The sequence below is a fragment of the Heterodontus francisci genome, unplaced genomic scaffold, assembly GCF_036365525.1.
Source record: "Heterodontus francisci isolate sHetFra1 unplaced genomic scaffold, sHetFra1.hap1 HAP1_SCAFFOLD_216, whole genome shotgun sequence".
In the NCBI taxonomy this organism is placed as follows: domain Eukaryota; kingdom Metazoa; phylum Chordata; class Chondrichthyes; order Heterodontiformes; family Heterodontidae; genus Heterodontus; species Heterodontus francisci.
In genome coordinates this window covers 2133105-2205193 of record NW_027140566.1, presented here as the reverse complement: position 1 = coordinate 2205193, position 72089 = coordinate 2133105, and the positions used below count along the sequence as shown (strand labels likewise).

General features: G+C 43.0%; 1 protein-coding gene across 1 annotated transcript; it reads right to left on the bottom strand.

Moving 5' to 3' along the window:
• Positions 1-32568: 32568 nt before the first annotated feature.
• Positions 32569-65046, bottom strand: LOC137360167 (deleted in malignant brain tumors 1 protein-like). Its single transcript, XM_068025716.1, has 7 exons — positions 64972-65046; positions 57520-57552; positions 56159-56473; positions 43930-44244; positions 39219-39533; positions 33209-33517; positions 32569-32609 (listed from the first exon to the last, which is right to left on the bottom strand). Exons 1-7 carry the CDS (start codon positions 65015-65017, stop codon positions 32569-32571), a joined length of 1374 nt encoding a protein of 457 aa, XP_067881817.1. The 5' UTR covers positions 65018-65046.
• Between the last annotated feature and the right edge of the window lie 7043 nt (positions 65047-72089).

Below are 72089 nucleotides of genomic sequence, written 5' to 3'. Positions count from 1 at the left end.
AATACTTTTCTTCTGTATTTACCGTGCAGAAGGTCATGGAAGCTAGTGAGTTCAAGGGAGGGAACAGCGATATCTTGGAGCATATCAACATTACAAGGGAGGAGATGTTGGAGGTTTTGAAGCGCATGAAGGTGGATACATCTCCAGGGCCTGACCAGGTGTATCCGAGGATGCTATGGGAAGCAATTGAGCAGATTGCTGGGGCCCTGGCAGAGACTTTTGTATCATAGTTAGTCACAGGGGATGTATCGGAAGACTGGAGGACAGCTAATGTTGTGCCTTCATTTAAGAAGGGAAGCAGGGTGAGCCTTACATCAGTGTAGAAAAGTTATTGCAAGGGATTCTGACAGACATGATTTGCATGCATCTGGAAAGGCAAGATCCAATTCGGGATAGTCAGCATGGCTTTGTGCGTGGGAAATCATGTCTCACGAAGTTGGTTGAGATTTTGAGGAGGTGACCGAGAGGATTGACAAGGGTAGGGCGGTGGACGTTGTGTACATGGACTTTAGCAAGGCCTTTAACCAGGTTCCGCATGGTAGGTTGGTCCAGAAGGTTCGAACACATGGGATCCAGGGAAAGGTAGCCAATTGGATACAAAATTGGCTTGGTGATAGGAGGCAAAGGGTAGTGGTGGACGGTTGTTTTTCAGATTGGGGGCCGGTGACCAGTGGTGTGCCGCAGGGATCGGTGCTGGGCCCTCTGTTGTTTGTCATATATATTAATGACTTGGATGAGAATGTAGGGGACATGATTAGTAAGTTTGCAGATGACAACAAAATTGGTGGTATAGTGGACAGTGAAGAAGGTTGTCTAAGGTTACAACAGGATATAGATCAATTGGAAAAGTGGGCAAGGGATTGGAAAATGGAATTTAACGCAGACAAGTGCTAAGTAGTGCATTTTGGGAAGTTAAACCAGGACAGGGCATATACAATGAATGGCAGGGCCCTGGGGAGTCTGCTGACCTTGGAATGCAAGTACATAGTTCCCTGAAAGTGGCAACACTGGTAGACAGGGTGGTGAAGAAGGCGTATGGCATGCTTGTTTTCATTGGCCGAGGCATTGAGTACAAGAGTTGGGACGTCATGTAACAGTTCTACGCATCATTGTTTCGGCCGCACTAGGAGCACTGTGTGCAGTTCTGGTCGCTGCACGACAGGAAAGATGTGATTAAGCTAGGGAGGGTGCAGAAAAGATTCACAAAGATGTTGCCTGGTTTGGAGGGCTTGAGTTATAAAGAGAGATTTGATAGGCCTAATCTGTTTTCCCTCGGGCGAATGATGCTCAGAGGGGACATGATAGAGGTATATAAAATTGTGAGAGGCATAGATAGGGTAGTTAGCCAGTGTCTGTTTCCCATGATAAGGGTGACTAAAACTAGAGGGTATAGATTTAAGGTGAGAGGGAGGAGGTTTAAAGGGGATCAAAGGGGCAGATTTTTCATACAAAGAATAGTGTTTATCTGGATTGAGCTGCCAAAGGAGGTGGTGGACACAGGAACAGAAGCAACATTTAAGAGGCATCTGGACAGGTACTTGAATGAGCAGGGCATAGAGGGATATGGAATTAATGCAGATAGGTGGGATTAGTAGAGATAGGCATTATGGTCAGCATGGATGCGGTGGGCCGAAGGGCCTGTTTGTATGCTGTACGACTCTATCACTCTAAGAACAAAGCCACCTTGCACTCTTTTCTGCCCCATTATCCGGGATGGGGTTCGGTTTTGGAGACAGCACCGGCCGTTTGAGACTCTGGAGAGGAAAGAGACGGGGACAGGGTGGACGAATTCTGCAATTCTGCGAATTGACTATGTTTTACACTATTGTCTCGGCTCTGATGTTTGAAATCTGACCCACCAGCTGTACTGTGTATTGTTTTAACTGCTCACTGGATGAGCCAGCATTTATGGTCCATCCCTAGTTGCTCTTGAACCACTGCAATCCCTGTGATGAATGTTCCACAATCGTGTCAGATACAAAGTCCCAGGACATTGTCAACAGTTGATGATGGTATTATGTTATTTACTCGAATGTCCCAATCAATCTCTCCAATAACCATCCCTGTTTGTGTTTAACAATTACCGATTCCATTGAGTCCCTCAATCAGATTGAATATTACACCAGTCACAGTTTGAATGAAATGGATCCTGGATCAGAAAATCCTGAAGGGAACTCCTCCAGTATTCAGGGTGAGTACATTTTTACTTGTTACCATCAGGTTTTTAAATCCATCACGCTGTCTGCTATCTAAAATCAGCAACTAAATATTTCAGAACTTCCTCACCCTAAAATGATGCTGCTGAAGACATAGAGATTTTCTGAGTGATTTTAGTTTAAAAAAATGGAGAAACAATTTGGATTTCTGCAAAATCATCCCGATTGCGCCATGTCGTATAATGGAAATAAACTTTCAGTTCATGATGTTTTCTGACACTGTTGTCTGGGCGGTGAAATGTGAAATTTGTGTACATGTTGGATGGGTGATTCAATGGGATACATGTGACTTGAACTCGGAGGGCTGAAGTTTGTCACACAGTGACCACAGTCGGGGAGGGAAAATGCCGCGGATAGCGGTGCAAAGGAAGCTCGACGTCATTACACTATTAGGTGATATTCCCGGAATCGGACGAGCTGGCGGGTGGAGGCTCCACTTTAAGGCGCTGGTCAGGTAACTGAGCCTATAAAACAGGAAATGCATGGCAATTTTCTAAACCATTCACAATTTAGTGAAAGGCGGGCGAGAACAACAGTTTTCAGAGACTCGCCACCTGTAAAGAGGAGGAAGGTCAGTGGAAGGTCAGTTGTGGCTGTGAAAAGCATTACGTCACTGGAGGGAGGGTGAGAATTACGGCATTGGCAATCTGGAGGCTGACCTATCTTGCCGATCACAACAGAGGTATTCAGGGTGAGCATCTTCTCCGACGTGTAACATATGTATACAAAGTAGAAAGATTGGAGACATTGAGAAATAAGTGCAGCTATTTACAATAGGTCTCAGCCACTCCGGCTTTGAGGGCTCACATTGTGGAGGAGCATCAGAGATGGAGAGAGCTACAGTCCCCGGGAGTTGGGCTGCATCACCCAGATAGTGACAAGACTCATGAGGCTGGAACACAGAGTGGATCAACAGGGCACACAGTAGCACGCAAGCAGCATCTTGAGTGCAGGATATGCTACCCACCAGAGAGGGTTTACCATCAGAGGCTCTTCTTCCTGCAAATGTCAGAGCAGCAGTCTCACTGAAGACTGTGCCTCTCCAAGGTGGCAGTCACTGAGCTGTGCACTATGATGGTGGAGTATCTGAACCAATGAGTGGGGGTACCCCTTCTCCAATTTCATTTTCATATTTTGTGACATTTAAGGTCGTGAGCTTAATGTTAGGCTCTTGCCATGCTACATACTAGAGCATCTTCCTGCACCGAAGCTTCTTACCTGGACCACCACACGGCTGCACACCTGCTCCTCAGTCTCCTGCCATGCCCTCGCTGCCTGCCTAGCCGGCCTCCTTCACCCATCCCGATGGGGAAAGCGCTTCCCTACTTGACCTTGCTACCTGGAGGAGCACTTCCAGGGAGGCATGAGAAAACCTGGACGCCACCCTTGCTCTGGCTGCTGCCATCTGCCAAACACACAAGTTGTCAGTTCACCCACCCAATCTCCTACAGTGCTCCTGCCTTTCAATCGATTGCTGGGTGCTTAAAAATATAGCAGGGGCCTAAGAAGACTCAGCTACTGCGACACGATATGGTCCTAAAATTTACCAGCGTCTAATCGCACTACTGCTGAAGATCAGTCTACCCTGGGCGGCTCAGGTAGATTGACGTCTGATGATATCATTCGAAGCATTCAGTGATACAATTTAATTTAATTTCAGTGAAAATCATTATTTCCTGCCAGGTCTGGTTCCGGGTGATAATGATGATGTTCAGACTGGAGCCATTGAAACTCAGGATGGTCACTTGTTGCTGGACAGTGTTCCTGATGATCTCTTCACACTGACAAGTGCCGGCGGTGATCTCTCCACTCTTGGTGAGTTAAACTCCCACAGTCACCAGCTCTCTGTCACTACTTTGAATTTGATTCCAATCGGCGATGTCACAGACCCTGGTTGATTCAAATTCATGCTGTGATTAAAGGAAATTAGTCTAATCAATGCTTGACTTATTTTAGCAAAGACATCCTGATGTTATTCCGTGTGTGATATCTCTCTTATTAACACTCCCACGGGAAATCCTTCAGGTGCTCAATCTGAGCTCTCTGATTCAGGCTCAGCAGATCCACTTCATCTGCTTTCACCCAGCGGGAAACTAACAACACAATGAATGGAGCTGGAAAACATTCAAATTCCAGTACCCATCACCTGATTGACACTTATTTCGATGACCCGCACTGAAATTCGCTTTCAGTCCAATCATTTATCCATAATCTTTCTCTCCACAGTCTACAGCTCTCAGACCCGCAACGAACCCACTTTCAGTCCAATCATTAATCCATAATCTTTCTCTCCACAGTATGCAGCTCTCAGTCCCGCACTGATCCCGGTTTACCGGTTCCCTCCATTCCTGAAGACAATGAGGATGTTCACTGTGACACGTTCACAATAGTAGACATTCCACCAACGATGGGCCGTGACTGTGTGCTTCAACATATTACATCTACATAAACCCGGTAAGACTAATGCTGTATTATTTGTTTCATTTATTTGTGCTGACAGTGTGCAGTCCTGGATGGTTTTTTAATTTATTTTATTTAGAGTTACAGCACTGAAACAGGCCCTTCGGCCCACCGAGTCTGTGCCGACCATCAACCACCCATTTATACTAATCCTGCACTAATTCCGTATTCCTACCGCATCCCCACCTGTTCTTTTATTTCCCTACCACCTACCTATACCAGGGGCAATTTATAATGGCCAATTTACCTATCAACCTGCAAGTCTTTGGCATGTGGGAGGAAACCGGAGCACCCGGAGGAAACCCACGCAGACACAGGTAGAACTTGCAAACTCCACACAAGCAGTACCCAGAATTGAACCCGCTGGAGCTGTGAGGCTGCGGTGCTAACCACTGCGCCACTGTGCTGCCCTGACATTAATATGATAATGAATGGTGTTTTCAACAGTCAGTGATTCTAAAGTATCAGAGAGACATTCTGTGTACTTACTATTGAAACAGGAGGCTTATTGAAACAGGAATATTCTGAGTCGGGAACATATGCTGTATTTGAGGTGTTTGTTTGATGTTTTGCATTGCTCTAACCCTCTCAAGTCGTTTTTGTTGTCCTTTCAGCTAACAGTCAGCCTCAACTGCTGCAAATGATGTCTGGAGGTGGATCACAGACTGGTGGAAAATATTCTGCGTTAAATCTGAGAGAATGGCATGAACTTTTACAACAGTGTAAACATGCTGAATGTGCTTTACTTCACGATATTAGTACCGCTTTATGTTAATCAATCACCAGATTACTTGGTGTTGAAATAACTAGATTTGGCTTTTCTCCACGTTTTGTCTGAAAGTGTGTTTATTCTGTTTAATTAAAATACCAAACAGAATTGATTTCGGATAATTTCTCTGTCTGTACAAATACTGAGATATATCACTCCGCATGTAATTACTGACACTGTCACAGAGATTAAAACCATTGCTTATTAATATTGATTTTGTACGAAGATCGTTCTGTAACCGCTTCACATTTTCATATCCTATTAAAGAATGTTTAAAATACGTCAGGCGGCAAATATATGGTCTGTTTCTTTTACCTGCATTTATTGTAACAGCTTCCTCCACCGCTATATACTCGATGTGGACAAATTACTCCTGTTTATAAAGTAAGTGTTGATGTCCAGTGAAAACAATGCAAAAATAATAAAACATGTATTCAATGGGCGCCTTTGTCAATATTACTTCCAATATTATGGTTCAAGTATTAAATATACACCGATTCCTAGATACAATCCAACGTTGTTTTACTGTGCTGCACTATCCTGAGTGTGGCGGGAGAGCGGGGGAATCTGATCAGAAATTAATGTGTTTTTGCACTTCTGTTCTGAATATCTCAGTTAGTCATCAGTGGAGTGCAATTGTTAATCAGTCGGAAGAACGACGACACCGTGAATTACTCTCCAGCAGATTGTGATTTTTGTGATTGGTTGGCTTACTGAAGCACCCGTATCCACCAGCAGAGGGCGACCATTACTAGATTTGAAAACAGATTCTGCTGGAAACACTACTGGAAAAACAGGTCAGGTGTCATCTGTGGAGAGAGACACAGAACGAACTTTGCATGTTAATACGATTTCTTCAGAAACATATAATATTACAGACGAACTACATTTAGCAAATACAGAACCGGGAAAAGGGGGCATGAAGAGAGTTAAATAATTAAGGTTTGTGTTCAGATGGAAGCAGGTGTGATTAAATGAATCCCGCCCGCTTTACGCTCTCTGATCTATGTCCCTTTGCTCTGCAACACTTCATTCTCTCAACCCTGAAATTATCATTAAACTTGCTCACAATTGTTTTCTGAAAAGAACCCTGGGAGCCTAAGCTCTAACCCTCTGACATACATTCCCACTTTCCCCTGGACTATGACCACACCAGCGAACATCAAGTCATCCTTTCCCATACTATCACTGCATATGGAGAGTAGACCTGCGTGAGAAGGGCAGCGGCGGCATGAGATAAAAATCGTTAACAGAGAGCCCCTTCTACCTCTCTCGACCTGGAAGAGCTGAGGTGTGACAGCTCAGGAAAACAGGTAGGTGATTGGTAGGTATCTCATCCGGGCCTTTTTTGATTAGCCAAGTGGTTTAAATCACGAGACGTTATTACAGATGATGAGTGCAGTTAAGAAATTCACTTTTAAAGTATTTAGCATCCAAATTAATTAATTAAGTCGAATAGAGACGGCTGGGCAGGCGATGTGTTGCAGCTGTAGTATGTGGGAGCTGAGGGACGCCGGTGCGACCCACAGTGACCACATCTGCAGCAAGTGTTGGCTGCTCGAGGACCTTTGGCTCAGTGTTGATGAGCTGGAGTCCGAGTGGCGGACGGTGCAACAGATCAGGGAGCGGGGAGAGTTATCTGGACACTGTATTTCAGGAAATGGTCGCACCCCTTATATTAATTACATCAAAGTTTGAACATGGTTAGGGAAAGCAGGTGTGACTGCGAATGAGGCAGTTATGGGGATCTGGAATTTAGCTTTGGAGGAGCCTCAGCCAATCCCCTTGTCCAATAGGTACGAGGTTCTTGCTCCCAGTGTGGACGAGGGCACAGACTGCTTGGAGGATGAGCGAACTGACCACTGCACCGTGGTTGAGTGTGTCATTCAAGTGCGGGGAGAAATGTAGTCGTAAAAGAGGATAGCATAGTTAAGGGAATAGATACTGTTCTCTGCAGCAAAGACAGGAAGTCCCGAAGGCTGTGTTGCCTACCTGATGCCAAGTTAAGGAGATCTCTTCTGGGCTAGAGAGAAACATGAAGTGGGAGGGGAATGATCCAATTGTTTTCGCCCACGTAGGTACCAATGACATAGATAGGAATCGGAAAGAGGTTCTGCTGAGGGACCATGAGCAGTTCGGGGCTAAATTAAAAAGCAGAACCACAAAGGTAATAATCTCCACATTACGATCTGAGCCACGTGCAAATTGGCGTAGGGTAAATAAGATTAGAGAGGTAAATGCGTGGGTCAAAGATTGGTGTGGGAGAAATGGGTTCCGATTCATGGGGCACTGACACCAGTACTGGGGAAGAAGAGAGCTGTTCCTTTGTAACGGGCTTCATTTGAACCAAGCTGGGACCAGTGTCATGCTGCAACGTATAACTAGGGTTGTAGATAGACTTTAAACTAATTGAAGGGAAGTTAAAAAAATCAAAAGGAAACGAGAGATCAGAGGTGCAGGGTAGTGAAGAGGCGAAAAGTAATCAAAGTGTGACAGGAAGGGGCAGAAAATATAAGCCGAAGATTGCAGCAGAAATTAGAAGCCAAATGAGTAATAATGGTAAAAAGTCTAAGCTTAAGGCTCTTTATCTGAATGGGCACACATTTATAACAAGATAGATGGTTTGATGGCACAAATAGAAATAAATGAATATAATTTTATAACAACTACAGAGACAATTTTGCAGAATGACAAAGACTGGAAACTCAAAATTCAAGGATTTCTGACATTCCGGATAAAAAAGGCAAAGCGGGAAAGGAGTTGAGGTAACTTTGTAAATAATGAAAGGTATCAGTGCAATATGTTGGGCTTGTTGACGCTTATTCAGACTGAACAAGCTCGGCATGGTGATCAGAATCCTGGGCTGATTGAACCACATTCAGATTGTACCAGCACGGCATGGCGATCAGTATCTGGGGCTGGCTGTCCCATATTCACACTGTACCAGCCGGGTAAAGTGATCAGTATCCTGGACTGGTTGACCCATATTCACACTGTACCAGCTCGGCATGGTGATCAGTATCCTGGGCTGGTTGACCCATATTCACACTGTACCAGCTCGGCATGGTGATCAGTATCCTGGGCTTGTTGACCCATATTCACACTGTACCAGCTCAGCATGGTGATCAGTATCCTAGGCATGGTGACCCATATTCACACTGTACCAGCTCGGCATGGTGATTTGTATCTGGGGCTGGTTGAGCCATATTCACACTGTACCAGCTTGGCATGGTGATCAGAATCCTGTGCTGCTTGACCCATATTCACACTGTACCAGCTTCGCATGATGATCAGTATCTTGGGCTGTTTGACCCATATTCACACATTTACAGTTCAGCATAGTGATCAGTCTCTTGGGCTGGTTGACCCATGTTCACACACTGCCAGATCGGCATGGTGATCAGTATCTTGGGCTGGTTGACCTACATTTACATTGTACCAGCTCGGCATGGTGATCAGTATCCTGGGCTGGTTGACCCATATTCACACTGTCCCAGCTCAGCCTGGCGATCTGTAAACTGGGTTGGTTGACCATTATATGGGGGGAAAGCGGGAACAGGTTACTGAGTTGTATGATTAGCCATGATCATAATGAATGTTGAAGCATGCTCGAACGGCCGAATGGCCTTCTCCGCTCCTATTTTCGATGTTTCTATGTTCTATGCAGGGGTCTAACACTGCATTCTTAAAGTCAGGAGGATAGGACGATGCACAGGGATCTTCCTTTGCATTCTGAATGGGATGCGGCCTGGGATTACTGGGGGGAAAGTTGTGCTGGCATGAAGCGAATTAACATGTGCCAGCCCTCCGTTAACAGTGTGCTCTCTGTGTTTGTGAGGGGCCTATGGCACACTAGGCACCCTGTGTGAGTGGAGGGTGCCAGAAAGGGCAGGAGAATTAAGGTTATGTGGATGGTGGGGGCAATCGATTCAGCTGGTAGGATCTTGATGTTGTCATGCTGTGCCACTCTAAGTGTTGGCCAAGTTGGGAAATGCCATGGCACCCCACATAGTTGATCCAGGAAAGCATCTGATGTGCCTACCAACGCCAATCCTTGCCCTATTAGCAGCCTTCGAATCTATGAAGAGTGCAACTTTATTTATCACATGGCAACAGATTTGGCTCGTCCGCCATTGTGTGATCCACTGCACGTGAGGATCCGTATGTGCTGGAAGCAATACCAACAGGCAGGTGCGATCCGTGTAGAGGCCCCTGGTCGTGAGCAGCAGCCATCAAGGGGACCTGGCCATTACGTTTGCCGTGCATCTACCAGGTCCCACATGATATACCAACAGATGTCAGATCACCAGTGTCAGAGGAGATTGTGCATATAGAGATGGTGGTGGCATGTCTCTGTGCCCTGCTCAAGGATGACCTACAGCTCATGGGCTCCTGTGGACATCCCATGCCTTTGTTTCTCATCGTTACAGCGGTTCGCGAGCCTAATCCCTTTGAAGCCTCTTCGGGGCCCACCAGAGACCTTTGTTGGGTCGTGCAGTTAGAAGTGCACCGCTGCATCAGGGAGGTCACCAATGCCCGCACCGGATGGCCAGCGAGGATGTTCACTTCAGGCCGGAGACTCACAGTCAGACCCAGAGGGCTATTGGTTCTGGCATCATTGCCGGAGAACCATACGTTGTAATGTTCATAGACTGCACACAAGTGGTCATCAGGTCTACTGCCACGCTACCACCTGCAGACGCAATATTAAAGGAGCCCACTTAATCCAGGTGAAGCTGGTATGTGAACACCACAGTTGCTTGCAGTGAATGTGTGACCACCTCTCAGGAAACTGTCATGACACCTGGGTCTTGCACCCGTCCCGGCCACCACCACTGTTCACTAAACTGGCCCAGAGGGAGGGGTGGCTTCTTGGAGATAAGGGCTATCCATTGCAGACATGGCTCGCAACACCAGTGAGAGACTCCACCACTGCTGCAGAGGAGAAGTACAACGCCAGCCACTGAGGTACAAGAGCCACCATTGAGCAGCTGATCGGCATGCTGAAAGAACGCCTTCAATGGCTGTATGGATAGGGTAATGCCCTGTACTACAGGCCGAAAAGGCCAACTCTTTTCTTTGCTGGTCTGCACAAGTATGCACCCAATAGGGGCCAGGCCTGGTATGATGAGGAGAGACGTCAACAGATTCCTCCTCGGAATATGAGGACGCTGAGGACCGACAACATGAAAGATACATTGGAGGGCAGATGACACCCAGGCTCTGCACACAGGGCTAGCAGTGAGCGAGGGACGTACAGAGGTGTCATATCAGACAAAGGCTGCCTGCTCCATAGGAACCACCATGAGCTCTGCAAGCCACACTGATGCAATGTCCATGTCACTGAGTCCCTGGAGACGCTCATGAGTAGTCATGGCATGGTAATGATGTTATTGCATACGTTGGCTCTCCTGAAGTGCCAAAGGTGCAAAGGGATGTGACGTTGCCGCTACATGCTGGCACATATCACTCCCACAGAGAAAACGACACACATGTTGGTGAGGAACATTTAGTGAAAGGAGTCTTTACATTGCTGTGACACACGTGCATTCCCATTTGTATCAGTGTGTTCTCTGCAAACCTCTGTAATACATTTAATGGTCTATTTAAGTCTCACGTACTGGAATGTGCAAAATTAAGATTATTCACCCAGGTGCAGCTCGTCTACAAGAGGGAATGTTACACTGAAGTGGGTGAAGAGAATCACGACTTCACAGGACATTGGGACGCAGGGTAAGTATGTGACAGCAACGCGGAATGTGTTAGGGTAACTGAGCAGGTCAGGCAGCATCTGCAGAGAGAGAAGCAGAGTTAACTTTCAGGTCTGTGAACTTGGACAAGTTAACTCTGCTTCTGTCTCCACAGATGCTGCCTGGCCTGCTGGACTTCTGCAGTACTTTCTGCTTTGCTGCCAGATTGACAGCAGCCCCACTCCGCAACAGTCATGTAAGTATTTCTCGGACGGCTGTCAGGAAACAGGTGCTACTGCGCTCTATATTAGTTATCAAGCGTAATTTAACAATTAACCAGAACAATAAACCCTGTGTATTCGGGATAACATCTAAGTTAGCAATTAACTGAAACGTTTACCACTCTACTTTAGTTATCAAGTCTAATTTTACAATTACCAAGAATTTTATACCCTGTGCATTCGGGATGAGATCTTATTTCACAATTAACTGGAACAATTCATGTTATGTATTAGATATCATGCCTAATTTAACAACTAACCGGAATATTATGCCTTGTGTATTATTGGTGACATCTAATTCAACAACCAACTGGAGCGTTTTACACTCCGTATTAGATACCATGTCTAAAAAAGCAATTAACCAGAATATTATAACCTGTGCATTAGAGATGACATTTAACTTGATAATTTATTAGAATTTGAAGCACGCTATACTAGTTATCATGTATAATTTAACAATTAACTAGAATATTATAACTTGTGTGTTAGGGATGACATCTAATTTAACAATTAACTGGAACATTTTACAAACTATATTAGTTAGTTTGTCTAATTTAACAATTAGCAAGAATATTGTACCCTGTGTTTTCGTGATGACATCTGATTTAACAAGTGGAACGATTTACGCTCTTTATTAGTTATACTGTCTAATTTAACCATTAACCAGAAGATCATTCCTTTTGTATTTGGGATGGCATCTAATTTGACAATATATTGAAATTTTATACACTCTTATTAATTACCATGACCCATTTAACAATTAACCAGAATATCATTCCTTTTGTATTAGGGATGGCATCTGACTTGACAATATATTGGAATTTTATACACTCTTATTAATTACCATGACCCATTTAACAATTACCCAGAATATTATACCCTGTGTATTCAGGATGACAGCTAATTTAACAATTCACTGAAACATTTTACACTCTACATTTATCATCATGCCCAATTTAACAATTAACCAGAATATTACACCCTGTGTATTCGCGATGACAACTAATGTAACAAATGCCTGGACGTTCTATACTCCGTATTAATCATCATGCCCCATTTAGCAATTAACCAGAATTTTATACCCTTTGTATTCGGGATGACATCTAATTCAACACCTAATGGGAACATTTTGCACTCTGTATTAGATATGATGTCTAATTTAACAATTAACCAAAATATTATCCACTACTTAATATGAATGACATCTGATTTAACAATGCCCGGAACGTTTTCGTCTCTATATTATTTTGTATGTCCATTCAAACAATTAACATTAATATTATCCCCTGTGTGTTATGGATGGCATCTAATATAACAAATGCCTGGAACGTTTTACGCTCTATATTAGTTATCATGTCCATTTTAACAATGAACCTTAATATTATCCCCTGTGTGTTATGGATGACATCTAATATAATAAATGCCTGGAAAGTTTTACGCTCTATATTAATTATTATGTCCATTTTAATAATTAACCAGAATATTATCCCCTGTGTATTATGGATGACATTTAATTTAGCTATTAATTGGAACATTTGCACTCTCTATCGGTTATTTTGATTTGATTTAGAGATACAGCATTGAAACAGACCATTCGGCCCACCGAGTCTGTGCAGACCATTAACCACCCATTTATACTAATCATACACTAATCCCATATTCCTACCACATCCTCACCTGTCCCTATATTCCCCTACCACCTACCTATACTAGAGGCAATTAATAATGGCCACTTTACCTATCAACCTGCAAGACTTTTGGCTGTGGGAGGAAACCGGAGCACCCGGAGGAAACCCACGCAGACACAGGGAGAACTTACAAACTCCACACAGGCAGTACCCAAAATTGAACCCGGGTCGCTGGAGCTGTGAGGCTGCAGTGCTAACTACTGTGCCACTGTGTGGAGTTTGCAAGTTCCCCCTGTGTCTGTGTGGGTTTTCTCTGGGTGCTCCGGTTTCCTCCCACAAGCCAAAAGACTTGAAGGTTGGTAGTTAAATTTTCCATTATAAATTGCCCCTCGTATAGGTAGGTGGTAAGGAAATATAGGGACAGGTGGAGATGTGGTAGGAATATGGGATTAGTGTAGGATTAGTATAAATGGGTGGTTGATGGTCGGCATCACGAAACTAAACTAAACTAATGTAACAATTAACCAGATTATCCCCTGTGTATTGGAGATGATATCTAATTTAAAAATTAACTGGAAAGTTTTATACTCTGTATTAGTTAGCTTGTCGAAGTTAACAATTAATCAGAATATTTTACACTGTGTATTAGACATGACATCAAATTTAACAATTAACTGGAACATTTTACACACTCTATTAGTTGTAATGTCTAATTTAACAATGAACAAGAATATCATCACCTGTGTCTTAGGGATGACATTAAATTTGACAATATATTAGAATTTTAAGCACTCTACACTAGTTATCCTGTGTAATTTAACAATTAACCAGAATATTACAACTTGTGAATTAGGGATGATATCAAATTTAACAATTAGCTGGAACATTTTACACTTTATATTTGTTATGATGCCTAATTTAACAGTTAACAGGAATATTCTACCCTGTGTATTAGGGATGGTGTCCTATCTAACAATTAACAGGAACAATTCATGTCCTATATTAGTTAACATTCCTCCTTTGACAACTAACGAGGATATTCACCCTCTGTATTAGGGATGACATCTAATTTAACAATTAGCTGCGACGTTGTACTCTCTAAATTAGATATCATGCATAATTTAACACTTAATCAGAATATTATAGCCTGTGTATTAGTGATGGCATTTAATCTAACAATTAACTGGAACAATGTATGCTCTATATTAGTTGTATTTCCCATTTGAGAATTAACCAGACTATAAGCTGTGTAATGGTGAGTTCATGTTGTTTAACAATTTGCTGGCATGTTTTATACTCTATATCAATCATGTCTCTGTTGGAAGCTGCAGACGGAAGATCTCCAGAGGAGATGAGGTCAGTGACAGTCCCGGGGGAATCGGAAGAAGTGTCTGAGTGTTGGCACTGAGCGTCTGCAAGGTAGAGGTCAGTACACCGGACAATAACAGCACCAACCTTATCTGCAGGCTTGATGACAATGTCGGGGTTAGAACTGAGACCGGCATGTTCAGAGCAGGGATAGTTTAGAGTGAGTGTGGGAGGCAGAGAAATTATGATGACGCGCTGACAGTTTTCAATGAAAAGATAAAGAGCTGTTAAGAGGCCAGAGGGAAGGGTCCAGGTAGAAGGTGCATGCTGGAGGCGGGTGAATGGGTCTTCTGGCCGGGGAAGGACTCCTGTGCAAAGACGTGAGCATGGACGTCAAGGCAATGGAAGAAGAAGTTAATGTCGTGCCAAGCACGGAATTCATTGATGTGGGGGTGTAAGGTGATTAAACTGAATCCTTTGCTGAGTACCAAAAGTTCAGCACCAGAGAGGGGAAGGTCAGAGGGTATAGTGAATCCATGGAAAGGGGTCAGATCAGAAGGGGTTGGGTCAGAGGGAAGAGAAACGGAAGGAGGATCTGCACGGGCATTAGTTCCCATCAGCTGTTGGAACTTGCGTTCCATAGCACATGAAAGGAAGAAAAAAGACTAATATTAATGCGTAGGATAAGACGAAGGATGAAATGAAACTGAGGAATAGAACAGCTTTGAGATAACGTGAGGTGGTGCTTCTGGAGAGAGAGGTCCAGTGTGTACATGCGGCGGGCACATGCAGAAATCCAGTGTGGATCTCAGGATGCGGCAAGAACAGCTGTCCGACGAACGTTGTATTTCTTAGAGATGCCTGTAATCCTGCTGGATTAAAAAAAAGGATGAAAATTCAGTTGGAATCCACGTGGAATAAGTCGGAGTTGGAGACAGTCACTGAGGAAGGAAATGTTAATGTGAAAACATGTTTTGGTAGACACTTTAGCAAGCAGCACGACGGAAATAGAAAGCAATGAAAGTGAACAAGGTAAAAGAGGCAAACGAAAATCCCGTCGGAAAGAAGAGCAGAACTTCTTCAATGTAATTCCTGGAAGAGAAGTGGCAGTGAATTAAACACTAAGTTAAAAGCAAAATGCATCAGATGCTGGAAATCTGAAATAAAAACAAGAAATTCTGGAAATACTCAGTGGGCCTGACAGCAGTGAGAAGCAGCGTTATTGTTTCAGGTCAGTGACCGATTTTCAGAACTGACAGATATTAGAAATGTAAAAGGTTTTAAGCAACTAAAACGGGGTGGGCAAGAGATAACAAAGGAGAAGGTGTTGATAGGACAGGGTCAGAGGCTAACTGACCATATTGTCATGGAACAAAGGCAAATAATGTGCTAATGGTGTGCTGACATACAAAGCGTGAGGACAAAGAGGGTGAAAATTGACTGTTGAGCAGAACGCACTCCAATCACTCACATTAAAAAAACAGTAGGTAAGCATAGTAGAAACAAACTGAAAAACCTAAAATAAAGTAAACAAATAAAAAAGGAAAAAGAAAACAAAAGAAAATATAACCAAAAATACAAAGGGGGGCGTCATGCTCTGAAATGATTTAACTCCGTGTTCAAGCCGTCAGGCTGCAGTGTGCCGAATAGGTAAATGAGATGTTGTTCCACGATGTTCTTGTGTTGATGTTCGCTGGAACACTGCAGCAATCCCAGGACAGAGATGTGAGCATGAGGGCAGGGGTGGTGTACTGAAATGACCAGCAACCGGAAGCTCGGGGTCATTCTTATGGACTGACTGGAGATGATCACCATGCCGAGCTGGTACAATGTGAATATGCTTGAACGAGCTCAGGATGCTGATCGCCCAGTCAAGCTGGGGCAGTGTGAATATGGGTCAACCAACCCAGGATACTGTTCACCATGTCGAGCTGGTGCAGTGTGAATATGGGTCAACCAGCTCAGGTTATTGATCACTATGCCGAGCTGGTACAGTGTGAATATTGGTCAACCATCCCAGCATACTGATCACCATGCTGAGCTGGTACAGTGTGCATATGGGTCAACCAGCCCAGGATACTGATCACCATGTCGAGCTGGTGCAGTGTGAATATGGGTCAACCAGCCCAGCATACTGATCACTATGCCGACCTGGTACAGTGTGAATATTGGTGAACCATCCCAGCATACTGATCACCATGCTGAGCTGGTACAGTGTTTATATGGGTCACCCAGCCCAGGATACTGATCACCATGTCGAGCTGGTGCAGTGTGAATATGGCTCAACCAGCGCAGCATACTGATCACCATGCCGAGCTGGTACAGTGTGAATATGGGTCAACCATCCCAGCATACTGATCACCATGCTGAGCTGGTACAGTGTGTATCTGGGTCAACCAGCCCAGGATACTGATCACCATGCTGCGCGAGTACAGTGTGTACATGGGTCAACCAGTATTGGATACTGATCACCATGCCGAGCTGGTACAGTGTGAATATGGGTCAACCAGCCCAGGATACTGATCACCATGCTGAGCTGGTACAGTGTTAACATGGGTCAACCAGCCCAGGATACTGATCACATGCAGAGCTGGTACAATGTGAATATGGGTCAACCATACCCAGGATACTGATCACTTTGACGAGCTGGTACAGTGTGAATATGGGTCAACCAGCCCAGGATACTGATCACTATGCCGAGCTGGTACAGTGTGAATATGGGTCAACCAGCCCAGGATACTGATCACTATGCCGAGCTGGTACAGTGTGAATATGGGTCAACCAGCCCAGGATACTGATCACATGCCGAACTGGTACAATGTGAATATGGGTCAGCAATCCCAGGATATTGAGCACCATGTCGAGCTAGTGCAGTGTGGATATGGGTCAAACAGCCCAGCATTCTGATCACTATGCCGAGCTGGTACAGTGTGAATGTTGGTCAACCATCCCAGAATACTGATCACCATGCCGAGCTGGTTCAGTGTGAAGAAGCATCAACAAGCCCAGGATATGGCACTGATAACTTCCTTTATTAACAAAGTTCCACTTTTGCCTTTTTTCCCCGAATGTCAGATATCCTTGAATTTTGAATTCCAAGTCTTGGTCAGTCTGCAAGCATCTCTCTGTGATTTCTCTCAAATCACATTCATTTATTTCTATTTGTGCTGTCAAATCATCTATCTTGTTGTAGATGCTGCGTCCATTCAGATAAAGAGCCTTAAGCTTAGACTTTTTTCCCATTACTACTCATTTTGGTTCTAATTTCTGCTGCAATATTTTGCTGATATTTTCTGCTCCTTCCTGTCACACTTTGATTACTGTTCACCTCTTCACTACCCTGCATCTCTGATCTCTCATTTCCTTTTGATTGTTTTTAAAACTTCCCTTGAATTGAAACCCACCACCCCCGTCCCCCGCACTAATTAGTTTGAAATCGAATCTACAACCCTAGTTATACGTATGGGCATATGGGCAGGACACTGGTCCCAGCATTGTTCAAATGAACCCCGTCCCAACGGAACAACTCTCTCCTTCCCTAGAACTGGTACCAGAGCACCATGAATCGGAACCCATTTCTTCCACACTAATCTTTGAGCCATGCATTTACCTCTCTAATCTTATTTACCCTGCGCTATTTTCCACGTTGCTCAGGTAGTATTGCGGAGATTATTGCCTTTGTGGTTCTGCTTTTTAATTTAGCACGAGCTGCTCATAGTCCCTCAGCGGAACCTCTTTCCGAATCCTTCCTCTGTCGTTGGTACCTACATGGGCTACAATAACTGGATCCTTCCCCTTCCATTCCAAGTTCGTCTGAAGCCAAGAAGAGGTCTCCTCAACCTTGGCACCAGGTAGGCAACACAGCCTTCGGGACTCTCTATCTTTGCTGCAGAGAACAGTCCCTATTCCCCTAACTATCCTAACCCCTATTAGTACATTTCTCTTTTCTTACCCACTTGAATGGCGCTCTGAACCATGGTGCTGTGGTCAGTTCGCTCATCCTCCCTTCAGCCTGTGCCCTCGTCCACACTGGGAGCAGGAGCCTCATAACTATTGGATATGTCTCCTCCAAAGCTAAATTCTAGATCCCCATACTTGCCTCACTCGCAGTCACACCCTCCTGTCCCTAACTGCAGTCCAAAGTTGATGTAATTAATATAAGGGGCGCGACTGTCTCCGGAAGCACAGTGTCCAGGTAACTCTAACCCTCCCTGCTGTGTCACATTGTCCGCAACTCGGACTCCAGCTCATCAACTCTGAGCCGAATGTCCTCGACCAACACTTGTTACAGATGTGGTCACCGTGGATTGCACTAGTGTCCACCAGCTCCCACATAATACAGCTGCAACACATCGCCTCCCCAGCTATCTCTATTCTAATTAATTAATTTGGATGTTAAATACTTTAAATGTGAATTTCTTAACTGTACTCATCATCTGTAATCACGTCTCATCATTTAAACCACTTGGCTAATCAAAACAGGCACGGATGAGATACCCACCAATCACCTACCTGTTTTTCTGAGATGACACACCTCAGCTCTGACAGGTGGAGAGAGATAGAAGGGATTCTCTGCCACAGCTTTTTATCTCATGCCGCCGCTGCCCTTCTCACGCAGGTCCACTCTCCATGTGCAGTGATAGCATGCGAAAGGATGACTTGATGTTCGCTGGTGTGATCATGGTCCAGGGAAATTGGGAAGATACGCCAGAGAGTTCGAGCTTAGGCGCCCCAAGGTTCTTTTCAGAAAACAACAACAGAGATTCCATTGTCAGCAGGTTTAATGACAATGTCATGGTTGAGAGAATGAAGTGTTGCAGATCACAGGGACAGAGATCAGAGAGAGTAAAGGCGACGGGATTCATTTAATCATACCTGCCTCCATATTAACATAAACCTTAACTATTTTATTCCCTCCATGCCTCCTTAGATTAGATTTAGATTAGAGATGCAGCACTGAAACAGGCCCTTCGGCCCACCGAGTCTGTGCCGAACATCAACGACCCATTTATACTAATCCTACACGAATCGCATATTCCTACCAACCATCCCCACCTGTCCCGACATTTCCCTACCACCTACCTGTCCTAGTGACAATTTATAATGGCCAATTTACCTATCAACCTGCAAGTCTTTTGGCTTGTGGGAGGAAACCGGAGCACCCGGAGGAAACCCACGCAGACACAGGGAGAACTTGCAAACTCCGCTCAGGCAGTACCCGGCATCGAACCCGGGTCCCTGGAGCTGTGAGGCTGCGGTGCTCACCACTGCGCCACTATGCCGCTTTTCCCTGGTTCTGCCTTTGCTAAAAGTAATAATCTCAATCATTACATGGTTCTGAAGAAATCGCATTAACGTGCAAAGCTGGTGCTGTTTCTCTCTCCACAGATGATACCAGACCTGCTCAGTGTTTCCAGCATTATCTGATTTCAAGTCTGATAATGCTCGCCTTCTGCTGGTGGTTACAGGTGTTTCAGTCAGCTGACCAAAAACAAAAATCACCATCAGCTGGAGAGTCAGCACGATGTAGTCGTTCTCCCGACTGAGTAACAATTGCACACCACTGGTGACGAACTAAAATACTTAGAATTAAATTGCAAAAACACATTAATTTCTGATCAGATTCTCCTGCTCTACCGCCATACTCCGGGATAGTGCAGCACAGTAAAACAACATTGTATTGTATCTAGGAATTGGTGTATATTTAGAACTTGAATCATAATATTGGAATTAATATTGACAAAGACACACATTACAGCTAAAACATGGAATCAATGTCTTTATTAATTTTGCATTATTTCCATTGTACATCAACACTTACATTATAAACTGCAGTAATTTGTCCACATCGAGTAGATGGCGGTGGAGGAAGCCGATACAATAAATGCAGATAAAAGAGACAGACCATTTATTCTTCGACAGACGTATTCTAAACATTCTTTAATAGGATATGAACATGTGAAACGGTTACAGAACGAATTTCATACCAACTCTTTATTAATAAGCAATGGATTTAATCTCTGTATCAGTGTTGGTAATTACATGTGGAGGAATGTATCTCAGTATTTGTACAGACAGAGAAATGATCCAAAATCAATTCTGTTTGGTATTTTAATTAAACAGATTACACACACTTTCAGAGAAAATATGGAGAAAAGCCAAATTTGTTATTCCAACACCAAATAATCTGGTGACTGATGAACGCAAAGTGATGCTTATATCGTGAAGTAAAGCACATTCAGCATGTTCACACTGTTGGAAATGTTCATGCCAATGTTTCAGATTTAACACAGAATATTTTCCACCAGTCTGTGAGACACCTTTAGACATCATTTGCTGGATTTGAGGCTGACCTTTTAGCTGAAAGGATAACAGAAACGACTTGAGAGGGTTACAGCAATGCCAACCATCAAATAACCACATCAAATACAGTACATGTTCTCTGCTCAGAATATTTCAGTTTCAATAATCCTCCTATTTCAATAGTAAGTACACAGAATGTTCTCTGCGATACTTTAGAATCACTGACTGCTGAAAACACCAATCATTATCATATTAATATAAGAACCAGCCGGGACTGTACACTGTCAGCACAAATAAATGGAACAAATAATACAGCATTGGTCTTACCGGGTTTATGCATATGTAAGATGTTGAACCGCACAGTCACTGCCCGTCATTGGTGGAATGTCTGCTGCTGTGAACGTGTCACAGTGAATATCCTCATTGTTTTCAGGATTGGAGGGAACCAGCAAAGCTGTTTCAGTGCGGGTCTGGGAGTTGTATACTATGGAGAGAAAGATGATGGATTAATTATTGAACTAAAAGTGAGTTCAGTGCGGGTCATCTGTATAAGTGTCAATGAGGTGATGGGGACTGGAATTTGAATGGTTTCCATCTCCATTCACCGTGTTGTTATTTTCCCGCTGGGTGATAGCAGATGAAGTGGATCTGCTGAGCCCGAATCAGGGTGTTTAGATTGAGCACCTGAAGGATTTCCAGTGAATGTGTTCATAACAGAGATAACGTCAGGATGTATTTTCTAAAATAAGTCCAGCATTTACTTTTGTTCAGAGATACAGCACTGAAACAGGCCCTTTGGCCCACCCATTTTCGACTAATCCTACACTAATCCCATATTTCTACCACATCCCCACTTGTCCCTATATTTCCCTACCACCTACCCATACTAGGAGCAATTTATAATGGCCAATTTACCGACCAGCCTGCAAGTCTTTTGGCTGTGGGAGGAAACCGGAGCACCCGGAGAAAACCCACGCAGACACAAGGAAAACTTGCAAACGCCACACAGACAGTACCCAGAATTGAACCCGGGTTGTTGGGGCTGTGGCTGCGGTGCTAACCACTGCACCACTGTGCCGCCCCATTGAGGAGACTAATTTGCTTTAATCACAACATGAATTTAAATCAATCAGCAGTCTGTGAGATCGCCGATTGGAATGAAATTCAAAGTAGAAACAGAGAGATGGTGACTGTGGGAGTTTAACTCACTGATAGTGGAGAGATCACCGCCGGCACTTGTCAGTGTGAAGAGATCATCAGGAACACTGTCCAGCAACAAGTGACCATCCTGAGTGTCAATGGCTCCAGTCTGAACATCATCATAATCACCGGGGACCAGACCTGAGAGGAAATAATGATTTTCACAAAAATCACATGGTAACACTGGATATTTAGAATGATATTGTTAGACGCCAATCTACTCAAGCTTGCCAGGTTTGACTGTGATATTCAGCTGGAATGAGATTTGAGGCTGACGAATGGTAGGACCATGTCGTGCCGCAGCAGTTGAGTCATCATAGGCCCGTCATATATTTTAAACGGCAGCCAGCAATCGATTGAAAGACAGGAGCACTGTAGGACATTGGGTGGGAGGACTGACAACTGGTGTGTTTGTAAGATGGCAGCAGTCAGAGCAAGGGTGGAGCCCAGGTTTTCTCATGTCTCCCTGTACGTGTTCCTCCAAGCGGCAATGGCAGGAGGGAAGCGCTTTTCCCATCGGAACGGGTGGAGGAGGCCGGCTAGGCTGGCAGGCAGGGCCTGGCAGGAGATTGAGGAGGAGTTGAGCAGACGTGAGGTAGTCCCATGTAAGAGGCTTCAGTGCAGGAACAGGATCAATGCCCTGATGTAGTATGGCAAGGTGAGTGCAGTGCCTTACATTAAGCTGACAGCCTTAAATGTCACACAATATGAAAATGAAATTGGAGGAGGGGTGCCCCCACTCATTGGTTCAGATCCTCCTCCATCAGATCCTCCTCCAGCTCAGTGACCACCTCCCTGATATGGCACAATCTTCAGTGACACTGCTGCTCTGACATTTGCAGGAAGCAGAGCCTCTGATGGTAAACCCACTCGTGGGTAGCATCATCTGCACTCAAGAAGCTGCTTGTGTGCTACTGTGCTGCCCTGCTAATCCACACTCTGTTCCAGCCTCACGATTCCTGTCCCTCTCTGGGTGCAGCAGACCAACCCTTGGGGACTGCTGTTCTCTCCATCTCTGATGCTCCTCCACAATGGGAGATCTCAAAACAGGAGTGGATGACACCTATTGTAAATTGCTGCACTCACTTCTCAAACCCTTCATTGTTTTCATTTTTTATACCTATCTTATAAGTCAGAGAGGATGCTCATTCTGAATACCTCTGTTGTGATCGCCAAGATCGGTCAGCCTCCAGATTGCCAATACCGTGATTCAATATCTCTCCCCCTCCCTCCAGTGCCACAATGCTTTTCACAGCCAAAACTGACCTTCCTCTGAACTTCCCCTTGGTTATCGATGGCGAGTCTCTGAAACTGTTAGTCTCGCCCGCCTTTCACTAAATTGTGAATAGTTTGGAAAATTGCCATGAATTTCCTGTTTTCTTTGCTCCGTTATCTGCCCAGCGTCTTAAAGTGGAGCCTCCACCCACGAGATCGGTCGACTCGGGGAATATCACCTAACCGTGTAAGGACGTCAGGTTTCCTTTGCACCGCTATCCAGCGGCATTTTCACTCCCAGACTGTGGTCACTGTGCAACAAAATTCTGCCCTCCATTTAAAAGTCACGTGCATCCCATTGAATCACCCATCCAACATACACGCAAATTTCACATTGCACCGCCAAGACAACAGTGTCAGAAAACATCATGAACTGAAAGTTTCATTCCTGGATACTACTGGATACAATCGGGATGATTTTGTAGAAATCCAAATTATTTCTCAATTTTTTAAAACTAAACTCACTCAGCAAATCTCCATGTCTTCAGCAGCATCATTTTCGGGCGAGCGAGTTCTGATTGATTTAATTGTTGATTTTAGATATCAGACAGAGTGATGGATTAAAAAACGTGATGGTAACAAGTAAAAATGTACCCACCCCGAATTCTAGAGATGTTCCCTTCAGGATATTCTGATCCAGGATCCGTGTCACCCAAACTGTAACTGGTGTAATATTCAATCTGATTGAGGCACTCAATGGAATCAGTAACTGTTAAACACAAACATGGATGGTTATTGGAGAGATTGATTGGCACGTTCGAATAAATAACATAATACCGTCATCATCTGGTGACAATGTCCTGGGACTTTGTATCTGACGTGATTGTGGAAAATTCATCACAGGGACTGCAGTGGTTCAAGAGCAACTAGGGTTGGACCTTAAATGTTGGCTCATACAGCGAGCCGTTAAAACAATACGCAGTACAGCCGGTCGGTCAGATTTCAGACATCAGAGCAGAGACAATAGTGTAAAACATAGTCAGTGAGCACAGTTTCTTAATCCAAAATCCCTCCACCCTGTCTCTTTCCCTTTCAGAGTCTCAAACGGCAGGTGGTGGGGCTCCAAAACCGAGCCCCACCCCGGATAATGGGGTAGAAAAGTGTGAAAGGAGGGCAATAACGGATTTGAAATTCGAGTCATAGAGTCGCACAGCATAGAAACAGGCCCTTCGGCCCACAGCGTCCATGCCCACCATAATGCCTATCTATACTATTCCCCCTGCCTGTATTAATTCCACATCCCTCTATGCCTTGCTCATTCAAGTACCTGTCCAGATGCCTCTTAAATGTTACTACTGTTACACTCTCCACCACCTCCTCTGGCAGCTCATTCCAGATAAACACTATTCCTTGTGTGAAAAATTTTATCCCCTTTAAACCTCCTCCCTCTCACCTTAAATCAATGCCCTATAGTTTTAGTCACCCTTAACATGGGAAACAGACTCTGGCCAGTTAACCTATCTATGCCTCTCATCATTTTATATACCTCTATCATGTCCCCTCTCAGTCTCCTTCGATCCAGGGAAAACAGACCCAGCCTATCCAATCTCTCTTTATTAATCAAGCGCTCCAAGCCAGGCAACAGCTTTGTGAATCTTTTCTGAACCCTCTCTAGCTTAATCACATCTTCCCTGTAGTGCAGCGACCAGAACTGCACACAGTACTCCTAGTGCAGCCTAACCAACGTTATGTGCAACTGTAACATGACGTCCCAACTTTTGTACTCAATGCCTCGGCCGATGAAGGCAAGCATGCCATTCGCCTTCTTCACCACCCTGTCTAACTGTATTGCTACTTTCAGAGAACTATGTACATGCACCCCAAGGTCTCTCTGCTCAACAACACTCCCAGGGCCCTGCCATTCACTGTTTATCTCCTTCCCTGGTTTAACTTTCCAAAATGCATCATTTCGCACTTGCCTGCGTTAAATATACCATTTGCCAATCACTTGCCCACTTTCCCAGTTGATCTATATCCTGTTGTAGCTTTAGATAACCTTCTTCACTGTCCACTATACCACCAATTTTGGTATCATCTGCAAACTTACTAATCATGCCCCCTGCATTCTCATCCAAGTCACCAATATGTATGACAGACAACAGAAGGCCCAGAACCGATCCCTGCGGCGCACCACTGGTCACAGGCCTCCAATCTGAAGAACAACAATCCACTACCACCCTCTGCCTCCGATCACTAAGCCAATTTTGTATCCAATGTGCTACCACACCCTGGATCCCATGTGTTCGAACCTTCCGGAACAACCTACCATGCAGGACCTTGTCAAAAGCCTTGCTAAAGTCCATGTAGACAACGTCCACCGCCCTGCCCTCGTCAATCCTCTTGGTCACCTCCTCAAAAAACTCAATCAAATTCGTAAGATATGTTTTCCCACGCAGAAAGCCATGGTGACTATCCCTAATCAGACCTTGCCTTTCCAAATGCATATAAATTCTGTCTCTCAGAATCCCTTCCAATAAATTCCTCACCACTGATGTAATGCTCACCGGCCTGTAGTTCCCTGGCTTATTCCTGCTACCCTTCTTAAATAAAGGCACAACATTAGCTCTCCTCCAGTCTTCCGGTACCTCACCCGTTGCTAATGATGATACAAAACTCTCTGCCAGGTCCCAGCAATCTCCTCCCATAGCCTCCTAGGATACACCTGGTCAGGCCCCGGAGATTTATCCAACTTAATGTGCTTCAAAACCTCCAACACCTCCTCCCTTGTAATGTTGATATGCTCCAGGATATCGCTGGTCCCTCCCTTGAACGCATTAGCTTCCGTGACGTTCTGCACGGTAAATACAGACGAAAAGTATTCATTTACGACCTACCCCATTTCCCGTGGCTCCACACATCGATTACCACACTGATCCTTAAGGGGACCTACTCTCTCCCTAGCTACCCATTTACTCTTAATATACTTATTGAATCGTTTAGGATTCTCATTTATCTACCAAGGAAATCGTCTTTGTGTGTTTTGTTGTAACCTCAGAAATTTATCTCAATGGTTAAATCGCTCCTTAAATATATCACAGGACAAAGCTTTCATCGATTTTCTAGTGTTGTTGCCCCAGTATCATGAAGTGGAATTTGTAGATATTATGTTAAGCTTCAGAATACAAAGTGTCAGAATAAGTTTTTTTGTAGAAACCACTGATTTCAGGTAAGGAGTTCCTGATGGGAACGTGTTTCTGATCCAGAAATCCAGTCACCTCGAGAAATAAAATCTGAGTCAATGTGACTGTCTCCTCCTGAGAGCAGTGATTATTTATGGTCTAGTTTAAATGGAATAAAATTACATGAAAGTTACAAACAAACTGAAATAACGTTCTTTAACCATTCGCGATGGGTGGGAATCTTCCCAAACCCATTGCTCATCTTACTATACACACTGATATAGACACACTCGCACTGTGATAGGCCACCTTCACAGGGTGATAGTGAACGGATTTCTGACAGTGTTCAGTCAGTAAACTGACCATTAAAATGGGGTATTTAAGTGGAAGTGACATTTGTTTCGACAAAATTCGGTATGAAATATAAGACACAGACCTGAACGCCGGATCTGATAGGAATCCTTGCCAGGTGGAATATTCTCAATCTCTTCATAAATTGCTTGGTATAAACCAGCCGGTGAACCCTTGCCACCAGTGACAGAACCTGTCAGATGAAGGGTAGGGAGATTAAAGTTTAGTTGCAAACCACGAGCGTTTAACAGTAAATTATCTGCGAACACATCCAAATCACAGAGATGCCGATAGTAAAGAGACAAAGCCAGGTATTGTGAATGCAGAGTAGTTTTGTTGTTCATATTTTCGGATAAGTCTATGTATCTATTTTTTTTGCATTCTCATATATTTACCTGCAGCAGACTGGGGATAAATTCAATCAAGTTTGTTAGAAACGATCTCCCCCTGACAAAGCCATGCTGAGTTCCCCGATTAATGCCTGCCTGTCCAAGTGGAGATTAATCTTGTTCCTCAGGATTTTTTCCAATAGTTTCCGTACCACTGATGTTGGATTCACCAACCAGTAATTATCTGGTTTATCCCTGCTGCCCCTCTTGAATAATGGTACCACATTCACTGTCCTCAGTCCTCTGGTACATCTCCTGTGATCAGACAGGATTTGAAAATCTGTGTCAAAGCCCCTGCTATCTCTTCCCTTGTCTCACGTAACAGTATGTGGCACATCTTCCCAGGGCGGTACTGTGGCGCAGTGGTTAGCACCGCAGCAACCCGGGTTCAATTAGATTAGATTAGAGATACAGCACTGAAACAGGCCCTTCGGCCCACCGAGTCTGTGCCGAACATCAACCACCCATCCACACTAATCCTACACTAATCCCATATTCCTACCAAACATCCCCACCGGTCCCTATATTTCCCTACCACCTACCTATACTAGTGACAATTTATAATGGCCAATTTACCTATCAACCTGCAAGTCTTTTGGCTTGTGGGAGGAAACCGGGGCACCCGGAGAAAACCCACGCAGACACAGGGAGAACTTGCAAACTCCACACAGGCAGTACCCGGAATCGAACCCGGGTCCCTGGAGCTGTGAGGCTGCGGTGCTAACCACTGCGCCACTGTGCCGCCCTTACCTGCGTAATGCCTGCGTGGAGTTTGCAAGTGCTCCCTGTGTCAGCGTGTGATTCCTCTGGGTGCTCCGGTTTCCTCCCACATGCCAAAGAATTTCAGGTTGACAGGTAAATTGGCCATTGTAAATTGCTCCTAGTTTAGGTAGGTGGCTGGGAAATATAGGGACAGGTGGGTATGTGGTAGGAATATGAAATTAGTGTAGGATTAGTATAAATGGGTGGTTGATGGTCGGCACAGACTTGGTGGGCCGAAGGGCCTGTTTCAGTGCTGTATTTCTAAACTAAGCTATCTCATCTGGGCCTGAGGATTTATCCATTTTAAGCCCACTAAAACATCTAATACTTCCTACCTTTCAATGTTAATTTATTCAAGTATATCACAATTCCCTTCCCTGATCTCTACACCAACATCATCCATCTCCATGGTGAACACAGATGAAAAGTAATAATTTAAAACCTAATCTATGTCATCCGGCTCCACACAGATGTCTACTTTGGTCCCTAATCGGCCCTACTCTTTCCCTGGTTATCCTCTTTCCATGAATATACTTTAAAAACTCCTTGGTATTGTCCTTTATCTTGCTCACAAGTGTTTTTGCATGCCCCCTCTTCGCTCTCCAAAGTCATTTTTAAAGTACGGCCTGTGCTTTCTATACTTTTTTAGGGCTTGCGCTATTTTCAGCGCTCTGAATCTGTCATAAACCTCCTTTTTATTCCTTATCTAATCCTCCATAACCCTTGACATCCAGGGTTCCCTTGGACTTGTTGCTCCTACCCTTCAACTTTACGGGAATATGTTGGCCCTGATCTCTCCTATTTCCTTTTTGAAGGTAAGAGCCCATGGGATCCAGGGCAATTTGGAAAATTGGATCCAAAGTTGGCTTAGTGCCGGAGGCAGACGGTTAAGGGTTATTTTTGCGATTGGAAGCCAGGGACCAGTGGTGTACTGCAGGGATCGGTGCTGGGGCCATTACTGTTTGTAATGTACATTAATGATTTAGACGTGGAATAGGAGGTATGTCAGTAAGACCGCAGATGACACAAACACTACTGGTGTCATAAAGAGTGAGGAGGAAAGCCTTAGATTGCAGGACGATATAGATGGGCTGGTAAGATGGGCGAGGGAGTAGCAAATGGACTTTAATCCTAAGAAGTGTGAGGTGATACACTTTCGGAGGACTAACAAGGCAAGGGAGTATACAATGGATGGTAGGACCCTAGGAAGTACAAAGGGTCAGAGGGACCTTGGCGTACTTGTCCATAGATCACTTAAGGCAGCAGCACAGGGAGATAAGTTGGTTAGGAAGGCATATGGGATACTTGTATGTATTAGCCGAGTCATATAATATAAGAGCGGGGAGGTTATGATGGAGCTGTATAAAATTATAGTTAAGCCACAGCTGGAGTACTGTGTACAGTTCTGGTCACCACTCCAAAGGAAGGATGTGATTGCACTGGAGAGAGTGCAGAGGCGATTCACCAGGATGTTGCCTGGGCTGGAGCATTTCAGCTATGAAGAGTGACTGGATAGGCTAGAGTTGTTTTCTTTAGAGCAGAGAAGGCTGAGGTGGGACCTGATTGAGGTATACAAAATTGTGAAGGGCATTGATATGATAGATAGGAAGAAACATGCTCCCTTAGCGGCGGGGTCAGTAACCAGGGGGGATAGATTTCATGTAAGGGGCAGGTGTTTGAGAGGGGTATTGAGGAAGAAACTATTCACAAAGAGGATGATTGGAGACTGGAACACACTGCCAGAAGGGGTGGTAGAGGCAGTACCCCTCACAAAATTTAAGGTATTTAGATGAGCATTTGAAATGGGATAGCATGCAAAGCTAAGGGCCAAGTGCTGGGTAACGGGATTAGAATAGATAGGTGCTTGACGGCAGGCACAGACACGTTGGGCCGAAGGGAGTGTTTCTCTGCTGCATAACTCTATGACTCCATGACCTGATCTCGTGCTTGTGATCGTTTGCAAACTACTTCCAGTCTAGTCAAGTTACAAGGCTCGATCTTTTCAGCTTTATGATTATCTTGTTACAGAGGCTGTTCTGGCCGGGTACTTGGCAGAGATAACAGGTCTATGCTGTCCTAGCTATGGACTCATTCTTATTCAGAGAGAGAAAGAGAGATTTTTCTATAAGAACTCTATATTATTATGAAAAGTGCTTTTTATTAAGAGGTCCATTTCTTATAATAAATCAGGAGTGGGTTAGATGGGTGAAATATGAGTGCAAGCGTTGTTTTGGAATGTCGAATCACCGCTGGTGAATACAGGAGGTCCTATACAAGTATCACTTGTCAAAATAACTGACAGGCCCGGTTAGACAACTCGCGATTGGATGCCCAGAGCCCGAATCTGCAGGGCAGGAATTGATACCCAATGGATGAAGGAAGATGAACAGTCAAATAAATAGCTGAATGCACAGCCCAAAAAATCAAATTATCTTCCTGATCCATTGTTACAATAAGTAAATTCTTCCAGAGTTTCATGTATTATGTGATGAACTCTCACAGTGAATGTGAACACTTCAAATCACTCTCCGTTTTGAATGTCACATTTTATTCATTCTGGAGCACCTTGAATGGAGAAAACCAGCAAAAACGACTGCAATGTATTTCTAACAAGGTCACCTGACAGTCCATAGAAAGCTGCATTGACCGAAAGTCTTGCAAGTATATGACATGAAATCTGCGATTTTCTGTTTGTTCCACGGTAAGATATGAGCCTCACCTCTTCTGATTGACTTTTTCTGTATAACCACCATCAGTGAGACCAACACACAGATTAGCAGGAATCCGAAGCAGACTGCAACTAGGATGGAAGTAGTTTTATATCCCTGTTCTTAATGACAAAAATAAAGAAAGGTTTAGCACAGACACAGTCCATCTTGTGTGATAAAATATTTGCAAGAAGTATTTAATAATTATATCCACTGCTTCCAGGCAATGAGTTGGGCTGAACATTCCCCATTATGTGGTGCACATTGCACCAGAGGAAAGTGTGAAACAATCTAAATTACAGAGACAGTGCCCCCATGTTTCTGATCAGTGCAGGACAGTTCAGGTACAGCCAGAAACTGGGATTAGCGGAATTTAAACTGGACCATTTGAAATATGCGGTGAGGCAACAAAATGTTCCAGTCAATGAAAACGTGCACATAGCATCTTCAGAAAATGACAACAATACCAATTCAACGAATACAAACTCTAATGCTAGCTGGACTATTAATAATGGTAAGTACCTGCAGATGTGGATGGGAAAGCAATTGGAGGCACATCGAACCCTATGGAATATATTGTACAAAAAGTTCAGGAGGATGAAATTTCAGCACTTTCCATTTAAACGATAAATACTGTTCTTAATTTCCCGAACTAATGAGTCAATTTAACAAAACAAGGTACCCTAACCCCACTCTCCAAACCCTGCCACCCTCACCGGAACAAATCACACTGGCATCTTCCTTGTGATCACAGTCAGATTGAGCCGGCGATGAGGAAGGACAGTCGGCCAGAGAAGATTCGCTTCCAGTGCACTTCACCTCATCCAGCCAGATAACACCGTCACCCTGAGAAAAAGTAGCTCCTCCGGGGGCCAATAGAGCGTGACCACAACCCAGCTGTCTGCAGACAACATTGGCATCGGACAAATCCCAGGAGTCATCACAAACCGTGCCCCAGCTGTTATTGCACAATATCTCCACTCTCCCGGAGCAGTTGGTGTTACCTCCAAACAGGCGCAACCAATGTCCAGAATCTGGCAAAGAGAATCAATTATTATTATTGATGTAGTATAAGACAGGAGTACAAGTCAGATAGTTGGTATAATAAAGAGGAAGTAGCACCTGGTGAAAGTACATGTTTACAATCATATTCTCGAATGCAGTCCTCTGATCGATGGAGCTGCTCCTCAGTTACTTTTGCTTCTGTTGAGAAGAGAAACATGCTGACTGTATCAGCCACCAATGTTTGAAATGACACTCACAGATTGAGACGTTTGTTGTGTTACCTGAACAAATAACACCAGCATCCTCCCTGTGTTCACAGTTGTGTTTCCCCCACGGTTCTGTTTGACACTGCCAAAGGAACGATTCGTGTGAAATACACTCCATCCCATGGAGCCAAATGGGTCCAGATCCTTCTCCGAATGACAGAGTGTAATAATCGATAGAACTGAGGGGACCGCACTGTAACTGTTTACAGATCACTTCTGCATCAGGTCCATCAAGTCTATCCGAGCACACTGTTCCCCAGGTGCCATTGTAGAACACTTCCACTCTCCCCTCACAGCGATGCTTCCCATTCACCAGCCGCAGCTCTTTGTGCTCTGTCAATGACACAATTGATATCCAGGTGTTTGGATTGATAACTCGTTGTATGTTCATACTGCACAGCTCAACACATGCTGCACCAGTTGTGTTCACTGATTTCCGGTAAGTATTCAAGAAAAGCGATAGAAAAACACCGGCAGCCCATAATGTATTAAAGAATAATCAACACGGATTGAACAACAGAAAGACAAACAACGTTACTGAATTGTTTTCAGACGTTCCAGAAAGATAACGGGGATAATGCAGTCGATGCAACATGCACGTTTTTTTCAGAAGGCCTCCGACAAGGAACCACATCGTGAGATCATGACTGGGGTCAGAGCATGTGAAGTCAAGAGATCAGTGGAAGAATAGTATAAGACGAGCTACAAAGCACACTGTCGGGTTTAAATGTGGTAACCCAGAATGGCGGAAGGTGGGAAGTCGTGTTCCACAGGTCTGGGGTCACTGCTGCTCAATATTTACAAAAACGATTTTGACTTAGACAAGGGAGACATGATTTCAAAATTTCAGATGACAGCAATTTGGGGATATAGTTAACACTAAGAACAACAAATACGAAATACGGAAGACGTTAGTAAAAGAGCCGAATGGGCAAACAATTGCCAAATGAGTTGAATACAGATAAGTCTAAGGTGGTCAGTGTTGATAGGAAGAATAAAGAGGCAACGTACTTCTTGTAAAATAAGGATTAAAATGATGTATAACAGCAAAGAGACCTCGGGATACAGGGGCACTAATCACTTATAAAGTGACAGAAACCGAAGCTAGTGATCATAAATATAGGATGATCATGAACAAATCTAATAAGATATTCAGGAGAATTATTTTTTTTAGCTCGGAGTGGTTTGAATTTTGAATTCCGAACACATGCAATTGTTGAAGTGATGAGCGTCGATGCCTTCAAGGTAAAGCTGTATAGGTACATGAAGAAGAAAGAAGTAGGCGGATATGCAAAGAGGGTTAGATGCAGTGATATGGGGCGATACTCGTGGGCAGCATAAACACCACATTGACCAGTAAGGCCGAATGGCCAGATTCTGTGCTGTCCATTGTATGTAATTCGATGTCATATCTTCCCTGTGAAGCCATGTGCACAACACTACGGAAAATGGGCACATGGAAGCACCCTTACCTGAACACAAGATCCTCACATCTTCTTTATGAGAACAGTCGTGGTTACCCCACGATGCTGAGGGACATTCCCAGAGAAATGATTCGTTACCGAAACACTTCAGTTCATCCAACCAAACTGGCCCTGAGCCTCGTTCACAAGATGCCGGAAGTGCCAGGTCCAAGGCCTTTCCACAACCCAGCTGTTTGCAAACCACGTCAGCGTCCGCCAGATCCCAGGAATCATCACAGACTGAACCCCATATCCCATTGTAATAAATCTCCACTCGGCCAGTACATGGGCTTCCACCGTCAGACAGCCTTACCTGCACGTGGTCTGTTGGACAACAGTACAGGAGGATTATACTTTCAATAGACATTCACCTCATCACTCAATGCAACTCATTGCACCATCACCAGCTTTAAAACAAGACATGTTAAATGCGCCTGCGACAGGTAAATAAAGCTATAAAACAGAATATCTGTTTACACATGCTTCTTACACAGAATGTAATGAACAGAAATGTTTCAGATATCCTACTACATCTGGCTTTGACATGTTATGTTCTCCAGTTCCCATTTTATGTTTTGAACGCTGTGTACGTTGTTGTACAGGCGATCACTCACACGAATAACAATTAATTTATACCCATGTTTTATTACTGTATATGTTCGTTGTCCATGTATGTTACCCTTATCTGTTATCTTGGTCAGACATTTACTGTCATCTCCTATTGCCTTTATCTTGAATTGCAAGTGACTTGCATTTATCTAGCGCCATTAACGTAATGCAACATCCCAAGGCGCAGTACAGGAGTGATATCAAAGAAAATTTAACACAGAGCACCAAAGAATATATTAGGTCACATGACCAAAAGCGAAGTCAAAGAGTTTGCTTGTTATGGAGTATCTTGAAGCAGGGAAGAGAGGTTGACAGGCAGGGAGATTTAAGGAAGCAATTCTGGAGCGTGTGACCTTTGCAGCTAAAGGCACGGCCGCCATGGTGCGCAATTGAAATTAGGAATGCTCAAGAAGCCAGAACTGGGAGCTGTCAAACTGGAGCCGATTGCAAAGAGAGGAGCTGCGAGGCCAGGAAGGGATTTGAAAACAAGGATGAGAAATTTAAAACCGCGCATTGCTGGGAAAAGTAGGTCAGTGAGCAGAGGGCAGATGCCTGAGTGGCAATTGGTCGAGACAGCAGAATTTGCAGAGGTTGGAACTAAGGAAGCCAGCCAGGATTACATTAGAATTATCGAGTCTGGAGGGTAAAGGGCAATCGACAAGAATAGATCACGGCAAATTCGGGTGATGTCATGGAGGTGAAAATAGACAGTGTTAATGAAGATATGGAGATTTGGCAGGAGGCTCACCCCGGGGTCAAATGTAACACCAAGATTACAAGCAGTCTGCCTGAGTCACAGACAGTTGGTGTGGCGAGAAATGGAGTTGGCAGCAAGGAAACATGCGATGGGGACTGATGGTTTCTATCTTTTCAATACTGAGTTGGAGGAATTTTCTGCTGATGCAGTACTGAATGTCAGACTGGAATTCTGACAGTGTCCAGGCTGTGGAGGGCTCAAGAGAGTTGAATGTGAGGTAGAGTTGGATACAGTGAGATACATGTGGAAACTGAGGCTCAGTTTGTGGATATCACTGAAAGGCAGCATGTAAATGAGAAATGAGGTATCAATGGATAGATCCTTTGGTGACACTGCAGGTGACTTTGCAGGAGCGGGAAGAGAAGCCATTGCCGGTAACTTTCTGACTATGACTGTACAGATAAGACTAGAACCAGCTGAGTGCAGTCCCACCCAGCCAGGGGATAATGGAGAGGGGTTGGAGAAGAATTTCATGATCAATCATATCAACATTTGTAGACAAGTCAAGAAATAGGAGGAGGAAACGTTTAGATTTGTTACAATCACTTAGGATGACATTTGTGACTTTGATAAGAGTTATTTTGGTCTTGTGGTGTGGATAGAAATCTGATTTGAGGAATTGGAACATGCAGTCCATAAAAGATGAGCATGGATTTCTGAGGCGACAACACATTCAAGGACGTTGGCGAGCAACGAACAGTTGGAGCTGGGGCAATAATTTGCATGGACAGGTGGTCAATGGTTTCTTTCTGAGGAGAGGCATGATGACTGCCGATTTGAAGGAGAGAGGGCTGAACATGAAGAGAGAAAGAGAGAATCGTTAATATTGTCAGCTGTCATGGGACCCAGGAAGGGAATGTCTCTGTTCAGTATCTTAGTAGAAATAAGGCGCACACAGCAAGACGTGGATTTCATCAACAGCATAGGTTCAGAGAGAGCGTGAAGGACTCTAGGAGAGAAACAAGAAAAGCGAATTCAGGGTGATGGTGCGGGGTGGGGTTGAACAACTGATAGGAAGTTAGGCCCGGTGGATTGGGGAAGAAAGGTAAGTTGTGGAGGCGACTGAACAGATATTTTTGAACTTTGTGACAAAAAGTCTAGGAGTCCTCTCATTTATTTTTGGAGTTCAGGGTGGACGAGGCAGGGGAGTGGTTCAGGGGGAAGATTTATGATGGAGAAGATATGCTGCGCGTTTCCTTTGCCTTCCTGGATGATCATTGTCTAACGGGTGGTTTTAGCAAAGAAGAGCAGGACCCGATGATGCTTTATGTGATTGATCCATTCAGGATTATATTACCAGATTGTTGGCCAGATGTCACCCAGCCTTTCTGTTTTTTTAAAATTCTTTCATGGGGTGTGGGTGTTACTGGCAAGGCCAGAATTTCTTTTATCCACCCTATATATTACTTCCAATTCATACTGGAGAATGTAACGTCCACAAGTTCTACCCTTGAACATCAGTCTTGCAATATACAGTATCTTCGTGTAGAACTATGTTCCAGGGTCGTGTTGATTATAACATTATCATAAATCGATGTAATATTAATTGCATAACAGAATCACTTACTTTTGTAAGGATGGGACTCTGTCTTTGACAATGAAGACATTTGAGTAATTTTAGAGATAAACCATACGTCTGAACAGAGAATATGCAGACCTCTCTGTCCAGACAGGCTGCTGCTATTATGTTCAATGAGCAGACGAAACTTGTGAGGCATATTATCAATTGCTATTGTCTGTAAAATATCAATGATCTAAACTAACAATTATATCAATATATGACTGTTGGAGTGAACAAAGAGGGCAGAAAACAGGATCTCTCTGCAAAATGTTGGACAGGATCAGGAAGTGTCATTGGACAATTGAACTCCAGATGTGTAGACCTCCTGGCTGAGCAGGAAACCAGTATTTAATCTGGACGAGACAGAAATGATTGGACTAATTGCTTCAGGCACTTTGGGGAATAAGAATCAGGATGTGACCCATCAGATAGAGAAGTAGAAGACAAGGAGAAGACACATGGCTTCTGTAGGCGGACATAAATGTTGGGTGGAGCTGAACATCTACCTAACTAAAGAACAAGATGACATACTCTACTCTGTCCAGTGACTGAGTGTGTAATAACCATTCGGCACTGTAAACTTCTGACGTGAAACGATGGAATGTATTGAATGCCGCTGTGTCCGAAAAAAATACCTACTGTAACCAATCGGTATTAAATCTGAATCATTAACTATCTCATATGTTGTAAGTTCCACTCTGTCATATTTAAATAAATGTTCGTTGGAACAACCCCAAACTATCATTAGCGAAATATCAGCACGGTTTTGTGAAGGGTAGGTCGTACCTCACAAACCTTATTGAGTTTTTCTAGAAGGTGACCAAACAGGTGGATGAGGGTAAAGCAGTGGATGTGGTGTATATGGATTTCAGTAAGGCGTTTGATAAGGTTCCCCACGGTAGGCTATTGCAGAAAATACGGAAGTATGGGGTTGAAGGTGATTTAGAGCTTTCGATCAGAAATTGGCTAGCTGAAAGAAGACAGAGTGTGGTGGTTGATGGCAAATGTTCATCCTGGAGTTTAGTTACAAGTGGTGTACCGCAACGATCTGTTTTGGTGCCACTGTTGTTTGTCATTTTCATAAATGACCTGGAAGTGGGTGTAGAAGGGTGGGTTAGTAAATTTCCGGATGACACGAAGGTCGGTGGAGTTGTGGATAGTGCCGAAGGATGTTGTCGGGTACAGAGGGACATAGATAGGCTGCAGAGCTGGGCTGAGAGATGGCAAATGGAGTTTAATGCGGAAACGTGTGAGGTGATTCACTTTGGAGGGAGTAACAGGAATTCAGAGTACTGGGCTAATGGGAAGATTCTTGGTAGTGTAGATGAACAGAGAGATCTTGGTGTCCAGGTACATAAATCCCTGAAGGTTGCTACCCAGGTTAATAGGGCTGTTAAGAAGGCATATGGTGTGTTAGCTTTTATTAGTAGGGGGATCGAGTTTCGGAGCCACGAGGTCATGCTGCAGCTGTACAAAACTCTGGTGAGACCGCACCTGGAGTATTGCGTGCAGTTCTGGTCACCGCATTATGGGAAGGATGTGGAAGCTTTGGAAAGTGTGCAGAGGAGATTTACTAGGATGTTGCCTGGTATGGAGGGAAGGTCTTACGAGGAAAGGCTGAGGGACTTGAGGTTGTTTTGGTTGGAGAGAAGGAGGAGGAGAGGTGACTTAATGGAGACATATAAGATAATCAGAGGGTTAGATAGGGTGGATAGTGAGAGTCTTTTTCCTCAGATGGTGATGGCAAACACGAGGGGACATAGCTTTAAGTTAAGGGGTGATAGATAGAGGACAGATGCCAGAGGTAGTTTCTTTACTCAGAGAGTAGTATGGGCGTGGAACGCTCTGCCTGCAGCAATAGTAGACTCGCCAACTTTAAGGGCATTTAAGTGGTCATTGGATAGACATATGGATGAAAATGGAATAGTGTAGGTCAGATGGTTTCACAGGTCGGCGCAACATCGAGGGCCGAAGGGCCTGTACTGCGCTGAGATATTCTGATTCTAATTCTAAAAAACAAACATCGGTCGAGGCTTTCATTCTGCACAATCCAACTTCCCCAGAACATATGCCTGCATTGACATGCTGCACAATGGAACTTTCAAGCATCTGGTCCAAAACATCTGTCTACTTTTATACACAGCCTAATGAAACTTACACCAGAACAACTCCCACACAGCTACCTGCTCTTATATACTGTACAATGGAACTGATTGCAATCTCGACGCCGGATTTTATACCACAGCTGAGAGTCCAATTCTGTATTCTATTTATCACAAAATAGAGATCTTTCACCTCTATCATCATTCACCTCCCTTCCTGCCGCAGCCCATCTGCTGCTGAAATGCTCACCCATGCTTTGTTGTCTGTGGAACAGCATATTTCAATGTTCTCCCGGGTGATAACCCATCCTGCATCCTCCAGAAACATCAGCTCATCCAAAGCTTTGTCGCCTGCCCTCCATTAAGCCCCTCTCAGGAACGCCACTGCACTCACTGTTATCCCTGCTGCCAATGCATCGAGTTTTCAATTATGATCTTCATGTTCAGACACCTTCATGCTCTCCCCCTGCCATCAGTATAACCTCCTCCAGCCTGAATCATTTCGAGAGCTCTGCATTTATCTGAATCCAGCTTCTTGTACATCTCCCACTTCCATCCCCCACAACTTTCAGTCTAGCCTTTAACTATCTAACCACCCAGATGAGAATTTCCACCCCAAACAGCTCTGTGTCTCCGCCTCTTCAAATCCAACCATCTGACTAAAAATTTAGTCACCCACTCTAACATCTCTTTGTCTGGCTCTGTGTCAGTTTTCTGTCCGATTACATTCCTGATAAACTCTTTGTGATGTATGTGTTTATTGAAAGTTCTGTGAGAAAAAAGTTCTTGTTGTTTAATTGTGTCCGTGTTCTCTCTCCCTGAACACCACCCCATCCATCCCCAGCTCCCCCACCGCCCACCCTGCTCATCCCCTACCCCCAAATGAAATTACTGATTTGAGACACCCAGGAACAAGTAACCTGTACTATCACTTTTCTCAGCAGATTAGACATTTCACTTCTTTGTTATTGTAAAAGCAGTGAAGAATTTGTTTACCTGAACACAGGACGCCAACATCCATACAGTCAGTGAGAGACGAATTCAATGTGAACAAACTGCAGTTCTGGAGCTGCAATTCATTTCCTCCACATTGGACATCATTCACCCAGATGGGTCCTTCACTCTTTCCGTCCTTTGAATAGTTATAAGCGGCTGTCGCTTCACCGCAGCCCAGCTGTGTACAGACCACGTTGGCATCATTCAGGGTCCAGAGTCTGTCCTGCAATCTCCTCCAGCTGCCGGTGTAGTAAATCTCCACTCGCCCATCACACCAGCTTCCCCCGTTAGTCAGCCTTAGTGACCAATTTTCATCTACAGTATGAAACACAATGGTGAAATTGAAGCATAATTTACTGCCACCCGAAAAAGTATTAATTTTGATGGTTACTATTTCTTTCATCATTGTTCAGAAGGCGTGTCGGCAGATGTTGCTCACCATCATCTTTTATCAGTAAATACATTTTGGAGACATACCGAGTCGCTTCCGCTGTTTAAACTGGGGGCCAAGGGTAAAATGAACTGGAGGTGAGCGCGGCACATACCGGCAATGGATAAGTGATGAGACCGAAGGGTGGTGCAGGGGCTTTAAATAGCTCCTGACAGATGACAGTTCCTTTCATCCCATATGGAGAGAAACAGACAAGTTTACGTTGCCACAATGCTTCCGATGACATCTCAAGTCGCCTCACAGGCAATGAAGCACTTTTGATTTGTCGTCACTAATGCAATAGGTGACAGACCCGAGGGACTGAAGGTTGTCCTCCTGTCCACATGTACTGATATTTCCTGCTCTCGCCCTGTACTTGAAGCATCATCAACGTTTCTTCCAATTTCTCCCCCTCATTTTCACATAGTCCATCTTCAACTCTTCCATTCCCTTCCACAACATCTGTGTCTCTGATTCTGGGGACTCTCACAGTTATCTTGTCTATGATTCCTCACACCACGAATACTAGAATGACTCTATCACATTCTTCCACTTTCTCCATCTGCATTGTATCTGTCTGGTGATGCAACCGATCATACCAGTGCTTCCAGATATGTCGTCCTTTTTCCACATCCGAGGACTCTCCTCACCTCCTCATCCACCCACCATGGTTGACAGGGCCCCATCACGTCCATTCCATTTCCCATACTTCTGCTTTAACCCTTTCCCCCCTCGCAGAACCATGATAGGATTCTGCTTCTCCTCATCTTCCACTCCATCAGCTTCCATATTCAACAGATGATCTTCCATCATTTACACCACCTTTAATGTGATACCACTACCAAGCACATCTTCCCCTTCCCTCCACTTTTAACATTCCAAAGGGACCATTCCCTCTGTGACACCCTGATGCACTCTTCGCACTCTTCAATCATTCTCAGCAACCCTTCCCACAGGAACTTCCCAGGCAAGCGCAGAAGATGCAACCACTGCCTTGTTACCTCCACCTTTCTCACCGTCCAAGCCGACAAACATTGCTTCCAAGTTAAACAACGATTTGCTCGTACTGCTTTCTCTTTAGTATACTGTATTTACTGTATTGACTGATTATGATGCTTCTCCTTTACATTGGCACAGCAAACACAGTTGAGTGATTACTTTGCAGAACACCTTTGTTTAGTCTGCAAGCTTTACCTTTATCTTCCAGTTGCCTGTCATTTTCATTGTATACTCCACTCCCACTCTGATCTCTCCCTCCTTTTTCTCCTACACAGTTCCAATGAAGGCTAACATAAGTTTGAGAAATAGCAAATTAAAAGCAAAATACTGCAGATGCTGGAAATCTGAAATAAAAACAAGAAATGCTGGAAATACTCAGCAGGTCTGGCAGCATCTGTGGAGAGAGAAGCAGAGTTAATGTTTCAGATCAGTGACCCGCCTTCACAACTGACAAATATTAGAAACGTAAAAGGTTATAAGCAAGTTAAGTGGGGGTGGGGCAAGAGATAACAAAGGAGAAGGTGTAGATAGGATGAGGTTACAGAATAGCTGACCAGAATGACATGGAGCAAAGATGTGTTAATGGTGCGTTGAAAGACAAAGCATTAGTACAGAAAGGGTTTTAACGGACTGAAAACTGAACAGCCACAAGTACAAACATAAAAAAACAGTGGGTAAACCAACTGAACAAACTAAGATGAAATAATATAAAAACAAAAAAAAATTAAAAAGGGAAAAGAAAAAATAACTAAAAATAAAAGTAAAATGGAGGGCCCGTCATGCTCTGAAATTATTGAACTCAATGTTCAGTCCGGCAGGCTGTGGAGTGCCTGATCGTTAAATGAGATGCTGTTCCTCGAGCTTGCGTTGATGTTCACTGGAACATTGCAGTAATCCCAGGACAGAGATGTGAGCATGGGAGCAAGGGGAGTGATGAAATGGCAAACAACCAGAAGCTCAGGGTCCTGCTTGAGGACTGTTGGAGGTGTTCACAAATCAGTCACGCAGTCTGCGTTTGGTCTCCCCAGTGTCGAGGAAACCACATTGTGAGCAGCGAATACATTATAGTACATTGAAAGAAGTACAAGTAAATCGCTGTTTCATCTGTAAGGGGTGTTTGGGGCCTGGAATAGTGAGGAGAAAGGAGGTAAATGGGCAGGCATTACACCTCCTGCGATTGCAGGGGCAGGTGCCGTGGGAAGGGGATGAGGTGGTGGGGTAGCGGAGGAGTGGACCAGGGTGTCACGGAGGGAACGATCCCTTCAGAATGCTGACAGGGGAAGGGAGGGGAAGATGCATTTGTTAGTGGCATCACGCTGGAGGTGGCGGAAATGGCGGAAGATGATCCTTTGGATATGGTGGCTGATGGAGTGGAAAGTGAGGACAAGGGGAACCCTGTCATGGTTCTGGGAGGGATGGAAAGGGGAGAGGGTAGAGGTGCAGGAAACGGGCCAGACACGGTTGAGGGCCCTGAAAGCCACAGTGGTTGTAAGGACCTCCTATCAGGACTCCATTCCATTCTCCCAGTTTCTCCGTCTCCGTCGCATCTGCTCTGATGATGCTACCTTCCATGACAGCGTTTCTGATGTGTCTTCCTTTTTCCTCAACCGAGGATTCCACCCCCACCCCCCCCCCCCCCACTGCGATTTGCTTGTACTTCTTTCAATGTCATATACTGCATTCGCAAAAAAAAACGACTTGAGAGGGTTACAGCAATGCTAACCATCAAACAAATACTCCAAATGTATGATCTCTTCAGAATATTCCTGCTTTAATAAGCCTCCTATTTCTTTATTAAGTATAGAAAATGTACCCTGATACTCTCTTCAATCATTCTCAACACCCCTTCCCACAGGAACTTCCCATGAAAGCGCAGGAGTTCCAACCACTGCCCTGTTACCTCCACCTTTCTCACCATCCAAGCCCCAAAACACTGCTTCCAAGTGAAACAACGATTTACTTGCACTGCTTACTCTTTCGTATACTGTATTTACTGTATTGACGGATCATGATGCGTCTCCTTTACATTGGCAGACCAAACACAGTGGAGTGATTACTTTGCAGAACACCTTTGTTCAGTCTGCAAGCTTTACCTTTAGCTTCCAGTTGCCTGTCATTTTCATTGTGTACCACACTCCCACTCTGACCTCTCTCTCCTCTTTCTCCTACACAGTTCCAATGCAGGATAACATAAGTTTGAGAAACAGCACTTCCTCTTTCCACTAGACTCTTTACAGCATTTTAGAATGAACACTGAGTTCAGCAATTTCAGATCATATTCCCTCCCCCTTTTTTCTTTATTGGACGATATTTGTCTTCCAATTTGCACCTCCTCTAGAAATGTGCTTTTTACTTGGCCCATTCCAACATATTTTTGTTGTGCATTGTCCGTTTTACCATTTCATCTCTCCTGTCTTTCACCACACCACGGAGCGTTCCTTTCATTCTTTCCTTGTTTTCCCCTTTCTTTAAAAAAACTGCTAAATCTCGAAGTTCTGATGAAAGATCCACAAACTGAAAGGTTGATACTCTTTCTCTCACCATAGATGCTGCCGGAACTGCTGAGTATTTCCAGCACTTACTGTTTTTATTACCTATATTTTAAGTTGTGAAACGTGGGAGCACTTTTGCATTGAGCAATGTCCCACATACAGTGATCAGATAACTGAGCAGATATTCTGTTATATGAGGGTGCTGGCTGAGAGATAAATGTAATCCCGGAAACTGGGCGAATTTAAATTTACATCATGTTTGTGACATTTTCAAAGACATAGCACATTGGTGAAATAACGAATTACGTCATTCAATATCATTTTATTGCAATCGGTGTTGTGGAACTTAAAATATATCTCACACTATGTATCTTGCAACAAGTTCACAGTGTTTTCTATTGAACAGCTGATCTTTGCAGAGAATTCCATGATCATTCATATTTGAACTGCCTACATTGATAACAGTTTCAATGCTCGAGCAACATATCCATTCCATGGCAGTGGTCCTGGGAGCATCTTGCTGATTCTATAGCCCATGAAAAATGCCCCAGATTTACCCAGAAATAGATATTATATGACGCGAAGTACTACCAACTTTTCATTGTATGTATTAAATGTTTACTGGAGTGAAGCTTTGATTCATTTGTAATTTAATTCAGACCAATAAACCCACAAACACATCTCAGAATCTTAGTGACAAAGGAAGCATGGGATCAGCAAAACTAGTGAATCAGAGACTTGTGGAAATAGTCAATGATGCTTGAAAGCAGAATTGACTGAGATGACTCACCCGCACAGATGACACTTGCATCGTTTTCATGTGAGAAGCTAAACTGTTCCCAGGATGAAACAGGACAATCCCACAATCGCGTCTCGTTCCCCAGACACCTGCAATTTTCCTTCCACACTGCACCAGTACCCTTTCCAAAGCGGGCTCCTCCTGGGATTGAGTTTACTGTCCCACACTGTAAGTGCTCACAGACCACTTTGGCGTCTTCCATATCAAAGTAAAGGTCACACAGCGTCCCCCACTGGTGTCCATGTAGCACCTCCACCCGACCGGAGCATCTGTCCATCCCACCAACCAATCGAAGTTCAGATTTTCCTGTATTGAAAACAAATACAAATCCAAATAATTTCTAAATCATCCTCTGCACAGAAACAGCAAAATAGAAAATGGGTAAAAAAAAAAAGTAGAATTTTATCTACACGATTATCCAGCCATACTTTACACAAATTATCGATCAAATTGCAATTAGAATTACTACAGCAACACAAAAGTAAAATACTGCGGCTGTTGGAGATCTGAAATGAAATAGAAAATGCTGGAAATACTGAGCAGGGCTAGCAGCAACTGTGGCGAGAACAAGAGAGTTATGTTTCAGGTCTGTGTCCTTTCCTCACAAAAATTACTACAGGACCTCTTTAAGAAGTTTGCTGAATACTCAAAAGTTAACAATTCTTCTTTCAAACGCTGATCAATTCTTGGTCTTTATCTCTTGGTGCTTTGAATATAAAACTCAGAAGGATGTGATGTTTCTGTTGTATCTGTTGTCGCTTTTGTGCACCGCACTTCACAAAACCATTGGCTTTGGAGGTGGTGCTGGACAGAGTCACTGGAATGACAACAATGCTTAAAGCATTACATTATGAAGACAAGTTGCATAAACTTTGTTTACAGTAGATTGCGTTTAGAATGATTAGACATTATCGAGTTGACGTGCATAAAATGTTTAAGGGGTTTGATAGATGCGCTAGAGAAGATCAGGAGAACAAATACAAAACAAGGCCATTTAGGAGCTGCTTTTCTTCATGAGGGATGTGGACATCACTGGCAGTTTTTGTTGAAGTTTATTTGCCATTGAAACCGTTGTCAGAACCTTCTTCTTGAACTGAAATTGACTGCCTGGGCAATGTTCTTCTGCAAGTTCTGAGGTCGGTCGAGTTAAGTCAAAGGTTTTAGGCATAGTGTGTACCTTTAGCTGCATGTGTTATAAACAGAGTGGGAAGTGTAGAATTTGGTAATTAGTGTGTAAGACTGAAATCTAGCCTTAACATTTAGAATTTAACTTGTAATATAAAAAAGCTGCAAGGCAGTTCATGTTAGCAGTTAATCGTGCAAGTCAAGTTCGCAGTAAGCAGTCAATCAGCTGTGATTGTCTGATCTGGGGTAATTACTGTCAGCTGGAAACGGTCTAAACTGTTGCAACTTGAATGAGCCTGCAAAGGCATATAACATTAGACTTCATTGCAAGTGGGTTTGAGTGCAGGAACAGGGATGTCTTACTTCAGGGCCTTGGTGAGACCACATCTGGAGTACTGTGTGCAGTTTTGGTCTCCTTATCTGAGAAAGGATGCCCTTGCCATGGACAGAGTGCAAAGAAGATTTACTAGGCTGGTTTCCAGGATGGCAGGATTTACGTATGAGGAGAGATTGGGTCCACTGGGCCTATATTCACTAGAGTTTAGAAGAACGAGATAGAGCCACATAGAAACCTATAATATTCGAACAGGACGAGGCAGGCTCGATGCAGGGAAGATGTTCCCGATGGCTGGAGAGTCCAGAACCAGGTGTCACAGTCTCAGGATATGGGGTATGCTATTTAGAACCGAGATGAGGAGAAATGTCTTCACTCAGTGGGTGGTGAACCTGCGGAATTCTCTACCGCAGAAGGCAGGGGAGGCCAAACAATTACATATTTTCAAGAAGGAGATGGATATCTTTCTTAATGCCAAAGGGATAAAGGGGTATGGGGACGAAACGAAACAGGGTAATGATTTTGATGATCAAACATGTTTTTTTAATGGCTTGGCAGGCCCGAAGGGCCGACTGGCCTATGCCAACTCCTAGTCCTATTTTCTGTGTTTCTATTTTTAGTCTTCTAGTAAGGCAGAGTGTTACCACAGATTGCAATGTTAACTGAATACATTATGAAAATAGTGGGAAGTTAGAGTTTGCTCAGAGTAAGAATTCGGTGTACAGGGGGAAAAGGAGTTTTTTTTTCATTCGTTCACAGGGAGTGGAGGTTTTTGGCTAGGCCAGCATTTATTACCCAACCCGAATTGCCCTTGCAACGATGGTGCTGAGCCGCCTTCTTGTACTGCTGCAGTGCATGCGCTGTCAGTACACCCACAGTGCTGTTAGGAAGGGAGTTCCAGGATTTGACCCAGCTACGGTGATGAAACGTTGATATAGTTCCAAATCAGGATGGTGTGCGGCTTGGAGGGGAACCTGCAAATGGTGCTTCTACCATCCATCTGCTGTCCTTGTCCTTCTAAGTGGCAGAGGGCGTGGGTTTATAAGGAGGTGCTTTCTTTTGTCTGTTAAGCTTCAGTAAGTGAGTGGAGTCACCGATTTAACAGGGCGCCACGGCCAGCAGCAGCAGAGAGGCAGAGACCAGACAAATAGAGGGGAAGCAGTTGTCAGGTCAGAGTATGAGGGGACGTGGATAATTTGCAAATAAGTACTAAGTTAATTGGTGAGTGCTTAGTGTTTCGGCGTTAGCTACCCAGTAAAATAGCTTTAAAGCTAAAATGCATCTACACATAATTTTACCTTTTAAATAAAGACAGCCTATGTTCTCGCAGAGCAGTTATTTTTTTCTGGATATAGGATTTTGTGGATAACGGAATTATCCCGAGGGAGCATGTCCATAGTAGATGTCTCCACCTGGAAACTCTCTGGCACAGGGTCATAGAGCTGGAGTGGGAATTGGAGATACTCCAAAACATACAGCAGCAAAAGGAGTATTGGACAGTTTGCTGCAGATTTTAGTCACATCTTGTAGAGAGGTGCAAGGTCAGAATGAGGCTGTTGCAGTTTATAGTGCACAGCAATGGAAATCCAGATTTGTTGGTGAACGAGGATATGCAGAAAATGAATCTATCCAACAGGAACAATGTACTGGCTATTTGTGAGGATAAGGATGAAGACTGTCAGAAGGGCAGCCAGAATGTTGACCGGGATACGTTGGAACAGGAGGCTGTGCAAAAGGTGGAGGAGTGGAGCATAATGTGATACTTTTAAGTAGTTCAATCATTAGGGTTTTAGGAGTCCCAAACAGTATTTGCCCAACTTGTGCGAAGTGAGGGATATCTCAAATCAGATTGCGAGAATGCAGGGGAAATATCCAGTCGTTGTGGACCATGCAAGGACCAACAGCATAGGAAAGAAAAGGCAAGAGTTTCTTTTCAGAGAGTACCTGGTGCTGAACTATAAAAGAAGATCTCAAGGATTATAATCTCTGGATTATTATACAAGCCGCTTGCACATTTGAATGGGGAGTGGGGGGTGGGGGATTAGGGAGGTCAACACGTGGTTGAAGGTGTTGATTTTGGAAAGAGGTGTTACTTTTCATGGTACCCACCACTTGTACTGGGATATTAAACAACTGTTCTGTTGGAATGCGCTTCACCTGAAATGGGTTGGGATCAGGGTCCTAGAATAAAGGATAAATAAGGTTGTTATAGGAATCTTAAACTAGTAAGTGGGTGAAGGGAAGCTGGTGGGGGCTGGCTGAGGGGGTAGAGCAAAGTTGGAAATCTAACGTAAATAGGCAATACCGGGAGAGGAAAAACTAAAACATGCAATATCTGAGTAAGACAATTTTACAGCTTTACAACACTTGAATCTGCTCTGAAAACAGCTGTTGCTTTCTTGACAAAACAGTTGCCAGAAATACTGGCAGACCTCGACGTTTTGGGCAGTGTACTCTGTCCATTGTCTGGAGAAACAAGTGGAACTGGTGGAAGCGATCGGTTTATATGTCGTGGAGAATGGGAATATGGACAGGATCTTAGGTTATTACATGTTCTTGTTCTGGCTGCTGTTGGTCTGTTAATTATATTCCGTGAAAGGTCGGTACATGTCATTGTGCTTGCTGCTGTTTGGTCAGCTACAGTGTATCGTGGCAGGTCAATCCATACTGTTGTTCTGCTCGTGGTATGTTGGCTGCAGAGCAGGGGATGGTGTGTCTCTTGAGGAGAGACAATCAGATATCCACTGAGGAGCAGGCCACTGTTAGGGGGACGTTGTGGTGTTTGTAGATCTCCATAGCTTCCCTGATGCAATGAATGAGACAAGCCTGCCATCGTCAAGTAAGCTCAACTCAATGACCACCGCATTGAATGGTCCAATTCCAAACTCACCTCATCTATTATGGACTGGTGTGCAAGACACAGTAACATCATAAGTATAAAAGAAAACAAAAACATGGAAAAATAGGGAAAAGAGACCAGATTCTCGTGAATGGCAGATGTACAAAGAATAGCAAAGGGTGACAAAATAGATCGCAAGAGCTACAATACTTTTACAATAACTTCTAAAATAGGTTGTAAGTAAGAGCAATGTAGCCTCATTAAAATGACAATGGTGATATTATAAATGAAAATAAGGAAATGGCGGGAATTATACATAATTACTTTGCATCAGTATGGACGTGGACGTCACTTTTCTTAAGGTTCCTTGTTGCCACAGTTGACCAAAAGCTGCCTTGACGTCGAGGACAGTCACTTTCATCTAACCTCTGGAATTCAGCTCTTTTTTCCATTTTTGGACAAAGGGTGCAATGAGGCCTGAAGCTGAGTGGTCCGACAAACCCAAACTGAGCATCAGTGAGTAGTTTATTGGTTCACCTAACAGCTGTTGTCAGGAAATTACGAGAGTGTACATTTAAAGATGGAGTGTCTGATCACCTTGAGAAGTTACAGCCAATCAGAGAGAGGCAACATGCATTTGTAAAAGGTAGATCATGCCTGATGAACCTGATCAATTGTTTTGTGGAGGACAGGGGAACCTCAATGGATGTTATTCAGATGGACTTCCAGAAAGCAAACAACAAAATCCCTCATAACCGATTGTTGGCTGAAGTTGCAGCTCATAGGATGTAGGGCAAATTATTGACTACATAGGACGTGAGCTAAGTGGCAGGAGACAGACAGCAGGGATAATGGGCAGATCATCTAACTAGCAGGATGTGATAGCGCCGTCCCACAGGAACTTCCACTATTTATTAATGATTTAGATGACTGGATAGAAAGCCATATATAACTGACATATTCAATATTGCCATTGAAAAAAAATCAACGATATTGTAATTATGCATATTTTAAGCATAAATTTGCAACAAGAAAATAATAGATTAAGTGACTGTGTGAAGCTATTACAATATTGGCAAGTGTGAGGTGTCCAATTTGGAATTTAAAATGTTCCAGTATTTTCGAAATGGTGAAAAAACGGAAAATAGACTTCAGGGTCATGGGCAAGGACAGGAAAAAAACAGCAAATGGAATGCTGGGCTTTATATCTAGAGGAACGGAATACAAGGGGCTAGAAATGATGCGACAGCTAAAAAAAATCCTGATCAGGTCACATCTACAGTAGTGTTCAGCTGTATGCAAACTAAAAAGTACTTTGGGCAGTTAGAACTGTGCAAGAAGTATTGTGCGACAAGAACTGATGCTGGGAGTACTATTGATCATATTTTGCATAAATGATTTCGACTCAGGGAGGGACGTACAATTCCAATATTCATTAATGACATGTACTTGGGACAATGGTTAATACTAAGGCAGATTGTGATAAAAAAATATGACGTTAACGAAATTGTAAATGAATTCTAATGCAGATAAATGTTCACTTACAGATTAGGGGAGGAAGACTGAGAACACATTTTCCTTGGACAATGATAATCTAAATTGTGTCGAGGAGCAATGGGATTCAGGGGTACAGATAGAAAAATGAATACAATAGCAATACGGGTTAACAAAGCTACAGAAAATGCAAAAACATTGAGGATTATTTTCAGAGAGATACGTTGAAAGGGGAGTCATACCCAGCACAAGCAAAGATTTGCTGTTGATGGGAGTCGGTTGATTGGGTGCGAACTGGTCAGTGTTTCCCCGCTTTTCTAGGCAGTATGCAACTGGGCAATTTTCCACCGTATCAGTTGGATCCTAGTGCTGTAACTGTACTGGATCAGCTGGCCTCCAGTTGTTGCTAGTTTTAGAGCACTGATCGTCAGCCCTGCAACTGGAGTGTTATCGGGCCCCTAGTTCTTATGTGCAGTGTGCTCAGCCGCTTCTTAATGTTGTGCACTGTAAATTTAGGAATGGACCGAAAAATAGAAAGCATTTGCACAGCAGTAGCTCATTGGCATGGATTGTCACGCACTACTTCTCACCTTTTGCCAGTCTGAATAACTACATTTAACCCACACTTTGTTGACTGTTTTGTAGCCAGTTTTCTACAGTCTGTCATGATCACCCTTCACATTATGCAATTAATTACCTTGAAACCACATTCACAGTTTTAGGTTTAAAAACTGGACAGACAGTTTGTGACCAGCAAGATGCAACAGTCAGCTTATAATCATAGAATGTTTACAACACAGAAGGAGGACATTCAGCCCGTTGTGTCCATGCTGGTTATCGGCAAGAGCTCCTCAGCTGGTCCTATGCTTCTGCCCTTTCCCCATAGCAATGCAAAGATTTTCTCTTCAGGTGCTTGTCCAATTCCACATTGAAAGCCACAATTGAATCTGTCTCCATCAGACTCGCAGGTAGAACATTCCAGCTCCTAACCACTCGCTGTGTAAATAACGTATTCCGCATGTCACGGTTGGTTCTTTTCCCATCCACCTTATAACAGTGTTCTCTGGTTATTGACCTTTCTGACAAGAGGAACAGTTTCCCTCTATCTACTCTGTCTATTCCCCTCATGATTTTGAACACCTCTATCAAATTTCCTCGCAGCCTTCTCTGTTCTCAGGAGAGCAACCACAGTTTCTACAAACTATCATTGTAACAGAAGTCTTTCATCCCTTCAACCTTCCTTGTAAATCCTTTCTGCACCCATTCTATGGCATTCACATTCTTCTAATGCGCCATGCCCAGAATTGTACACAATATGCCAGTTGAGGTGAAGCCAGTGTTCCACAAAAGTTCATAATAACTTCCTTACTTTTTTACATTATACCGCTACTGAAAAAGGCCAACATCCCATTGACTATTAACCAATTTCTCAACCTGCCCTGCTACCTTCAACGATTTGATCAGAAATACTCCCAGGTGACTCTTGGCTGCAGCCACTTTCTAATTGTACCCTTGAAAGGAGACTGGCAGCAAGCATTAAAAGAAATCCCAAAGTATTCTATAGACAGAGAAATAGTAAAGGGGTGACAAAAGGAGGAGTGGAGTCGATGAGGGATCAGAAAGAGGATTTACATATGGAGGTAGCGGGTATAGTTCAGGTATTATCTAAATTCTCAACGCCTGTCTTTGCCAGGGAAGAAGATGCACCCCGGACAATGGTTACAGAGGAGGTAATTCAGATACTGGAGGGGTTTAAATTAATAAAGAGGATGTATCAGATATACCCTGTTAATAAGAACATACGTATGAACACACAAATTAGGAGCAGGAGGTGGACACTCGACTCGTCGAGCCTGCTCCACCATTCAATACGTTCATGGCTGAACTGATTACTCCACATTTCCACTGACCCCCGATAACCTTCCACCCCCTTGGTTATCAAGAATCAAACTACCGCTGCCTTAAAAAAATTCAAACACACTTCTTCCACTGCCTTTTGAGGAAGAGAATTCCAAAGAGTCACAAACCACTGAGAAAAAAATTCTCCTCATCTCTGTCTTAAATGGGAGACCCTTATTTTTAAACAGTGACCCCTAGTTCTAGCTTCTCCAACAAGGGGAAACATCTTTTCCACAACCACCCTGTCAAGACCTCTCAGGATATTATATGTTACAATCATGTCACCTCTTCCTCTTGTAAATTCCAGCGGAAGCAAGCCTAGCCTGTCAAATCTTTCCTTGTATAGCAGGTCACTCATTCCAGATATTAGTCGAGTAAACCTTCGCTGTACTACCTCCAACGCATTTACATCAGTCCTTAAATAAGGAGACCAGTTTGGTACACAATATTCCAGATGTGGTCTCACCAATACCCTGTGTCGCTGAAGCATAGCCTCCCTACTTTTGTATTCAATTCCACTCGCGATAAATGATGATATTTTCCTAGCTTTTTAAATTACTTGTTGTACCTGCATACTAACGTTTTGCGTTTCATACACGAAGACACCCATATCTCTCTGTATCTCAGAGCTCTGCAATCTCTCACCATTTAGATAATATGCTTCCCTTCTATTCATACTCCCAAAGTGGACAATTTCCCAGTTTCCTACATTATACTCCATTTGCCAGGTCTTTGCCCACTCACTTAACCTATCTATATCCCTTTGCAGACTCCTTATGTCCTCTTCTGAAGTTACATTCTTACCTATCTTTGTGTCATTAGCAAATTTAGCAAGCATACCGTCGGTCCCTGCATCTAAGTCCTTTCTATAAATTGTGAAACTTTGAGGCCCCAGCACAGATCCCTATGGCACACCACTCGTTACATCTTGTCAACCAAAAAAATGACCCATTTATGCCTACTCTCTGTTTCCTGTGAACGAACCAATCTTCCATCCATGTTAATACGTTACCCCCTACACCATGAACTTTTATTTTCTGCAATAGCCTTTGATGTGGCACCTTCTCAAATGCCTTCTGGAAATCTAAGTACAATACATCTACCAGTTCCCCTTTACCAACAGCACATGTAACTCCCTCAAATAACTCCAATCTATTGGTTACACATGATCTTCCTTTCACAAATCCATGTTGACTATGCCTGATTACCTTGAATGTTTCTAAATGCCCTGCCATAACATCTTTAATAATAGCTTGTAACATTTTCCCTAAGGCAGGTGTTAAACTAATTGGCCTATAGTTTCTTGCTTGCTGTTTCCCTCCCTTTCTGACTAAAGGAGTTGCATTCGTTATTTTCCAATCTAAATAAACCTTCCCCGAATCTAGGGAATGTTGGAAAATTCAAATTAACGCATCAACTACCTCACTTGCCACTTCTTTTAACACCCTAGGATGAAGTCCATCAGGTCCCCGGGACTTGTCAGCCTGCAGCTCCAACAATTTGCTCAGTACCTTTTCCCTGGTGTTTGCAATTTTCTTGAGTTCCTCCGTCCCTTCTATTTCCCGACTTACAGCTAAAACTGGGATGTTACTTTTGTACTCAATAGTGAAGACCGATGCCAAATATCTGTTCAATAAATCTGTCATCTCCTTATTTTCCATTATTAACTCCCCAGACTCACATTTTATAAGTTCAACGCTCACGTAGTTACCTCTTTTCTTTTTTTTAAATGTATATATATTTATATATATAAAAACTCTTACTATCTGTCCTTATATATCTATCTAGCCTGCTCTCGTCCTCCAATGCTACCTGACTTATCAATGTTTTTGTCATCCTTTGTTTTTTAAAAATATTCTGTTCAATCTTTTGACCTGCCTCCCATCTTTGCGCAATTACAAGCTTTTTCTTTAAGTATGATACGACCTTTGGCTGTTATACTTAACCACGGATGGTGGGACCCACTCTTGAAATGTTTCTTTCTCGTTGAAATATGAGAAATTGTGTATTCTGAAATATTCCCTTAAATGTCTGCCACTGAAACTCTATTGACCTATCCCGTAACCTGATTTGCCAGTTCACTTTCGCTAGCTCTACATTCATGTCCTCATAATTGCCCTTATTTAAGTTTAAAATATTAGTCTTGGACCCACTGTACTCTCCCTCAAACTGAATGTAAAATTCAATCATATCATGATCGCTGCTACCAAGGGGCACCTTAGCTGTGCGGTCATTAATTATTCCGACCTCATTGCACAATACCAGGTCTAGTATATCCTACTTTCTGGTTGGCTCCACAAGGTATTGTTCCAAGAAATTATCCCGAGAATATTCTATGCAGTCCTCATCTAGGCTATCTCTGCCCATCTGACTTTTCCAGTCTAAATTTAGGCGAAAATCTGCCCCTAATTATCACTGTACCTTTCTGACAGGCTGCCATTCATTTATTCATTTACAACCCGCCCCACAGTGTGGTTAATGTCAGGTGGTCTGTACACCACTTCTGACAAGCAAATTCTTGCCTTAATGATTTTTCATCTCTACCCGAACAGCTTTTACATCCTGGTCTCCTGATCTTAGGTCATCCCTCACCATTGTGCTAATACCATAATTAATTAACAGAGCTACCCCTCCACCTGTTCCTAGCTTCCTGCCCTTCCTAAATGCCATGTATCCTTCAATCTTCAGGTCCCTGTCTATATATATAAGTGAATTAGACCTTGGTGTACAGGGCACAATTTCAAAGTTTGCAGATGATACAAAACTTGGAAGCATTGTGAACTGTGAGGAGGATAGTACAGATCTTCAAACGGACATTGGCAAGTTGGTGGAATGGGCAGGCAGTTGGCAGATGAAGTTCAATGCAGAGAAATGTGAAGTGATTCATTTAGGACGGACTGACATGAAGATAAAATATAAAATGAAGGGTTCAATTCTAAAGGGGTTACAGGAGCAGAGGGACCTTGGTTTAATAGTGCATAAGTCATTGACGGTGGCAGGCTAGGTTGAGAGAGCGTGCAATAAAGCATACACGGCCCTGGACTTTATTAATAGGTGCATAGAGTGCAAGAGCAAGGAAGTTATGTTGAACTTGTATGAGACACTAGTTCGTCCTCAGCTTGAGTAATGCATCCAGTTCTGGGCGCCGCACTTGAGGGAAGATGTGAGGGCATTGGAGAGAATACAGAGACGTTTCATGAGAAACATCAAGGTTCCAGGGATGAGGAATTTCAGTTATGAAGATAAATTGGAGAAGTTTGGATTGTTTTCCTTGGAGAAGAGAAGGCTGAGAGGTGAATAGACAGAGGTATTCAAAATAATGAGGATTCTGAATGGAGTTCGTAGAGAGAAACTGTTTCCACTGGTGAAAGGATCGAGAAGGAAATGGCACCGATTTAATGCATTTGGTAAGATCAGCTGAAGTGACATGCGAAAAACGTTTTTCATGCAGCGAGTGTTTAAGATCTGGAATGTTTGTCTGAGAACGTGGTGCAAGCAGGTTCCATTGCAGCATTAAAAATGGAACTAGACAGTTCTATGAAAAGGAAGAATGTGCAGAGTTATGGAGTGAAGGCCGGCGAATAGAACTGAGTGAATTTCTCTTTCAGAGAGCCCATGCAGTCATGACGGGCCGATTAGTCCCCTTCTGCACTGTAACAGTTCAGTGCTTCTGTGATATTGCCTCTCCTCCGTTTTCCAACCAAAATGCATCAGTTCACACTTCTCTGCAAGAAATTTCATCTGCAACCTGTCCGCCCACTTCACCAGCCTCGCTTTATCCTCTTGAAGACTATTGCAATCCTCCTTACTGGCCATGTTTTCAGGCAAACGCGCCTCTTTTCTTCCATTAGTTCAACGGTGTTGAATTTAATCGTTGCATCTACTTCCTGAACTATCTTAGCTCCTTTGTTTAATATTCTGTGCATTTTACTTTCTCAGTATTTCCTAAAATTTAAAAGACAATGCGCAGGCAGCGGTGGGATCTTAACGCGCAGTTTCCTCTTGTGATACCCACAATAACTGCGGACTCATTACTTCAGCTCCCCGAGGCTGAGAAACCTGCCTCCCTCCCTCCCCTGCTCCCCAGTCTCAGCTTCACAATCTGTGTAATACATCAGATCTGAGGCCAAGCGATGATTGCAGGCGGACAGCCGGTCTGACAGTGCATGTCAGGTAGCGGCTGCTGGGTTGATGAATGGAGAGTTGGATTGAGGTTGTGACATTTCCAGCCGTTCAGATAATTCACTGCGGATCAAGGGAAAATCTCAATGGAAACTGCTCTGTCTGCATTGTAAATGTGCTGAGTATCAGGTATTTGCTGCTGCCGGTGGATAATGTTTAATAAATATGGTGCTAATGATATAATTTTAAACAGTGATCCGAACATTAACATTAATTGTAACCGGAGATTACTGGAATTATTAACATCTGACTTTCCAGGGACTGACCATTCCGGATTGTTTTACTTTTGCTTCTTCCCAGATTCTATCAGCCGCGGTGGGAGACGGGAGACTGAGAAAGATTTTTACCTGAGCAGATGGCACCGGCATCATAGGAGTGTGGGTAGGAATAGTGATCCCATTGAGCTGACTCACAGTCCCGCAGAGCGGCCTCGGTCCCGCTGCACTTCACACTCAACGTCACAATGGGTCCGGACCCTTCCCCAAAGTGAGCCCAGCTTGGTGCAGAGACCGCAGTTCCGCAGCCCAGCTCCCAACACACAACAGCGGCGTCCTGCAGGTCCCAGTACGAGCCATACACAGTCCCCCACTGTCCCCTGTAGTGTATCTCCACTCTCCCAGCGCACCGACTGCCCCCATTCGCCAGTCTCAGCTTCACCATCTCTGTAAAATATCAGAAATATCATCAAGCGGTTATAGTGTGTTAAACCCACAGGTTCCCAGCGCACCGACTGCCCCCATTCACCAGTATCAGCTTCACCATCTCTGTAAAACATCAGAAATATCATCAAGCGCTTATAGTGTGTTAAACCCACAAGTTCCCAGCGCACCGACTGCCCCCATTCACCAGTCTCAGCTTCACCATCTCTGTAAAATATCAAAAATATCAGCAGGCGGTTAGAGTGTGTTAAACCCACAGGTTCCCAGCATACGAACCCTCCCCATTCACCAGGCATGAATTGATAGGAACATCAGTCTGCACTCAGAACCCTAATAAAACCCGAAGTAAATATTACACATAAAAGAAAAAGGAAACTGAAATACTAATAAACGGTGCAAACGAGCAGGGAACCAGGAGACAGCCGGATATTCCCACCAACACAACTGCTCCAATGGGAACGAGGTGGCGACAGGCTCAGAGTCGAATTAACCGGCAGAAGTGGGGAGATGGGCGTGGCTGTAATGATCTCATATTTAAGTGCTCAGTACTGATTGGGCGAACACAGTGAGATCCCAGCACCACGAAAGAGCAGGGGAAATTGCCCCCTCACCCAACACAGCCAATAAAGATAGGGCTGGATGATGATGTGATCAGGATGTCAGCACAGATCGGTGAGGTGGACCTTTGGACCGGCAACAATGTCAGTGGAGGTGATTCTTCACACTCTGCTCTTCAGAGACCCTTAATTATTGTCCCACCACATGAAGACAGCAGTCATCTCTTAGCTAGGTAACAGTGTGAGTGGAGCTGATTATTCTCACTCTGCTCTGCAGAGACCCTCAGTTACTGTCTCTCCACATGAAGGCAGCAGCCATCTGTCAGCTAGAATTAAAGATCTTTACTATCACAATGAGCAACACACTCCCTTTCTGAGTAGCAACAGGGCAACGTGATCAAAAAGGTGCTGCGACTGTCGCCCAAACTTAATATTTAATGGGATGGGTTGGAGCAGAGAGATAGCAGATAGTGTGAAAAAAAAGGCGATTACCTGACGGGCCAGCCTTACTGTTCCCAGTTCTGCCTGAAATGAGAAGTTAACAATTAGAGTTCACTGGGAAAAGAAATGAATGAAACTGTCAGAAAGAAAAGACACAAATGCAACTAACTGCAGGGTCATTATTCCCAACACTTTGCGGAAGAAATTATAAGGGATATGTGATTTCATTCCTTAAAACAGAAAATACAGTTTCTGCATCAAATTAATATTGGTAATGGGCCTAAATGTATCCAGAATTGTTTTCACATATACACACACTGACACCCGGATACACTCTTCCCTTGTGGCGGTGGGTGGGCCTTATGTAATACCAGTGTGAAGGTGCCTGAGAAGGCGGTGGTGATGATCCTCTCCCTTATAGAATTTTACAATGAAACAGCACAGAGGGATGCCATTCGGCCCTTGGTGCCTATGCTGTCTCTTTGTCAGTGCAGTCTAATTAGTCCCACTCCCTTTCCCCATCGCCCTGTAAATGTGTGCTGATGGTGCTCTGACCATTGATGACCTGTGTAGGTGCCCTGAGAAGAGAGTGGTGATGGATCTGCTTTTCAACTCACTGGTGATGGCACGCTCAGTGAATTCAGTATTCTGATCTAAAGTTCGAGAAGGAATGGGAACATTTAAATTCTATTAAAGATTTTCCGATCCTGTGGTAGATTCCGATGCCTTTTAATTTACTGCAAAGTCTTCCACCTGTAACTTTCAAAGTTTCTATAAAGGTTTAATTGGGCCTTTCTGCTGTTCAATAAAATATATAGCTTCCTCAAACAAAACAAAACAAGATGAAGGATCTGTCAGTCTCCTAACTCCCTGCTGACTGTGTCTTACTAAGTTGCTGCTGTTCCGATTCTCTTGTCACCTGCCTCGCCGACGTGCCCTATTCTTTTACCCGTTAATGATGTTCGATCAATGGTCCTCCCGTTTACTGGTTAAGTGTTTATGCTTTTTAAAAATGCAGTCTGTCGGTTGACTCTCCCAATCCCCCTGATGACAATTTGTCTCACAGATCTCCAGGTGTTTTTCTATTAACACATTATATACGATGGAGGGTGTATTGAGCTGCTCCCCATCTCGCTGATCGCAATGTGTCTCACAGATCTCTAGGTGTTTTTTTAATTCTCAACATTACATACTATAGAGGGTGTGTTGACCTGCTCCCAATCCCCCTGATCACAATGTGTCTCACAGATCTCCAGGTGTTTTTACGATTCTCAACATTATCTACTATAGACGGTGTGTTCATCTGTACCAATCCCCCGATCACAATTTGTCTCACAGCTCTCCGGGTTTTTTTTCTATTCACAACGTTATATACTGCAGACAGTGTGTTGACCTGCTCCCCAACTCCCTGGTGAAAATATATCTCCCATGTATTGTTGTCTCTTTGTATACTCTGGTGATATATTATTGCCAACGGGACACCAATTCCTGTCCTCAGCTGTGCCTTCTGAGGAATCTTGAATGTGTTACATTTTCCCAACTATTATCTCATTGGTCTCTTTATGCTCCTAATTCGATAATGTAAATAGTGTGTGACTTCCTCCCAGTAGGAACCTTAGCATTCCTACCAACTTTTCGTGATAATAGTCAGTTCCCATACATCCCCTTTTCCAGTGACCCAATGACAGACGAGGGGGAATAATCTTTCAGTATTTACTGATAAACGGTTCCAATCTCAGTGTTTCTGTAGAGTCCGTGAATCTTCTTCAATCCATTCAGTCATTTCACCTACTCTTCATGCATTTATCATTTCAGCCTGTAACCACCCATGTAACACTGGACTTTTTTTTCCAGATAATCCAGTGGTTCAAGGGGAAAACCCACGAGCACCTTCTTAGGGAAACTAGGGATAGAGTACACATGGGTGCAGAACAATATCGCCAACATGACGATAGTGCTTCAAGAAAACACCCCGCCATCCCATCTGGCTAAGTAAGGTTGTTCTGTAAATTCTGGCTAGCCAGCGAGCTCATATCCCGAAAATGAATCTAAACAATCTATAACCGAGATTCCCATATTTGTCTATTCGACCAGTTTATTTCTTACCATCTCAGATAAATGTTCTGTCGTTCCCCTTTCTCAATCATTACTATATTTCCATTTATCTGCACTACTCATATCTGCTGACTCCTCCATTTGGCTCTCTTATCCTTCCTCACAATTTGTAACCGCTCTCATTATTTTTCTTGAAAATGTTTGAATGCATTTCTTTGTGTACCGTTTTCCAAATCACCTCCACATACAGGGAATATACCCATTATTCCCAAACTCTTCTGGTCGGCCTCCATCCCGAGGTAAACTTCAACTGATCTAAAACTCTGCTGCTGTTATCCTGGCTCGGACAGTCCCGCTCACCCGTTTCCCCAGCTCTCACCGACAAGTGGTAACTCCCGCTTCCCACACCTCAGATTTCGGCGGTCGCACCATTACCTTCCTGATGTTTAGACTAATGGGTTTGGTGCAAAACTGTTAAGTTATTTTAACATTTTATACTTATGTCAACTTGCTATTGTACCGTATTACTACAAACAGTAACATGGAAATATTAATTATAAATAACAATCAACTCAAAGGAGGTGAACTGAAACGGGATAAACGTGGGATATACAAAGACCAGAATTTAAACTCTTGAATGTGTCCCAAAACCAGGGATGGAGTGGTTTAGGGATTACAAAATACAGTCAGTACAAAGAGTTTATCAGTACATGCTTGTCACGGCAGATTATTAGGTGGGTCAAGAATCAAAATAATTATATTTAATCAAACTATTTTAGTTCCAATTTGAACTACTTCCACAATTAGGTGAGCTCTTGTAGATTTCAGAAGCAAATTAATTGATAGAATTACAGTTATTATAGCTTGCACTCACAAGCAAAGCACTGGACAGAAGAAACTCATATCAAACAATCCGGATTCTGTGCGTCAATAGCATTATCTGTAAGTTTTAGCAATCACTATCCATAACACATCAGCTAGTGTCTGAAGAAACGTTGCCACGGTTAGAAATAACCAAACACGCATCAAAAATTTACAGTACCGAGACAATTTGTTCTGGGCCCTGTCTATTGAATTGAAATATGCAAACGAATTCAGGGTTTCTTCCACAGGTGATCAGAGTATGGGACATGTGGAAGGACATTAAAGAATTTAATAGGAGTAGGATTAGGCCAGACTGCCTACGCAGCCTACTCCGGCATTCAGTAAAATCATGGCTGATCTCCTGCCCCAGATCTACTTTCCCACCTTTACCCAGAGACTGGGAAACAACTCCAGATCTTTCATTAAACACTGCATCGCACCATATAAAAAGTATGGGGCATGTGGAAAGAGATTCAGAAACGCGTCTGGATATTAAATATTACATCAAATGTATGAATCATATAGAAAGAGACTGAGAAACACTAATTATTACACAACACCGTGCACCTAAATGTATGAAATAGAAAGCATGATTTAATGTGAAAAGGCTTTGTTTTGAAGATTGTCGGTGACTAAATAAAACTGTTCATACGTCAAATCCCCTGAAAACAGTAGCATCATTTCTGGAGGGTGTAATTGATAACTCTAATAATAATCAGTACAAATGTAGCAATATTGATTGCACCTCCTGTTAATATATTATACAATATTCATTGTCCTTTCTGAACGTTCCAAATTCTGTAAGAACTATTTAATCTAATTCTCTGTATCACACGGCACTTTACTGAGAAATTCTGGGGACAGATATCTCAATGTGGGATGAGTCGGCTAGATGCAGATCGCAGTATACTGCAGTTCTGACTCCCATACACTCGATTTTAACACTGAGCAATTTCTACTTCCAGGAGTCTCGTTTTAAACGCCTCATTAGAATCTTAACTCCAGTCTTCAGCGTCTGTACGACAGCCATAGGAAACAATATAAACCCAACTCTTGCGGCATTTATGTTCAATTTTGGTACTAAAACTGAATTTAACTCAATTCTCCTCTGGAAACACAATTAAATGTTAATCAGATGACAAATATTAGATCCGCTTTTGCTGTCAGCGACAAAAGTGGATAACAGTTGCCTATTTGAATTTGATGAACTTAAAATCAAACAGGACAAAATGTATTTAATGACAAATTTATAAATTAAGGAAACTGTTTCAATATTCACTTTATACGATCTCAATAAATGACAAATTAAAATAAATATGCACATTTCGTATAAATTGATTTTGATCTGGGGCCAATTGCTAAAAAAAAGATTCAGGGAGTCAGATAGATTTCATACTTTCTCTTTGTTCTTTGGCTTGCAGAAAATACTCTTAAATGACCTTCAAATTCAGGATTTTAGAATACAATCCATTTTACAAAAACAAAAGACAATTCATCATGGAGGTATGCAATAACATTTAGGGAGAGTTTTCCTGTCGTGAACCAGCATTTGTTGTCGATAGACATTGACAAATGTAACCAAACCCGCACCGGAAACAATGAGAAACTGAATCGAATCATCCACTGAAAAACTCTGCAAAAATATCGAGCAGGTGGAAGGAGACTATTCAAGATATCTCATTAAACAATTCGCGGTGTTTTACATAAAAGGAGCATGTGGAAGGATACTTTGCCACAATTATTATTACTTTACACTGTACATATGAATATGTGAAATAAGTTGAGAATTTACAATGCAAAGTGCTACAGTTGCAAGGTCATCATTAAGAAAACAATAATAAATGGAAAATCCTCCGGAGATTTTGGAATGTTCAGTAACATTATCTTTTGGAGAGGCACGTCACAATTACAGTAATAACTAATGCTAATTGAAACAATATTGGTTCTGCCTCCAGTTAATATTATACAATATGATAAGATCATGTACAACACTCTAACCTGGAACAAACTATTTAAATTATTTCAGTTCCATTCAGTATGTCGCATAGGGTCAGACAACACTTCTACTGTGAAATACCTGGGACAGAAATACCCGTGTGGGTTCATTCGGCAGTAGATTTAGCTTTGACTGCTGTTCTATAATCCCTGCATTACCATCGACCCCACACCCCAAACCGCGAGACCTTCTACTCTCTCAGTGATCACGTTCTACTGCTAGATTGCTGTGTTTAAATCATCTGCTTCGAATTTCAACACCAGTCAGTTGTGTCGGTACAAGAGCATCAGAGGATCAAATAAAACAAATTGCCACGGTATTTGTTTTCAATTTTGGATTTAAATCAAAGTTTTACACATGCCCCACCTGGGGATTTAGACGACATGTTAATCAGACACAAGCTATTATAAAACAATGTTTTCTGATAGCAAAAGAATGAATAATTGTTCCCTATTTAAGACTGACGGAATGTAAAATCAAACCATCAGCTCAAGCTCCGTATTCAATGTGAATTCTACAAATGTGATAAACTATTTCAATATTCTCTTCATATGATAGCAAAGAATAACATTGTTTTATGTCATAAAGCATGCCTGCTTTTAAAAATGATTCTGAGCAACTAACGATTGGGGAAAAGGATACAGGGATTCAACCTGCTTCATTGTTTATATTTTCTGTGGCTTGAATAAAGTTTTCTTTAAATAATCCACAAAACAGGATTTTACTCTCCAATTATTGCATATTCATGGAAATATAATTCGTTAAATACAGAAAGTATCTGATAACACTGGGACTACGTTGTCCTGTCAGTAAACCAATAAAGTATTTTTATAGACAGAGATTAATAAATGGAACCAAACACACACGGGAAATAGTGAGAAACAGAATTGAATCATCAATGGAATAACACAACAAACATCGAGCCGTTGGAACAATAATAAAGAACAATATCGCTAACTCTTTACACACAACATGACACTGTGTGAAAATATGTGATTGGGAAAATTGAACTATCTTTAGGCACTGTACAAAAATGAGGAAATAGTAGAATTAATTTAATATAAAAGATATTGATCTTGAAGATCATCACTAACTGGTCAATAATACAGAGCAAATTCCCCTACGATTTAGGAACTTTCAGTAACATCATTTTTTGCAGAGTGCTCGTGAAAATTATACTAACAATAAAAACGAATTGAAAAACATTGGTTCCATCTCCAGTTGAGTGCTTATTATAGAATGAATATAACACTTCAACACTGAACAAATTACTTTAAAACATTTAGTTTCATGAACTGTATCACTAGGACAGCAGACAGCACTTGTATTGAGAAATATCTGTGACAGGAATGTGTGTGGCAGTTCATGTGGGCAGTTGATGTAGTTTTGACTGATGTTCAACACTCAGTGAAATAACTTACACACAGACCTCGAAACACTCTATTCAAACAAAGACGGCACTCTGCTTCTATCAGACGCGCTTTAAATAATCAGATTAGAATTTCAATTCCAGCTGGCTGTGTCAGTATAAGAAACACAGGGGGAAATATAAAACAAACTCCCGCAGTCTTTGTGTTCGATACAAATTCAACTGGGAATTCAAAATACCCGTTAATTCGATGTAAAATATTCCAAACTCGTTTCATGTAACCAAAACAATATTACTGTCAGCAGTAGCTCACTCTGGCCTCTGAGTAAGGAGATGGTGGGTTCAAGTCTAATTCCAGAGACTTGAGCACAAAATCTGGGCTGCCACTCCAATGCAGTACTGAGGGTGTGCTGCACTGCCCAAGTGCTTTCCATCGGAGGAGAAGTTAAACCGAGGCTCCGTCAGCCCTTTCAGGTACACTATTTGGAGGAAGGGCAGGGGAATTATCCCTAGTGCTCTGGCGAATGTTGATCCCTCAATCAACATCACACACACAAAAAAAGTATTCTGGTCATTATCACATTGCTGTTTGTCGGCGCTTGCTGTGTGTAAATTAGCAGCCACGTTTCCTATATTACAGTATGGACAACACTACAAAACAATATCGAATTGACAGCAAAGCCCTTTGGGACGTCCTGACGTCGTAAAATGCGCGAGATAAGCGCAAGGCATTTTTATATAAATGGAGGTTTATTCCTATTTGTAGTTGAAAGAACTTAAAATTGAAACATTCAATCCAAAATTTGTAGTAAATGAAACTACTACAAATTATATTACACAGTATCCATTTCATACCATCCCAATGAATGACAACTGAAAATAAAATAGATCCGTTTTACGTAAATTGATCTCAGACACTGACATATTCTATTCTAACAGCGAAGTGTCTCTTTTTCTAACAGACCCTGCTTAAATCGACCCATGAGATTTTAAACGCCAGTCTGCTCTGTACGAGCGGCTGGTAGAAGGCAATAAACAAGTGCCAATATTTCATTAAACTCTACACAAGAAAATTAAAATGTATAAAGCATTATTTACTTTCCACATCTCCTGAATGGGTTCTGTATTAAAGATGATAATTAGATTAATAATATACATCTTGTAATAATAATCAGTGTATCAGTAAATAACATAATGCATTCAAAAATCTGTAACTTACAGTTCAAAAGCTGCAGTAGAGACAGGGTCAGGAAGGTTTGCATCATGGTTCTGGCGCTGGGTACAGCGATGAGAACAGAACATTACCCGAACGCAGTTCTCAGACACTAAGAGCTCCTTACAGCAGCTTCTGAAACTTTGGCTGTTGTGGAAATTAATTCTTTGAGAGAAGTTTCTGCAGAAACCAATGTTTCCTTCCAAATAACCAATAGATTTTGACTTGTGTGAACCGTGAATTACAAGCTGGTAAAATACACCAATGAGACGAAATGTGACCATTAATGGATAAAATGAACCCAGGTTCCAACTACCAGCCTATCCTGCGAGGATAATGACGTGTGACAGTGTGAAAAGTAAATGAATCACTGATCTGGCGTCCAGATCATAGATTCATAGATGCACAGGAAAGGCCATTCGGCTACTTTAGTCAGAGTCGTCCCTTTGAAACAGCTATCTAATTTGTTGTCACATATGTAGCTTTTTCTCGTAACCCTGCAAATTATTCCATTGCAATTGCCTTCATAAATTCCTCTGGAATCTGAATTCATCACTCTTTCGGGTCTTGCTTTCCAGATCTAAACAAGCCTCAGTGTGAAGAAATGTCTCTTCACTACCTTTCTAGTTATTCTGCAGGTTCTACAGAAGGTGTCGGACCCAGGCCCATCTCTGGAACTGCAGAGAAGAGGTAGCTGAGGCAGGGTCACCAGAGCAAGTACGCAAGGCCCCGGTGAGAGCGCCTGGGTGGTTTTCTTGTGGTGCAGGAGGAGGGCGGTCCCGGGGAATGAACTGGTTCCTGGTGGGGGTGCTCTGTGCGTCACACATTGGCCATGAAGGAGGCAACGCCCCACCCCACCCACAAGGCCACAGGGAGAATGCTTAGTTTTACAAGGTGTCCTCTCCATATGGTGGAGGACATCGCTGCTGGTAAGATCCCAGCGGGGGTGGAATGATCCCATAATTGTCCCTTAATTGGCCACTGAAGATCCTCAATCTGCCATTGGGGGAGAAGGCTGTTGTAGGCCTATCCTGCTCCAGGATCACTGGAAGACGGTGAGGCGATGGGATCTCCATTCTGCCAAATCCCTTGTCACATACCACATTTCTCCGTGCCCCCTCTCCACCCCTCCCAGCTTCCAATCACGCCTCTGGGGGCCAGTAAAATCATGGCCATGATCTCTGATGACAAACCTATTCATGAGAGGAAATAATTTCCTCATTCTTACTCTACCATAACCCCTCATTATTTTGAACTCTGTTAGATCTGGGATGGCGGGACTGACGTATGAGGAGAGATTGAGTCGGTTAGGATTATATTTGCTGGAGTTCAGAAGAGTGAGGAGGGATCTCATTGAAGCGTACAAAATTCTAACAGGACTTGACAGGGTAGATGCAAGAAGGATGTTCCCGATGTTGGGGGAGTCCAGAACCAGGGGTCACAGTCTAAGGATACAGGTAAGCCTTTCAGGACAGAGTTAAGGAGAAATTTCTTCACCCAGAGAGTGGTGAGCCTGTGGAACTCGTTACCACTGAAAGCAGTTGAGGCCAAAACATTGTATGATTTTCAAGAAGGAGTGAGATACAGCTCTTGGGTCTAAAGGGTTCAAAGGGTATGGGGCGAAAGCGGGAACAGGTTACAGAGTTGGATGATCAGCCATGATCATAATGAATGGCGGAGCAGGTTCGAAGGGCCAATTGGCCTACTCCTGCTCCTATTTTCTATGTTTCTATCCCACTGAACTTTCCCTGCTCCAATAAGAAAAATCCAAGCTCCTGAATTCTCTCCATGTAAATGAATTCCCTCACCCGTGGTGCCTTCTTGATAATCCTCATTTGTACGTTTTGCAGGGCCTTGAAATTCTTCCAAGGTATTCATGCCCGGAATTGTACATAGGACGCCAGCTGAGTCATAACAATTGATCAATCAAGTAGTAGCTTGATGCCCGTTATGTTTGAATTCAATAAGCCCATTTTCAAAGCAAATATCTCGTACATTTTCTCAATCAGCTTCTCTACTTGCCCTGCAATCCTTAAAGATTCATGAACATGCATTCCCCTCTGTTCTTGCACCTCCTGAAAATGGTACTATTTATGTTATATTGACATGATGTTTTCACAATGAACATCACTTCTGACTTGACCACAATAAGTTGCATCTACCGTTGATTTGCCATTTTCAGCAGACTGTCTACCCTGAAGTCTGCTATTATAATATTCACGATTTAATGCAGAGCCATGTTTTTCACCATCCACAAATGTAAAAATTATACATTCTAAACCCAAGTCTATGTAATTTGCATGTCGAAGGAAAAAACAGTAGTCTTAAAACCAACCCCCGGGCAACAGCCACTCTCGCCTGTCAGAAGAACATCCATTCACCACTGTTCTCTACCTCCTATCTCTTACCCAATCGACTGCTCGAGCTGACATCGTCCCTTTAATAATATGCATTCACATTTTCTGAATAAGTCTGTTATGAGGTACTTCGTCAGCATTGGATCCCAAATACACAAGGCCTGCTTCAGTCTCTTACTTGATTAAAGAACTCAATCAGTTAAGTTACACACGATTGGCCTTTTATAAATCCGAGATGTTTTTCTCATCTTACCTCATGCTTCTGCAAGTGAGAATTAATTTTGTCCTTGATGAAGGCCTCTAGTAGATCTCTCAACTTTCACTGTGGTTAGACAGATTAGCGTGTAGTCACATGGTTTACCCTCTCCTCTCGTTTTGAAAAGGAGTCTAACGTTTGCCAAATTCCAGTCCTTTGGCCCCAGTGCGATATACAAGGAGGATTGAAACATTGTGGTCAGACCTGATCTTATCTCTACCCAGCTTCCTTTATCTCCCAGAATGCTTCCCATCTGGACCAGGGGTGTTGTCGACATTTAGTGACAAACTGTTTTAGCAACGCGTTCCCATCTATTTCATCCTATGCAGGATATCTACATCCCTCTCCTCGATTGGGACATTAATTTCAGCCTCTTCTTTTTTGAAGCCAGTTGCAAATTACTCATTCTGTACCTCAGTCACGACCTCTGCCTCGACAGGAACATTTATTTGCTTCTCCATAATCGGCTGCACCATTCCTTTATTTTTACTTGTATATGTTTTACAAGATTTCTGATCCCCTTTACTGTCAGCTGTTAATCTTTTCTATGCTTTCCCTTTGTCCTTCTTGTATTCTTTTCCAATTCTCCCTGTACACTCTGCTTTCTATTTGGTTTGAGATTATATTCTTGAATTGGAATTTGTAATGAATCCCTCCTTTCTCTTTTCCTTTAACTGACAATTCATTTTTCATCCAGAGAGTGCAGCATTTAATTCCCCATCTTCACCTCTCGACTTGAGTATTCCAATGCATTCCTGGCCAACCTCCCTGTTTGCATCCTCAGTCATCCTGAGGACATCCAAACCTCTGCTGCCTATATACAACTCTCGCCAGGAGACGTTCATCCATCACCTCTGCAATCGCATTAGCTTCTGGTCATGCACCTTAACAATATTGAAATTCCCACGTTTATTTTATAATCTCCCCATGAGCTCTTCTCTCCCTATCTCTGTAATCTCTTTCAGCCCTATCAGATATTTGTCCTCCTTCAATTCCGGATACCTGAGCATTCCCAAATTTAATCGCTCCACCGCTGGTGGTCTTATTTGCATCTGCCTAGATCCGAAATTCTGGAATTCTCTCCATAAACCTCTGCCTCTCGACATCTTTTTCCTCATTTAAGATGCTGCTTAAAACTTACCACCTTGACGAAGCATTTGGTCATCTGCCATTATATCTGTTAACGCTGCTCGCTATCAAATTGTGTTTGATAATATGACTTGGAAATTTTAACTATGTAAGGACACCTCATCAATAAGAAGTTGTTGATCTTGTTTTCCACCTTCTCCTTTACTCTTCTCCAGTTAGAAGTGTGCTTTAGAATGAAGTGTATTTAGCTCTCGGTGGCTGAAAGGGCCTTTGAACCTTTCCATTCCAGTTCCACTATTATTCCTTCCATCCTTCCTTAACTGTAATGAAGTTGCCCTTACCCTCAACTTTCACTCCACCAGACTCTACATTCAATGAAATATCCTCCATCACTTCTGCCAACTTCACCACAATGCTCCCACCAGACATCCTCTACTCCATTTTCAGCATTCTGAAGGTACAGCTTGACCCACTGTTCCTTCACTCAAAACACCCACTACTCTTCCAATGTCACCTTCCCATGCAAGTGTTGGTGATGCATGACCTGCCCTTTTACCTTCTCTCCTTCAACTGTCAGGACCACAAACAGTGATTTATTTGCATTTTTGTCTTTGTTTAATCAATGTATTAATTCTTAACAATTGTCCTCCACACCATGGAGATGAAGCATACCTTCTGCAATTACTTTGCTGAGTACTTCCTTTAAGTCCCTTAGCTTCCATTCACATGCCATTATAATTCGCTGTCCCACTCACAGCTGACCTCTCTGTACTCAGCCTCCTACATTGTTCCAATTTTTCTGACTCAGCATCAACTTCAAAAATAAACACGTGGGAACTACTGCCACCATTTGTTTTTGACAGCAGGTTCTGGTAATGATTCTGTTCTTCATTTAATCGCGACTGCCTTCCACCCCATCACAGTTTCTCTCTTTATCTCCTTCCTCTGTTCCCATTTTCCCTGCCTCTGTCCTTACTGAAACACTGTTACAGCACAAACTTTTCCTGTTCTGAAGAAAATTCTCTTTCTCAAAATGCTGCCTCGCCTACTAAGTAGTTCCAACATTTTCAGTTCATGATTTAGATTTCCAGCATCTGCAGAATTTTGACTTTTTAAAGAAGTTGATGTCATAGAGAAATGTGGTGAGGTTGCAATTGAATGTAAATACATACACACAATAGATAAATAACTTCGGAGAGATTGGCACATGGGAATATGATGGGATCAGGAAAGTAATCTTCTTCGGCACACACTTGGTCAAATGTTGACTTGTTGCCCAGGGTAGTCACCTCGATTGCCATGACCACCATTACGAGCAATACAGCAATCACTGTTTTTCTGCTCAGTTTTGCTGTATTTGCCCACTGTGGAACAGCAGAGTGTATCTGAGACATTCCTCTCAAAACTGCTGCACTCCATATCAGGACTGTGCAGCTTTATTGGGAAAACTGCCAAATATTTGAGGAAATGTGATCTCTAATTGAGACTGTCGAGAGACACAGAACACACTGAGACACTGAGTGGTCATCATAAGTTGTGAATGTTCACCATCGTTGAACTATACAGGGAGGGATGTGATGTGTTTCCTCTAAAACAAAGGAATCTGTTTTCTGGAAGGTGATCACTTGGAATCAGGAACGGCTTTCCATTGCCGAAATATGTGAAAAGCAGCTCACAGTCTGCAGAGCCTCAGAACAGCCACTGCGTGTTTTTCTGTTCTGTTGAACTGAGAGGAAGCACCTGGCATTGCGGTGATTTCTCTGCTTCCGTTTTTCTTGCCTGCTGCTCTGTAATGTCAAGAAACTGCAGCAGCATATTAAAACTCGGAATTTGAAATTACGTTGTTTAAAATCCAGAAGGCCAAAGTATCGGGGGAAACGTTTCTGGGCAATATCATTAATTCATTGGAAATATTTGACAGCTTAGTGTCTGCAAATAAACGTAATTCATCACAAAAACTGAATCACAGCACAGAATATCTGTAATCTGTGTACAATTTCCAAATGTATAACACACAATATCAACGGGCCATGATAAATCACTCTGAGTCCAAATCAATCAGCAAAGTCAGATACACCAATGCATCAATTCTCGCTGTGGTTTTAATTTAAAATAGAAGAACCCATGAGATGTTGAGGCTGTTGCCTGTATAGGTTCATGAAGCAGGAATACTGTTAACAATCAAATACAATCAGGAGGATTGAGCCTGTGTTAATGTAAAGTGTTAACTCGCTGTGGTCCGATCACTGGAAATGCAGCCTGTGTCAATGTCAGTAGTTAACTTGCCGTGATTCAATTCAAAGAGGGGATCTGAAGGTGGACAGTGGTTTCAATAAACTAGCCACTGTGCCCCAATAAATAACATTTAATGTCAGCCTGATTTCTCTGGGAGCGAAAGTAGACCTGGGTAATGAAAAGAGTCTGAAGAACTAAAACAGATCAATAAATGAACACAGCTGAGCAGCCACCATAGAATTATCACAGGTAGAAAGTGTTCAAATGATTAATTCCTCCGGATCTCACATAGAATGAAACAAAAACTCCCCAGAAATGGACATTTAATAAAGGAATTCCACAAACTGCATTGTCAATCTAGACAAAAATGATTTGAAACAAGGTAAATCCCCCATAACACTGCCACACACTCTTTTGTTTCTGAGGATATGTCCGGTACTTTCCCAATATTATGGACTTGTCCCCCTGAGGTGTGTTTTGCAGAAATCACAGACTGACAATTTCATTATGAGCCAAGGGTTGTCAGAGAAACTTGAAACACAAGCACAGAATGGTGGGGATTGGAGATATTTGGGTCAATCTCTTGTTTCTGTGAGGAGCTGATCAATCCTGTAAACAGTGGCACTTACACATGAACATACTGAGAAATGGTAGCACTAACCAAGGAACTTGCAGTAAACACTGATACTCAGCAAAGAACCTTGATAAATTATGTTATACATGCAAGATCTCCTCAGACATTTTAAATACTTAAGAGAATGCAGTATGAAAGTCGAGATCTGAGGATCTCTCTGCCAATACTGTCATTTTCTGGGGTCCCTGTTAATAATGTGACACGCAGGCAACCAAATAAACACTGATCTCAAATCAGAAAGTGCTAGAAATACTCAGCAGATCTGACAGCATCTGTGGAAACAGTTAGCATTTCAAGTCTGTGACCTTTCATCAGAACTGGAAAAGGTTAGAAATGTAACTGTTTTTTTCACAAAGTGAAAAGAAGGCGGCAAGAAGAAATAAAATTTAGATGTATGATAGGATGGAGGGCAGGAGAGATTTTTTGTTGTGACTATTCATTCATGGGGAGTGGGCGTCCCTGGCGAGACCAGCATTTATTGACCATACTCGATTGCCTTTGCGATGGTGTGAATTGCCTTCTTTAATTGCTGCAGTCCTTGGGGTGTAGGTAC

Excerpts from the sequence above, each read along its gene's own strand:
- LOC137360167 (XM_068025716.1), bottom strand. The coding sequence starts at position 65,017 with ATGATGCAAACCTTCCTGACCCTGTCTCTACTGCAGCTTTTGAACT. Across the intron at positions 57,553-64,971 it reads TCTACTGCAGCTTTTGAACT|GCAGAACTGGGAACAGTAAG; the intron begins GTAAGTTACAGA and ends TTCTCATTTCAG. Across the intron at positions 56,474-57,519 it reads CAGTAAGGCTGGCCCGTCAG|AGATGGTGAAGCTGAGACTG; the intron begins GTAATCGCCTTT and ends GATATTTTACAG.